The sequence below is a fragment of the Salmo salar genome, chromosome 02 (genome assembly GCF_965601325.2).
Source record: "Salmo salar chromosome 02, fSalSal1, whole genome shotgun sequence".
NCBI lineage: Eukaryota > Metazoa > Chordata > Actinopteri > Salmoniformes > Salmonidae > Salmo > Salmo salar.
The window spans coordinates 32,491,734-32,563,102 of NC_138292.1; the positions used below are offsets into that span (position 1 = coordinate 32,491,734).

At 44.3% G+C, this 71,369-nt stretch overlaps 4 protein-coding genes and 1 pseudogene across 5 annotated transcripts; 4 read left to right on the top strand and 1 right to left on the bottom strand.

The window, feature by feature from the left end:
• The first annotated feature begins 340 nt into the window (after positions 1-340).
• Positions 341-15,323, top strand: LOC106579955 (uncharacterized). Its single transcript, XM_014160410.3, has 3 exons — positions 341-833; positions 9,861-10,150; positions 10,231-15,323. Exons 1-3 carry the CDS (start codon positions 374-376, stop codon positions 13,870-13,872), a joined length of 4,392 nt encoding a protein of 1,463 aa, XP_014015885.3. The 5' UTR covers positions 341-373; the 3' UTR covers positions 13,873-15,323.
• LOC106579970 (uncharacterized) lies at positions 14,373-22,174 on the top strand. The gene is made up of 10 exons (XM_082969169.1): positions 14,373-15,174; positions 15,335-16,644; positions 16,730-18,770; positions 18,888-19,112; positions 19,844-19,932; positions 20,213-20,281; positions 20,402-20,548; positions 20,660-20,788; positions 21,752-21,874; positions 22,055-22,174. Exons 1-10 carry the CDS (start codon positions 14,373-14,375, stop codon positions 22,067-22,069), a joined length of 4,950 nt encoding a protein of 1,649 aa, XP_082825295.1. The 3' UTR covers positions 22,070-22,174.
• A 72-nt stretch (positions 22,175-22,246) lies between these two features.
• Positions 22,247-26,884, bottom strand: LOC106579976 (Golgi-associated plant pathogenesis-related protein 1). Of its 2 annotated transcripts, none has more exons than XM_014160455.3 (5): positions 26,532-26,883; positions 25,794-25,902; positions 25,518-25,621; positions 24,804-24,881; positions 22,247-24,290 (listed from the first exon to the last, which is right to left on the bottom strand). In XM_014160455.3, exons 1-5 carry the CDS (start codon positions 26,542-26,544, stop codon positions 24,130-24,132), a joined length of 465 nt encoding a protein of 154 aa, XP_014015930.1. In that variant the 5' UTR covers positions 26,545-26,883; the 3' UTR covers positions 22,247-24,129. The 2 variants fall into 2 exon arrangements, with proteins under 2 accessions (XP_014015930.1, XP_014015940.1); XM_014160465.3 differs by lacking the exon at positions 22,247-24,290 and adding an exon at positions 24,301-24,550 and having other exon boundaries at positions 26,532-26,884.
• A 38,766-nt stretch (positions 26,885-65,650) lies between these two features.
• LOC106579991 (metalloreductase STEAP4) lies at positions 65,651-70,195 on the top strand. The gene is made up of 6 exons (XM_045702316.2): positions 65,651-66,061; positions 66,152-66,246; positions 66,351-66,461; positions 66,581-66,623; positions 67,565-67,729; positions 68,981-70,195. The coding sequence occupies exons 1-6, from the start codon at positions 65,762-65,764 to the stop codon at positions 69,242-69,244; spliced, it is 978 nt and encodes a 325-aa protein (XP_045558272.2). The 5' UTR covers positions 65,651-65,761; the 3' UTR covers positions 69,245-70,195.
• LOC106579639 (metalloreductase STEAP4-like) overlaps positions 70,149-71,369 on the top strand; it is a 1,748-nt pseudogene continuing 527 nt past the window's right edge.

Below are 71,369 nucleotides of genomic sequence, written 5' to 3' on the forward strand. Positions count from 1 at the left end.
ACTACCTGTGATCTGTGGGTTTTGGGGGGGACAAATGGAAAAGGGGAGGAGACTGAAAGTCCCCCTTTCTCTTTTCTTTCTTTGTAACTCTCCTTCAATCTCCCTTTCACAACCGTTATTTCCTCCATCTCTCTTTCTGCAATAGCCCATCTTCTCCGCACACCCTCTCTGTAGCCCTCTGTCTCTGCAGTACCTTCCTGTAAGGATGGGGGCAGCACTCAGACAGCAGCAGAAATCTGCTGACATCATCGCTGAGTATCAAGTCATCGCCAGGGAGAGAGAGAGGGAGGGAGAGAGGGATGGGAAGGAGAGAGGGAGGGAGAGAGGGATGGGAAGGAAAGAGGGAGGGGAGGAGGGAGGCAGTGCAGCTCAGATGGGTAATGAGAGAGAATACTGCAGCTCCCTCTCAGATTCCACACAAACACATGCGCCCACACATACACACACACACACTGGCAGCATCGCGAGACCCAAACACACTCTCACTCATAGCATCATCACGGCTCTGCTCTGCTGCACCACAGAGAGAGGCATGCACTCTCTCTCTAACACACACACATATAGACACACGTGTGCTGCAGGAGATCTGAGTGCTAGGTCGCTGAGCATTCACCCTCTCTCTCTCTCTCTCTCTCTCTCTCTCTCTCTCTGCCCCTCCCTCTACTGCGCACTCTCTCTCTGTTCACCTTGGCTGCTGGGTGGTGTGGAGTTATTGTTGCGTCAGAACCAGAGAGATCCAGAGACAGCCATGCCGGGGGAGAGCTCTCGCAGATCTGTCCCCAAAGAAAGACATCCGGAGCTTGGAGCAGAGCAGACAGGCCTGCCTGAACCAGGTAGGACCACCTGGGTGGAGAGGGGGAGGCGGGATAGAGGGGGGAAAAGAGAGAGGGGAAGGAGGACATGGGAGAGTGTAGATGGCAGAGGAGAGACGGGGAGGGTGAGGAGCATGTGAGACACTAGGGAGAGGAGGAGATGTTGGAGTTACAGAGAGGCTGGTAGAGGAGGGATAATAGATACCTGCTATACTGCCATGTGGGAGGCAAACAGACTGACGGATTAGAGAGGTAGAGCTGGGTCATGTCTGTCTGTCTGTCTGTCTATCTGTGATCCCCACTCCAGTCCTAGTTCCAGCTCCAGCACCCTAGCCTTCACCCCAGACCCCCCATCCACAACACTTACCCTACTTAACCCCACAAACATCCCCTTCCCCCTACCTGACCCCGAGCCCCAGCTCCATATTCCCCTTTCCCCTCACGAACCCCATACCCACATCCCCTTCCCCCAGTCTCTCCCCAGCCCCATCCCACTGCCCAGTGGCGATGTGTTTTCTCAGGGCAGAGTGGAACAGCTCCTCCCTCTCTCTCTCTCGTCCGTTACTTCCCTTCCCCCAGTCTCAGCATGCAGGGACATGACACAGCACCGTACTCAGCAGCAGCATCCACACAGTAACAGCAGGGCCAGATACTGAAGGAACAGATTCAGACATGGACTGATGTAGGGTAAAGCAGAGCATTTGAAAACGAATTGTTCATGTTAGATAAGACACCGACTACTGGAACTGTGTGTGTACATGTCACTGTATGCTACTTACTGCTAACATAGCTATTGATGAGATGATGTAGTCAATATGGTTATTATAGTATTGTTGGTATGTTGCATCTGGTAGGTTTGTGTCTAGCAGACAATAGATGTATTCTATGTTAGATTCTGTACTTGACAGTAAAGTTAGAGTATAGGAGTTGCATCTCCCAGACTGTGTATTTACCTGTGTATTCTGTTTGTGAGTTCATTGTGTTGAAGTGAAGGGGGATAAGTACACTGGGGGGATAAATGTATGTCTCAGACAGTAGAAGTACAATGTAAGGGTTAGGTTTTATTTGTGGTTTATTTGGCCCCCAAATAAAACCACAAAAAATAAATATATCATGTTTATTTTGGGGGGGATTTTCATTGTTGGTCATAAAAGACTACCAAATACGAGGAAATCACTCCAAGTGATTTTAATTTAAGAAATCTGTTCCCATGTATTCCCACGCATAATAGAGAGACATGAAGTGATATAATGTATGATGTATACAAATGTAAGCAAGGTTTGAAATGATTGTTTTAGTCAAATATTATATCTGTTTGGGCTTCTTGCAGTTAATTTGCAGTCTACAAATTATTAGTAATTATGTTCTGGCCCCCCGACCATCCGCTCAAGAAAAATTCGGCCTGCGGCTGAATGTAGTTGATGATCCCTGGGTTAGGGTATTATCTCTCCGACAGTAGAGGCAGTTGGGGTATAAGGTACAGTAGCATAGAGGTTAGAAGTGGCGGGCCAGCAGCCGAAAGGTTTCTGGTTCAAGCCCCAGGCTGGGAGACTCAAAAATGGCAATGGAACTGGATCTCTGATCCTGCCCTTGAGCAAGGCCACCCACAATTCCTCTCCATTCAGGGTTCTGTATAGGTACAGTGGTGCTGTATAGGTTCAGACTGTACAGTAGAGTGTATAGGTAGGGCCAGGAGGGCCAGGAGTTTTGAAGCACTGTGCTTTTACCTGCATTGTCCACTAGTGTTGCTGCAGGTAGAAAATGTTCGGTAATTGACACATGCTGTCTCCTCCGATCAATCAATGTCTGGTTGTGCGTAGCTCTGCAAATCTTAATTGCACCAAACCTAATATTTTGCAGGGAATACTATTTGTAGAAGAGTGATTCTACACCTCAATTTGCTGAAGCTGATCCTTTCGAACGGAATCGAAAGTTGTAGCTAAAAATAGGTCAATTTGGGCAGTTAAATGGGAGAGTCAAAGAAACCAACCTTGGAAGTATATCGTAGCAAATTCGGGAGGGTTGCCCCGACCAGGACTTGCACCCAGGTCCAGTGGTTGTCAAGCCAACACCTTAATCGTCATGCCAAGAGGAACCTCTTGGTGTTGGCATAACAATTAAGGTGTTGCCTTAACAGTCGCTGTATCTGGGTTCAAGTCCCGGGCTGGGGCTACACCCCAAATTCGCTACATTGGTGTCAGAGGTGGGATGGAGCCCGTGAGGCCATCCAAGAGGTGTGTACACGTGAGGGAAGTGTGGGGAGTCTGGGGACACACTCTCCTGAAGGAAGGGGGCAGTGAAGCGACCTTAACCAAACACCTAGTGAGCCCATCAAGAGGTTCAGACCTCTTGGCGCAATAGTTAAGTTGTTGGCTTGACAGTCACTGGACACACGTACAACCCGACATTGATTGATTGATTGGAGACAACTCGTGTCAATTACAGAAAATGTCCTACCTGCAGCAACACTAGTAGACAATGCTGTAAATGCACAATGCCTCAAAAAGTGCCCCAAAACTCCTGGCCCTAGGTATAGGTTCTATAGTGTATATGTATAGTAAAGGGATTTATGGTATAAGGTGCTGTACAGGTATAGTAAAGGGATTTCTGGTATAAGGTGCTGTACAGGTATAGTAAAGGGATTTATGGTATAAGGTGCTGTACGGGTATAGTAAAGAGATTAGGTGTACGTCTCAGACAGCATGTATCAACTCTGCTGGTCTGGCACTAATGATGTGATGTAATCCAGATGGCTTTTTGGAGAAAGATGTCTAGTCTATGTATTATTGCATTGCCACTAGTTTTTCGTAAAATACCCATCCTACTAGTTTAGGTTTAATACAAATCATATCCTTACATTGTCTTGTCTGTTCCTGGAATGTTCTGATGAAGGCCTTTCAATCCGAAACATCACTGTTTTGAAACGAGTGCATCCTGCACTGAGAACACTATAGTTAGATGAGAAGAGAAGGCAGCAGAATAGGATGATGGCGGGAGAGAGAGAGAGAGCGGGGGGGGGGGGGGGGGGGGGGGGAGGGGGGAGGGAGGGAGGGAGGGAGGGAGGGAGGGAGGGAGGGAGGGAGGGGAGGGGGAGAGGCAGAGAGCTGGAGAGAGGTATTGTGAGGCAGTAGGCTCCTGGGGCTTGTCTCAAGGCCTGGGACTGTCTTGGAGTGAAGGCTGAAGAAGCTCGCTCTGGGGCCTGACAGACCGTGGAAGCAGCCTCTGTGACGCAGTTCCAGCCTGCTGCGGCCTGCACACTCCAAGCATGTGGGTGTAGGCAGAGCCACACGCGCACACACAAACAAAGAAACCTTAGAGTGGCACGTCTTATTGTGTCCTTGTATGCATCTCTGTGACAAATTTGTGTATGTGTGTGTGCGTGCGCGCGTGCGTGCACACACTGTGACATGACTCAGCATAACAATCCAGTGATAAACATCACCACCCTGGGCCTGGGCCTAGGAAGGGATAGAGACAGTGCAGCTAAGTGCTGACGATATTAGCTATTAGCTAGACCACAGGCACAGAGAGAGGAAGGAAGGGAAAGGGAAGGCGGGAGACAGGAGAGAAAAGAAGAAATAGAGGGGGGATAAAAGGAGGGAGGGAAAGAGGACAAAGAGAAATGCAGCAGAAGAGGATGGGCTATCAGAGATAAACAAAGAGGGAGGGAGAGAGAGTCCGCATACTCCATCAGTAAGTGATATTTGTGTTCCTGGTGGAGCGTGTGTGTGTGTGTGTGTGTGTGTGTGTGTGTGTGTGTGTGTGTGTGTGTGTGTGTGTGTGTGTGTGTGTGTGTGTGTGTGTGTGTGTGTGTGTGTGTGTGTGCGTGTGTGCGTGTGTGTGCGTGTGTGCGTGTGCGTGCGCGCATGCGCGCGCATGCACGTGCCTGAGGTCACTGTGCATGGCGATGGCCCAGTTGAGAGAAGAGAATAAAGTCCTGTTCTCTGGTCAGTGTTTGTGTGTGAATATCCCTATGTCTGTACCAAGGTTTTTATAGTTTAGTGCTTTTTTATTTGTTTTTATTTCTATTGGTTTTTCGATTTGTATTTGCAATTCACTTTAGTTTCAGCTCATTTTCAGACCTGATTTGCTAGTTTTTATTTAGTATTAATTGTATATTATTTAGTTTCAGTTTTTAGGGAGGTTTTAGGGAGGCTGGAGCCATTTTTATTTTATTATTTTTTTATTTCACAAGGTAGGCTAGTTGAGAACAAGTTCTCATTTACAACTGCGACCTGGCCAAGATAAAGCAAAGCAGTTGTCACAGCTGTTAGAAGGAGCGGACCAAGATGCAGCGTTTTCGTAGTTCCACATATTTATTTAACCAGTGAAAGAGAATGCAAAACACTTCAAAATATACACAAAACAACAAGCCGTGACGCAGGAGGATCAAGTACACTCACAATGAATAATCACCCACAAACACATGTGAAACAAACATCAACTTAAATAGGACCTCCAATTAGAGGCAACGACAACCTGCTCTCTCTAATTGGAGGTCATGCCAAACAACACCAACATAGAAATGCAAAACTAGAAACTGAACATAGACATACAAAAACAGACAAACACCCCCTGTCACACCCTGATCTACTCTACCATAGAAGATAACCACTCACTATGGTCAGGACATGACAGCAGTGCGACACAAACAACAACACAGAGTTACACATGGAATAAACAAGCGTACTGTCAATAACACAATAGAAAAAAGTCTATATACAGTGTGTGCAAATGACGTGAGGAAGGCCATAGTAGCGAAGTAATTACAATTTAGCAAATTAACACTGGGGTGATAGATGAGCAGATGGTGATGTGCAAGTAGAAATACTGGTGTGCAAAAGAGCAGAAAAGTAAAAAAAACAATATGGGGATGAGGTAGGTAGATTGGGTGGGCTATTTACAGATGGGCTATATACAGCTGCAGCGATCAGTTAGCTGCTCAGATAGCTGATGTTTAAAGTTAGTGAGGGAAATATAAGTCTCCAATTTGAATTATTATATATATATTTTTATGTTATATCGGAGATGTGCCCATTGTTCACATGCAAATCTGCTCTCTTATTGGCTAGAATGTTCCAGCCTGCTCCCACCTCCTCCCGCCTGCCTTCAGCCTTTTCTGACATTTATTCCCATTGTTAGAGCATTGAGTCCCATCTCTTGTCAGTATATAGATAATCTTTGGTAAATGCATTAGTTGAAGGGTCAGGTCATAGGTTAGGTTAGGTTTAAATTATAAAGTCAATCTCAATGTGACTTAGATTTAAAAGGAATGGTGCTGAGACTGGTGCAAAAAATATGGGAGAAAGAAACTCTTGCCCATTTTTACACCTATCCAATTATTTTTTACTTTAGTACTACATGCCCTAAGTTTAGAAGATAAACTAAAACTGAACATAATTCATGATGGTTTTTATTTTATTTTAGTTAGTTTAGGAGTCGAAGATAGTTTTAGTTTTTCAAACGTATTTGTTAATTATTTTATTTCAGTTACTAAGTTGTTTTTTTCATGATTAGTTTTTGTTTTCATTTTCGTTTACTATAATAACCTTGGCCTGTGCACACACAGTACATGACAGGACTCAGGGTATTTCATGGAAATCTCATAAGGAGTCTAGTGTGTTGTTTTCATTTAAATCCTGCAGAACCGTAACATCAGTAAGGAGCAGCAGAGCGGATCATAATAGAATGGAAAATACCCCCTTTGTCGATCCCTCTCTCGCTTTTCTCTCTCTCTCTGACTGATCCAGACTCCCTCCTCCACTCGCACTCTTGCCCTAGTTCCTCTCCTCCATTCTGTCATTTTCTCTCAAAATGATCCTTCGTTCCTGTTGAAGGTTATGGAGACGATGGCGTAGTCACTGGAGTGGAGTGTGTGTGTGTCGAGGGAAAGGCGGTAATCTAATAATGGCTCCATTTAGCCTATGGCTAATCTGAGTGTCTGATTAGAGAGAGAGAGAGGTAGAGCAAGAGAGAGAGCAAAAGAGAGAAAGATGAGGAGGAGAGAGAGCAAAAGTGCAAAGAGAAAGACGAGAGCTAGCAACAATAGCCTCATTTCAAATAAGAGAAGGAGGAGCATAAGCTAGCTACCATGTTGGCCATCATTTTACCACTAAGCACTGAGAGCAGTGTTAGCATGGTATTTTCAAGTTGTACATGAAGTAGCTAGTGAAGTTATCGAACTGTGCTAGCTGTAGTACTATCAAGCATCAAGCAACGGAAGAGGGCAACAGACACCCTGCATGTAGCGCCCCTGCAGGATCTGGGATGAATATCACACAAGACCAGCATGTTCTCGATGTTACCCATCAATCAATATGAATTCTTCTTTATTCAATTCCTTTCATTCTCTCTTGTCTTTTCTCTCTCTTTCTCCAATACCCCATAATGTCAAAGTAGATTATGTTTTTAGAAATGTTTACAAATTAATAAAAAATTAAAAGCTGAAATGTCTTGAGTCAATAAGTATTCAACACCTTTGTTATCGCATGCCTAAATATGTTCAGGACAAAACATTTCAAATCAAATTTGCTTAACAAGTCACATACAGTGGATTTCAAAAGTCTACACACCCCTGTTAAAATGGCAGGTTTTTGTGATGTAAAATAATGAGACAAAGATAAATCATGTCAGAACTTTTTCCACCTTTAATGTGACCTATAATGTGAACAATTCAATTGAAAAACAAACTGAAATCTTTGAGGGGAAAAAAACAACAACAAAAAAACACAATAACCTGGTTGCATAAGTGTGCACACCCTTAAACTAATACTTTGTTGAAGCACCTTTTGATTTTATTACAGCACTCAGTCTTTTTGGGTAGGAGTCTATTAGCATGGCACATCTTGATGTGGCAATATTTGCCCACTCTTCTTTGCAAAAGCGCTCCAAATCTGTCAGATTGCGAGGACATCTCCTGTGCACAGCCCTCTTCAGATCACCCCAGAGATGTTCAATTGGATTCAGGTCTGGGCTCTGGCTGGGCCATTCCAAAACGTTAATCTTCTTCTGGTGGATTTGGATGTGTGCTTTGGGTCGTTGCCGTGCTGAAAGGTGAACTTCCTCTTCATCTTCATCTTCAGCTTTCTAACGGACGCCTGAAGGTTTTGTGCCAAAATTGCCTGGTATTTGGAACTGTTCATAATTCCCTCCACCCTGACTAAGGCCCCGGTTCCAGCTGAAGAAAAACAGCCCCAAAGCATGATGCTGCCACCACCATGCTTCACTGTGGGTATGGTGTTCTTTGGGTGATGTGCAGTGTACAAACATACCTTTTGGAATTATGGCCAAAAAGTTCAACCTTGGTTTCATCAGACCATAACACATTTTCCCACGTGCTTTTGGTGGACTTGATGTTTGTTTTTGCAAACTTCAGCCGGGCTTGGATGTTTTTCATTGTAAGAAAAGGCTTCCGTCTTTCCACCCTACCCCATAGCCCATTCATATAAAGAATATGGGAGATTGTTGTCACATGTAGCACACAGCCAGTACTTGCCAGAAATTCCTGCAGTTCCTTTAATGTTGCTGTAGGCCTCTTGGAAGCCTCCCTGACCAGTTTTCTTCTCGTCTTTTCATACATTTTGGAGGGACGTCCAGTTCTTGGTAATGTCTCTGTGGTGCCATATTTTCTCCACTTGATGATGACTGTCTTCACTGTGTTCCATGGTATATGTAATGCTTTGGAAATTATTTTGTACCCTTCTCCTGACTGATATCTTTCAACAATGAGATCCCTCTGATGCTTTGGAAGCTCTCTGCGGACCATGTCTTTTGCTCTGAGATGCAACTAAGAAAATGTCAGGAAAATCCTACTAGAACATCTGAACTTTATTTGTGATTAATCAGAGTCACTTTAAATGATGGCAGGTGTGTAATGACTTCTATTTAACATGAGTTTGAATGTGATTGGTTAATTCTGAACACAGCCACATCCCCAGTTACAAGAGGGTGTGCACACTTATGCAACCAGGTTATTGTAAGGTTTTTGTTTTTCATTTTTCCCCCTCGAAGATTTCAGTTTGTTTTTCAATTGAATTGTTCACATTATAGGTCACATTAACAGTAGAAAAAGTTCTGACATGATTTATCTTTGTCTCATTCTTTTACATCACAAAAACATGGCATTTTAACAGGGGTGTGTAGACTTTTTATATCCACTGTAAGTTGCATGGACTCACTTTGTGATTTTTGTACAACTACCTCATCTCTGTACCCCACACATGCAATCATCTCTAAGGTCCCTCAGTCGAGCAGTGCATTTCAAACACAGATTCAACCTCAAAGACCAGGGAGGTTTTCCAATGCATCACAAAGAATTGTTAGATGGATAGAGGAAAGATGAGAGGAGGGGTAGAGGAGAGGGGAAAAACCCCAACATGCACAAGCTTACACACACTCGTGCACAGTGCGGGCTCAACTGCCCTAGCAGCAGGTACTACAGCCAGATATGCAGACTTCAGCAAACTCAGGGTGTGTTCCATTCCCTTGGGGGTCAGGGGTCACTACTGTGGAAGGAAAAGTACCTGAATAAAGAACTACCCTGGGCAGTGAGCCCTGTAAATGGAGGGAGCACACATTTCATTCATTCAGAACTCACTACCAGTAAATGGACTCCATTCACCCAGCCGTAGTTGATGGTTGTAAGTGAAGACAGTAGGGATATTATATTTTTGATATGTTGATGCCACTTGATGTGTACCCTGCTGTGAGTGTGGTCTTTTCAGTCACTTGTTTTCTCTGACATTTAGGTGAAATTCTAGATCCGCTAAGTATGGCTGTGTGTGTAACGGTAAATGAGGGAGAACAAGCTTCAAAGAGAGAGCTGAAAGGACTGTTTCTATTTAACAAAGGCAAAGAGACTACAGCATCCATTACAGATATTTTGTGTTTTAATTGTATTATTTTTAATACATTCAGGAGGTAAACTGAAATTCCAGTTGCCTTTTTTCCATTACAGTTACTGTTGCCACGTCATGAAGCAGCTAGTGATTCTGACCTCATGGACATAACATTACAGAAACAGTTTCTTCTTTTTCGCTCCTCTTTCAGACATGACCAGACATGCCTCCACTGATTCCACTCCTAGTGACAGTGGCTCGACCCCTAGTGACAGTGGCTCTAGTCCCTCCCCCAGCACCCCTCAGAAGCTGCTCCCATCATGCACCTCTCTGTTCGGGCCACGGCTGGTTCGGGCCACACCCAGCTCCTCCACGACCCCGCGACCCCAGCCTGAAGGTTCAGACCGTCGCCACAGTAACACGGTCCGACTTAGCGGGACGTTTGGAGGTCACGGACCCTGTGGACGCCGCAGCGGACCCGTGAAGATGGAGAGAATCAAGGTGTGTGTATGTGTGTGTATGTTTACCAATGGTCTACTCTTCTCTTTATGTTTTTCCAACGTTCTCATTATGTTCTCCAGGTTCTGATGGGCTCAGAGGTGGAGAGCGACTACAAGGAGCCAGAGAACATGAACACACGGGTGGTGATGGGCCAGGAGGCCCTGCTCAAGACAAAGAAAACCCTGACAGGGAAGTGCCCATGCGGGCAGAGCAGCCAGGCGATACCCCTGCCCGGAGGCCCAGTCTTGGAGGTCCCTAAGCCTCCCTTAGAGCCCCAGGCCGAGGCTGGAGAAAAGGCCCAACTGGACACAGGGCAGGAGAGAGCCAATTCACCTCTGACCCCAAAGATGGAGCAAGAGCAGGAGAGAAGCCCTGTCCTGCCCATTAGCCCTCTCCTCACCCCTCTCCTAACCCCCCTCATCCCTGCCTCCCCTCCCTCCTCAGAGCCAGTCACAGTGGATGTTAGCTTGACGGGCAGCTTAAGCCCTTTGGAGGCAGGGCTGTCTCCCTATGGCGAAATGCCTTTTGTATGTGCCATGTATGCCATGCCCTCCCTGTCCGAGCCAGCCTATCCCTCTGCTATCCTATCCTTCACTGAGCCGGCCTATGCCGTGGACCCTCTGAGAGTGGGTGTTCCCTCGTCCCTGGATCCTGACCTATACTACACCGCCCCCTCCACCCCCATCAAGATGGCTGCTCGCCCCTTACACCTCAAACACCGCTCTTACCCCGGCTCCCCAGCCTCTCCCCTCTCACCAAACTCCCCCTCGGACAGTGAGGACCTGTGCTCCCCCCTCACTTCCCCCTCTGGCTCCTACGTCACGGCGGAGGGGGGCAGCTGGACCTCTTCCACCTCCCCCTGCACCTCCCCCAATCTTCTCCTGGCAGAGGAGGTGCAGGAGGCACCTGCATGCTTTGTCAGCTCGCTGTCCGAAATCGGAGACGAAGTGGGGGAGGATAGGGGAGCAGTAGGGGAGAGGGCAGAGGAGAAGGGAGGAGGAGCAGCAGAGTGGCGGTTCTGCCTCTATAAGGGTCTAGCAGAAACTGTGATCCTGGAGGAGGAGGAGGTGTTGAGAGGGGAGGTAAGGGAGAGGAGGAGTGAGGAAGCGACAGTCTCAAGGGGTAGCTGTCGCCCTCGCTGGGTGACAGAGGACACTTCCCCATTGAGGAGCAGCAGCGGCAGAAGCACCGACTCCCAGGAAGATGGAGGGGAGTCGGAGGGCTCGCTCTGCCCAGCAGAGGATGCTCTGGCTGGGGGACAGCAGTACTCAAATCCCCTGATGCAAAGAGGCCTGGAGCTGGAGCTGCAGGCCTGTGTGTCTGAGGAGCTTTACTCTCCCATTACTAACCCAGATGATGGAGCAGACTCCCCAAGGCTGACCTCCATTTCCTTCCCCTTCGCCCCAGATATGGGGAACCTAAGCCCTCACACCTCCAGCGTCAACCCTGCCTCCTCCAACCTTACCATGGACACCTGCTCTCCAGATGTGTCAGACGGGGATAACTCCAGCCCTTACGGAGAGATGGGTACCTTCCTGCTGTTCCCAGGCTCCTACAGTGATGATGGAGAGATGGAGGAGGAGGAGGAAGAGGAGAGTATGATCCCAGCCTCTCTGCTTAACTTCCCCCTCCACACCAGTCTCCTCTTCCAGGCAGACTCCATGGAGATCACTCTCTTCCCCACAGAGGAGGGGAATGAGGGAGGAGAGGGAAACGACAGGAACGAAGGGAACGATGTGGATGCATACGCGGCCGGAGAGGAGGAGGGGGACGTGGAGGATGATGATGAAGATGATGAGGAAGAAGAAGTGGAGGCTAAGGTAGAGATAGAGGAGGCTAAAGTAGAAATAGTGATAGAGGAAGAGGTGGATCAAGAGGAGGGTGAGGATGAGGAAGAGGAGGAGGAGGGTGAGGGTAAGGCTGTAAATGACCCAGCTGAAGAGGACAACCCGGCCTCCTTCCTTCATTCACTGTCAGAAACTTCCATCAACGAAGGGCTGGATGAGTCCTTCTGTTTCCATGACGACACTGACGACTCACTAGACTCCGCCTCTTATAATGGTGAAGAGGATGAGCGGCTGTACAGCACAGAGAGACATGCTGAACCACCCACAGGACCACCCACAGAACCACACACAGAACCACACCAAGCCAAACCTCACCCTGAAACCAGACCAGAGGCCCACAGCACTGAACTGTCCCAGTCCCAGAGCAGACCTAGCCTAATCAATCCCCCAGGTGACAAAGAGCCCCGGCCTGAGGATCCTCCAGGACCCAGACCACCACAACCTGCACTTGCACCTGCCCAACCTGCGGAATCAGCCCACCCCGAGTCCTCCAACAGCAGTAGTGGGAGTGAAATGGAGATCTCTTCAGAGTCCTCTGAACCTCCTGTCCCCGCTCCTTCTCAGGAGAGCCCTTATGTCTCTACCCTTATCCCTAAACTTTCTATAACCCCTTACCCTGCCTTCACTACCCCAAAGACTACTTCTGCTACTGTGTTAACCCCTAAAACCAAACCTGCATCTTTCTCTAACCCCAACACTAACTGTGCTCCTGCCCTTAATGCTAAATCTGCTACTGTCTGCACCACTAACACTAACCCTGCTACAGCCTCAATCCCACAAAATAACTCTGCTACTTCCTCAACCTCCAAAACTAACCCTGCTACCGTATGTACACCTGAAATGAACCCTGCTACGGTCTCTACCCCTAACACTAACAGTGCTCCTGCCCCTAACGCTAAATCTGGTACGGCCTGTACCACTAACACTAATCCTGCTACAGTCTCAAACCCCAAAACTACCCCAGGTGCATGCTCTACCCCAAACTCTGCTGCTACTCCTAACACTAACCCTGCTGCTACTCCTAACACTAACCCTGCTGCTACTCCTAACACTAAGCCTACTGCTACTCCTAACACTAACCCTGCTGCTACTCCTAACACTAACCCTGCTGATACTCCTAACACTAACCCTGCTGCTACAATCGAGGAGACAGCATCCCACAGCAATCCTGTCACCCTGGCAAGCCAGCCATCCCATAACAGCCCTGTGACCCTGGCAACAGGAGCAGGGCGAGCCAAAGCAGTTGCAGACGAAGTACAGGCTGGTACGGTGAGAGAGGAGGACAAAAGGAGCAGTGCAAAGAGAGAGAAAGACAAACAGAGCGGTGGGGAGACAGGGAAGGACAAACAGAGCAGTGGGGAGAGAGGGAAGGACAAACAGAGCGGGGGGAGAGAGGGAAGGACAAACAGAGCAGTGGGGAGAGAGGGAAGGACAAACAGAGCGGTGGAGATAGAGGGAAGGACAAACAGAGCAGTGGGGAGAGAGGGAAGAACAAACAGAGCGTTTGGGAGAGAGGAAAGGACAAACAGAGCGGTGGGGAGAGAGGGAAGGACAAACAGAGCGGTGCGGAGAGAGAGAATAATGAACAGAGCACAGAGACTTCAGACGAGGACCACACAGAGCAGACAGACAGAGACTCGTTCAAACTACTCATTAAGCCACGCCCCTCTAAGTCAGACACACCCCGGCCTAAACAGAAGACCTCTGAGCCCCGCAAGCCGCTCCCACGTGTGTTTGGGGTGGCAACAGCTTCAGTCCGGTCCAAACCGCTTCTGGTGTCAGTGCTGGAACTGGACCATAAGAACGAGAACCGCAGCGCTGAAGGTGTGGACTCCCATCAGGTCCTTGAAGGGACCACTGCCACCAACGACCTGAACAAGGGGGTCCCTCTGCTCTCATACCCGAAAGAGCCTAACCCCAGCAACATCCCTGTCTCCTCCTGCCCTGAGAGCTCACCTGACCTGGCTGACAACCTGTCCCTGACCCCTGACATCTTCCCATGTGACCCCGCCCAGGAGAACCTGAGGGAGAACACCCTGAGCACTGAGGACGGGGGCTCTGGGGCCCTGGGCTCCCCTCACACACCCCTGGCTGTCTCTCCCAAGAGGGAGAACTCAGAGACAGATGCAGGGGGGAGGAGGGGGGATGGGGTCTGGAGGGCTGATAGGAGGGGGTTAGGAGCAGGGGCCGGGGCCTGGGGGCCAGGGGAGGCCCTATCTCTCTCTCTGGGGCAGGGCTGTGGGTTGGAGGCACAGAGCCTATTACTGTATGAGGTGGAGGGACATACAGTTGGACAGACAATTGGACAGAAGATTGGACAGACACTCTCCGGGCTGCCCAATATTGGCACAGACGAGGATGAGGTGGGTGATATAATGGGGGACGAAGAAGACAACAACAGCCTGTGTGGTCGGCCAGACAAGATGGCAGATGTCGAGCTTGTGGGAGAGGGAGTGCCAGAGTCCAACCTGTCCAGCTGGAGGTCCATCGAGGAGATATCAGAGGCAGGGGGAGGAGAGGACGGAAGCTCCCAATTCCCAGAGGATGATGTCAGCAACTTGCAGAGTCACCCGGAAAACAAGGAGGAGCAGGAAAACAACAACAATGACTCAGTGTTCCTATCCTCTGGAATGCCAACCTGTGTGACTCTGAATGCCCTGTCAGAGGAGGTGAAACACCAGAGCCAGAGTGTGAGTCTGAGGGCGTCTCTCTCAAACATACCACTCACAGAGGTGAGATCACAGGCTGCTGCAGCCTCCGATAGGCCAACAACATCAACTGACAGCTCAACACACCAATCAGACATAAGACAGCCTTCCTCGTCCATGGAAAGCCCTGGGCGTGTCTCACCACCAGGAGGTAAACCACAGACTGTCTCAGACCAGAGCCCTGGTTCAGTAGAGGCAGCCATTTCCAGACCCAACACTAACACAGATATTAACCCAGCAGTCAAACAGGCAGACCCTGCTCTGTCTCTGCTGGGTGGGGCATTTGGATCCTTCAGCCATAAAATCAGACCAAGCAACTCCAAGTCAGGCAGACTGTCCCTAGAAACTTCCCGATCACTGAGGAAAGACACAGTAGAGAATGTCCAAGTCTCCCAAGAAACTTCTCTCTCAGTGGGCAAAGACACAGTAGAGAAGGTCCAAGTTTCCCAAGAAACTTCCCCATCAGTGGGTAAAGTCACAGTAGAGAAGGTTCAAGTTTTCCAAGAATTTTTCCTATCAGTGGGCAAAGACACAGTAGAGAAGGTCCAAGTTTCCAAAGAATTTCCCCCATCAGTGAGCAAAGACACAGTAGAGAAGGTCCAAGTCTCCCAAGAATGTTCCTCTATCAGTGGGCAAAGACACAGTAGAGAAGGTCCAAGTTTCCCAAGAAATCTCAACATCAATGAGCAAAGACACAGTAGAGAAGGTCAAAGTATTCCAAGAATCGTCCCTATCAGTGGGCAAAGACACAGTAGAGAAAGTCCAAGTTTCCCAAGAAACTTCCCCATCAGTGGGCAAAGACACAGTAGAGAAGGTCCAAGTTTCCCAAGAGACTTCCCCGTCAGTGAGCAAAGACACAGTAGAGAAGGTCCAATTATTCCTAGAAATTTCCCCATCAGTGAGCAAAGACACAGTAGACAAGGTCCAAGTTTCCCAAGAAACATCGCCATCAGTGGGCAAAGACACAGTAGAGAAGGTCCAAGTTTCCCAAGAAACTTTCCCATCAGTGAGCAAAGACACAGTGGAGAAGGTCCAAGTCTCCCAAGAATCTTCCCTATCAGTGGGCAAAGACACAGTAGAGAAAGTCCAAGTTTCCCAAGAAACTTCCCCGTCAGTGAGCAAAGACACAGTAGAGAAGGTCCAAGTTTCCCAAGAATCTTCCCCATCAGTGGGCAAATACACGGTAGAGAAGGTACAAGTTTCCCAAGAAACTTTCCCATCAGTGGGCAAAGACACAGTAGAGAAGGTCCAAGTCTCCCAAGAATCTCCCCTATCAGTGGGCAAAGACACAGTAGAGAAAGTCCAAGTTTCCCAAGAAACTTTCCCATCAGTGAGCAAAGACACAGAAGAGAAGGTCCAAGTCTCCCAAGAATCTCCCCTATCAGTGGGTAAAGACACAGTAGATAAAGTCCAAACTTCCCAAGAAACTTCCCCATCAGTGGGCAAAGACACAGTAGAGAAGGTCCAAGTCTCCCAAGAATCTCCCCTATCAGTGGGCAAAGACACAGTAGAGAAAGCCCAAGTTTCCCAAGAAACTTCCCCATCAGTGGGCAAATACACAGTAGAGAAGGTTCAAGTTTCCCAAGAAACCTTCCCATCTGTGAGCAAAGACACAGTAGAGAAAGTCCAAGTCTCCAAACAATCTCGCTTATCAGTGGGCAAAGACACAGTAGACAAGGTTCAAGTTTCCCAAGAAACATCCCCATCAGTGGGCAAAGACACAGTAGAGAAGGTCCAAGTTTCCCAAGAAACTTTCCAATCAGTGAGCAAAGACACAGTAGAGAAGGTCCAAGTCTCCCAAGAATCTCCCCTATCAGTGGGCAAAGACACAGTAGAGAAAGTCCAAGTTTATCAAGAAACTTCCCCGTCAGTGAGCAAAGACACAGTAGAGAAGATCCAAGTTTCCCAAGAATCTTCCCCATCAGTGGGCAAATACACGGTAGAGAAGGTCCAAGTTTCCCAAGAAACTTTCCCATCAGTGGGCAAAGACACAGTAGAGAAGGTCCAAGCTCCCTCTCCCACAGGCAACACTTCCTCCAACTCCCATCGTGGGCAAAGACACAGTAGAGAAGTTCCAAGTTTCCCAAGAAACTTCCCCATCAGTGGGCAAAGACACAGTAGAAAAGATCCAAGTGTCCCAAGAAACTTCCCCATCAGTGGGCAAAGACACCGTAGATGAGGTCCAAGTTTCCCAAGAAACTTTCCCATCAGTGAGCAAAGACACAGTAGAGAAGGTCCAAGTTTCCCAAGAAACTTCCCCATCAGTGAGCAAAGACACAGTAGAGAAGGTCCAAGTCTCCAAACAATCTCCCCTATCAGTAGGCAAAGACACAGTAGAGAAGGTCCAAGTCTCCAAACAATCTCCCCTATCAGTAGGCAAATACACAGTAGAGAAGGTTCAAGTTTCCCAGGAAACTTCCCCATCATTGGGCAAAGACACAGTAGACAAGGTCCAAGTGTCCCAAGAAACTTCCCCATCAGTGGGCAAAGACACCGTAGATGAGGTCCAAGTTTCCCAAGAAACTTCCCCATCAGTGGGCAAAGACACCGTAGATGAGGTCCAAGTTTCCCAAGAAACTTCCCTATCAGTGAGTAAAGACACAGTAGAGAAGGTCCAAGTTTCCCAAGAAATTTCCCCATCAGTGGGCAACGACACAATAGAGAAGGTACAAGTTTCCCAAGAAACGTCCCAATCAGTGAGCAATGACACAGTAGAGAAGGTCCAAGTTTCCCAAGAATTTTCCCCATCAGTGAGCAAAGACACAGTAGAGAAGGTACAAGTTTTCCAAGAATCTTCCCTATCAGTGGGCAAAGACACGGTAGAAAGTGTGCAAAAACTCTGTTCCCAGCCTCAGCCAAAGGAGACAGAGCCACAAACGATGAGCCAAAGAGAGGGTGGTGGCGGTCAGAAGACTGACAGGCACATTGACCAACCAAAGACGAGTGGGGCCTTAGAAGGACAGGAGAGTAGTGTTTGTATCTCAGGGGAAAGAGAGGTGGAGGAGAGAGCAGAGGAGAGATTCTCTCCAACAGAGAGTGTTCCAGAACCTGCACAGCGTCAGACACCCGAGGGAGAGCTGAGCACAAAGAAAGCCCTCATTCCTCCTCAGCCAGGGAGGAGAGGGAAGCAGAGCAGAGACAGACCCAGTCAGCCGCGAAGACAATCTCCGCCAGGCTTTGGGTCTACTGATAACCCACAGGAACCAGCTCTCACTGCCAAGACCCTAGAAGACACCTCCCCACCAGGGAAGCAAAAGAATAAGAACATGAGGGGACAAAAATCTGCTGCAGATACCAGACAGAGGACACCTGTGAAGGGCAAACCTGAAGCAGAGTCCGAGAAGAGAGGGGAAAACAGAAACGCCTCCAGGGCCCCGACTCCCCCTAGTCCTTCCAACCTCTGCCCTATCGCTCCCGCTCTCCTAGTCAACCAGGAAGTGAACATGGAAGTGCACCAGGAAATGCTTGACAACAGGCCGCTGCCTGGCTGCCAGACAGAAAGCAGGAAGGACATCAACGATAACAATGTGGGGAGTGGCCATGCCTCCCCTACAGAACAGAATAGATCCTCTTCTCCTCCACCTCTTCCCTCCTCCTCTCCTCCCCCTCTCTCCCCCTCTCCTCTCTCCTCCTCTCCTCCCCCCAGTACCTTCATGGTGCCGCCAGATGAGGACCTCCCCACCCCCATACAGGAGTCCCAGCCTCTCTTCACCACAGTCCAGCCTGTCACCCCACTCCTAGACACCCAGCCTCAATCAACCAATCTTCAGGCAGCCTCCGCAACCCTTTCTACTACCCCTATCGCCCTTCCTAAGCATCCCCCTATACCCACTGAAAGTGTCCGTATCTCCCCTACCCCCTACTCATTCTCATCTCCACCCACGTCAGCCCTGCCCTCGACCCCCAGCCTTACCCAGCCTACCCAGGAGTCTCTGCCACGGCTGGAGGCTCCAACCACAGTGCCTGTCCTAGACATCCGCTGCCAGGCCCAGCCCCAGCCAAACCTCCTCACCGAGCCCAACAGACAGATCAAGCCAGTTCAGTCACAAAGGCCACAGGACAGAGGTGAGTTACACTCAAGAGAGATAAAGGTGTGGAGTGATTTGATTTTCTCTTTTTGGTAATCAAGAATCAGTGAATCATGAATCAGTCCAACCTGTGTGAATTTGGATTTTGTTGCAGATGGGATGGACACAGACAGTGATGACGATGACACTGCTGTTCCTCTAAGACATCACATGACTCAGCCCAGGGGGATTGTGGGAAACCCTTCTCATAAAGAGTCTGGCTCCTCCAATCAGCGAGAGATACTGCTTCACTCCTCCCGCCAACCAACTGAGAGACAGATAGACTGTCCAATCAGCCACAAGGATTCACAGCAGCTGGACCTGTCCTTCAAATACAACTGTACGTACTCTGCAAACCCATATCTCTCTCTCTCTGTCATTTTCTCTGTTTCCTTGAGAAAGTGATTCTGAGAAGTGACTCCACCTATGACCTTCCTCACACACACAGATGGCTCTGAATATGTCTAGTGGCCCTGCTATGGTCCTGATGAAGGACATACTTTAGATTCTAGGAAGGCTTCTCAATAATACCCCGTCGACCACAAAACACTGCTTCAGCTACTGAATAATGGAGGAGAAATACTCAGAGAGAGGATCATTTTATCCAGGAGGAATATTGTTATTGCACATCTTTCAATAGAGGTTATTTTAGGGCAACCGTCAGTCAACCTGAAACCACTGGGTCAATCTAGCTAGAACTGACCTCCCGGTAGATGATACGTACATAGAATCATGGATGGGGATTTATGTGTACTGTATGTGTGGTAGCACTGCAGCATAATGAACAATACTACATGCATTGAAACACAGTTGTACAGAATGTAATTATACGTCATAACATGCATGTTCCATAACATAGAGATGAAATGCCATTGCTATTTAATGAGGTGATCTATTTCTCCTCTAAGATCGGTGATTTGGTTAGCCGTAAAGCTTTATGATGGACTGTCCCATTACCAGAGTGCTAACGAGCTACACCATATCCTCATCATCTATATCTCAGTCATTAGTTACCATAGCAATGAGGATGTGATGCAGTCCTCTGAGAGTAACAGTGTGTGTGTTCCACAGTGGGCTCCTGCAATGAGTCGGAGAGTGAGGGATCAGTGCCAGAGTTGGAAGAACCAGAGGTGGTGCCACTGAGATCCTCAGAACCACAGGTGAATCTACCGTGTGTGGGCAGAGAACACTCTAGAAGTCCCCTCGTCTCCAAGGGTGGAAACCTTGCTTTCACTGTGTGTTATGTAATAACATATTGATGTCATTACCTTTAGGTAGGGGGGTAAGAAGGATACGTGTTGTGGGGCCTGTATTTTCTGAATGGGTCGCAGCTTCAGAGATCTTTTCCATATTATCATTCTGGATATGGGTAAACTACTGTAGAATGTTCTCAGGTTTGATGTGTTGAATTGATTTTGTTGTCCTCCTTCTCTCTCTCAGCCCATCTCTCCTGCTGATGAGGGGATTAACAGACCTAAGCAGAGCCGCAGTGAGAAGAAGGCCCGCAAGGCGAGATGTGAACACAGCTGCTCCATGCGGCAGACCCAGCTAATCAAACACAGAGCAAATGTGTGTGTATTCTGTGTGTTTGGCCGCGTCATGGTGTAACCAGTGTGTGTGTGTGTTTAGGCCATGGGTAAGCTGGGCTTGCGGCCGGTCCACGGTGTGACCAGGATCACTATAAGGAAGTCGAAGAGCATCTTGTTTGTCATCAGCAGACCTGACGTCTTCAAGAGCCCCGCGTCAGACATCTACATCGTGTTTGGAGAGGCCAAGGTGACATCCTAACCTTCTCTCACTCTCTCTCTTTATCCCCCTCTCTCTTTTCTCTCATCTACATTGTGTTCAGAGGCCAAGGTGACCTCTCTCTTCCTATTTCCTTCCTAGATAGAGGACCTGTCTCAACAGGTGCACAAGGCAGCGGCAGAGAAGTTTAAGGTCCCGGTGGAGGCCTCCCCACTGGTGCCCCCTGCACCACCCAGCCTCACCATCAAGGAGGAGAGCGAGGAGGAGGAGGTATGGAAATGCATGCTCACTCATTATGTCAAGGAAAAACACCAACCTTTACGCTATTCTTACTCTTTCATGTACGGTAGTTCTTTTAGATCTTAATATGAAACAATTCTGTCTAGTGTTGTTACATTTCAGTCCTCTCTATTGCAGTGGTGGAAAAAGTACCCAACTGTCATACTTGAGTAAAAATAAAGATACCTTAATAGAAAATGACTCAAGTAAAAGTGAGTCACACAGGAAAATCCTGTATTTGGTTTTAAATATAAAGTAAATGTAATTGCTCATATATACTTAAGTATACATCCTTTCAAATTAGTTATATTAAGCATACCACACGGCATGCTTGCCAGGGGCACCCTCTAACACTCAGACATAATTTACAAACAAAGCACGTGTTCAGTAGGTCCCCCAGATCAGAGGCAGTAGGGATGACCGGGATGTTCTCTTGATAAGTATGTGAATTAGACCATTTTCCTGTCCTGCTAAGCATTCAAAATGTAACGAGTACTTTTAAGTCTCAAGGAAAATGTATGGAGAAAAAAGTACATTGTTTTCTTTAGGAATGTAGTGAAGCAAAAGTTGTCAAAAGTAGAAATAGTTCAAGTCAAGTACAGATACCCCCAAAAACAACTTAAGTAGTATTTTCAAGTATTGTTACTTAAGGACTTTACTGTAGTTAGCCTGATGGAATTTTTATTTATTTGACTAGGCAAGTCGGTTAAGAACAAATTCTTATTTTCAATGATGGCTTAAGAACAGCGGGTTAACTGCCTTGTTCAGGGGCAGAACGACAGCTTTTTACCTTGTCAGCTCGGGGATTCGATCTTGCAACCTTCCGATTACTAGTCCAATGCTCTAACCACTAGGCTACTTGCCGCCCAAATTTTGCAGTTAAGAATTGTAGCATTTTTTTTTTTCCCATGTTCAGAAGTGTTCCATAGTGCAACTGACTTTGACCTCTGTCAGGTGGACGAGGGAGGGTTGGAGCAGAGGGATATAGAGCTGGTGATGGCCCAGGCTAACGTGTCCCGTTCTAAAGCTGTCCGCGCCCTCAGACACAACACCAACGACATCGTTAACGCTATCATGGTGAGGAGGGATTTATGAAGGAAGGAATCTGTTGTAACACACTATGTCCTACATTTGCTGTTATGACCTACTGATTGCAACAGTCCTTTTTTAACAGGCCTTGAAAAAAAAGCTTAACAATATACATTCTTCACGCATCCAACCCCAAGTAATTCTCTCCATCTTTCTTCTCTCCCACAGGAGCTGACCATGTGAGAGGAACCCCCCCTCCCTCCCAAAGCATAAATGCCACAGTCACATCTGTATCGCTGCTATGTTGCATTCTCCTTACCTGCTAATAAACAGTCTGTTATAACCACACTAGTGGGTAATACTGTTAACCACCCTTATATTGCACATGTCATGTTCTGCATGTATAGTGAAAATGGGGCATTTTACAGACAGTTGCTTTTATTACATAAAACAAACAGAATACAAAACATAGTCAAAACAAGTGTTCAGTTCAGAAAACAGGTCAGTTTAAATCATGCTCACAATTACATGCCCACAATGAGTAAAACACATACAGTACCATTGAAAAGTTTGGAAACACCTACTCATTCCAGTGTTTTTTTACTATTTTCTACATTGTAGAATAATAGTGAAGACATCAAAACTATGAAATAACACATGGAATCATGTAGTAACCAAAAAAGTGTTATACAAATCAAAATATATTTTACATTTGAGATTCTCTTTGCCTTGATGACAGCTTTGCACACTCTTGGCATTCTCTCAAACAGCTTCATGAGGTAGTCACCTGGAATGCATTTCAATTAACAGGTGTGCCTTGATAAAAGTTAATTTGTGGAATTTCTTTCCTTCTTAATGCGTTTGAGCCAATCAGTTGTATTATGACAAGGTAGGGGTGGTATACAGAAGATAGCCCTATTTGGTAAAAGGCCAAGTCCATATTATGGCAAGAACAGCTCAAATAAGCGAAGAGAAACAGTCCATCATTACTTTAAGACATGAAGGTCAGTCAGTCGCAAAAACCATCAAGGGCTATGATGAAACTGGCTCTCATGAGGACCGCCACAGGAAAGGAAGACCCAGAGTTACCTTTGCTGCAGAGGATAAGTTCATTAGAGTTATCAGCCTCAGAAATCACAGCCCAAATAAATGCTTCACAGAGTTCAAGTAACAGACAATTCAACATCAACTGTTCAGAGGAGATTGCCTGAATCAGGCCTTCATGGTCGAATTACTGCAAAGAAACCACTACTAAAAAGGGCACCAATAAGAAGAAAAGACTTGCTTGGGCCAAGAAACATGAGCAATGGACATGAGACTGGTGGAAATCTGTCCTTTGGTCTGATTAGTCCAAATTTGGATTTTTTGGTTCCAACCGCCGTGTCTTTGTGAGACGCAGAATAGGTGAACGGATGATCTCTGCATGTGTAGTTCCCACCGTGAAGCATGGAGGAGGTGTAATGGTGCTTTGCTGGTGACACTGTCAGTGATTTACTTAGAATTCAAACCAGCATGGCTACCACAGCATTCTGCAGCGAAACACCATCCGATCTGGTTTGCGCTTAGTGGGACTATCATTTTTTCCCCCACAGGACAATGACTCAACACAACTCCAAGCTGTGTAAGGGCTATTTGAGCAAGAAGGAGAGTCATGAGTGCTGCATCAGATGACCTGGCCTCCACAACCACCTGACCTCAACCCAATTGAGATGGATTGAACCGCAAAGTGAAGGAAAAGCAGCCAACAAGTGCTCAGCATGTGAGAACTCCTTCAAGACTGTTGGAAAAGCATTCCAGGTGAAGCCGGTTGAGAGAATGTCAAGAGTGCAAAGGCGTCATCAAGGCAAAGGGTGGCTACTTTGAAGAATCTAAAATATAATTTTGAGTTGTTTAATTATCACTATTTTGGTTACTACATGATTCCATATGTGTTATTTCATAGTTGTGATGTCTTCACTATTATTCTACAATGTAGAAAATAGTCAAATAAAGAAAAACCGTTGAATGAGTAGGTGTGTCCAAACTTAACTGGTACTATTTTTTTATTATCAGAAATGATTTTACTGTGTGTAAAATCTCTACCCCCACTAACGATGGAATGAGTAGGTCGAAACCCAGTTGGGTGGCTGGTACACCTCCAGAAGGCACAGCTGGCATGGTTTGGTCAATGGTGTGCCTATATTTTTGTTCATGCATTTGTTAGTCACAGTGGTTTTGTTATATATATATATATATATATATACATATATACACACACAAAGTGCAAATGTCTTTTGGATGGGGGTGATGCGTCAGTATGTTCCTCAGTCCTTGGGCGGCAGGACGTTGTTGTCAAAGTGTCCCTGGTTGGTGATGTTCCCTGCTGGAAAGTACCTGGCTACCACGAATGACGAGCCATCTGGCACACTGGCCTTCCCCACACCCAGCTTCTTACTGCCCTTCCACACCATTGCTGTGAAATGACCTGGTTAGAGAGAGAGCGAGAGGAGAGAGACAAGCTAAACACATTCACTGAAGGAAGCCGTCTGCAGCACTGCTCCTCTAAATATTTACAGCTACAGAACCCTATATTAATCTCCTCCCCCCCCCTATACACTCTTTCCCCTCTATTGCACACTCCCATCTCTCCCCCTCTGTCTTTCCTCTCCTCCTTTATCTGTCAGCAGCACATTAGTTGATAGGAGTCATCCTGACGCTGTAGGGTCGGTCACACTGAGCAGGAGGCTTCAGAAGAGAACAGGAATGACAGAAATGACTGGGAATGCTATAAAGAACTGTGATTTTCCACAGGAAGCAGTGTTCCATGCATGATTGTGAGCAGAGTCACAGATCTACACAGTCACAAAATGATAATGTCACATTTATAGAACAAAGACCACACAGTCCAACACTGAACCCAGCTTGGGTGAACACAACACTGTGGCATGCAGGACTACACAAGTCAGAGTGTGTGTGTCTGTGTGCATGCGTGTCTCACCTGTACCAGAGGAAAAGCCGGGGCGGTTGAAGTTGTATTGTTTGACCTCGTCATACCAGCGGTCAGCCACATCCTTCCCTATTCACAGAGAGGACAAAGGTTACAGGTTATCACATAACATTATACTTGTTTGTTGCCTTTGTCACTATTGTTTAACAGAAACTCAGGCCAAAACCCCCAGAGTTCCAGCAGAGATGACAGCGGCAAGGAAATATTAACCAAGATGGCAGCTGTCCAAGGCAACAGTGCTAACCATCTAAAAGCTGCCAAAGCTTTAGGTGGGTCAGAAAAACATGGAGAGGTTTGAGAACTCAGGTTTCAGAGGAGCAGTCCAGAGAGAGATGAACTGAGCTTGACCCAGTGATAGTATGTATCCATAGGAGACGGTTTATGAATCACAGCAGACTGTCAGGTCTGTCAGGTCAGAGTACAGACATAGTTGTGCTCGGAGTCATGGTCTTGATGCTGAAACACTCCATACACAGAGCAGGGAAATGGACCCCAGCTGTTCCTGCCTGGGCCACCACTGGACAGGATAGTCTATAGTTTAGACCTAACTAAACCCTAACGAGACTCTGGATCACTCTCTTTAATGTTACTATCTCTACCGTACACAGTGAATAATGTATCTGTCCTCGTTTCCATAACTACACATATGCAGGCTATGCCAGTGTTTGGGCATAGCATTAGGAGTCATCATGTTAGAGTGTGTACCTGGTTGGTCATAGGAGGCCCAGGCAAGGTTCTCGCCACAGCTCCCCTTACTGGACTCAACACTGTGCTTCAGGATCCGTGTGCTGGCCAGAGACTCAGCATACCTACAGGGTGGAGATAGTTGTGGTAATAGTTAAATAAAGACAGCTAAAAGATGGGTGGGGTTAGGTGAAGTGGAAGGAAGGAAGTAAGGGTTTGGGTGTGGTTGGCCATGTCTCTGTGTGTGTGTGTGTGTGTAGGTTGGGAGGGGGGGGGGGGGATGTCTGGGTGACCCACCTAGTGGCATCGCTACTCAGCTTGCTGCACAGCTTCAGAGGTGGTGCCTGGTGCTTTCTACGATACTCATTATGACTCCGCAACACCTCCTCCGAAAACTGCTTAGAAGCTGAGAGAGAGACACACAGAGAAACACAGAGAGAGACAGAGAAACACAGAGAGAGAGACACACAGAGAGACACACAGAGACACACAGAGAAACACAGAGAGAGAGACACACAGAGAAACACAGAGAGAGAGAGACACAGAATCACATAAAACAAGATGCCATGAAAAAACTGAAGGTAAATGTCTATTGTTTCCCTTGTTTTCACTGTAATATACAAACTTTCAAATCATTAATACAACTCAATAAAACAGTAGGCTGCAGATAATCAGACAGTAACTTAGGCAGTAGTAAATCTCCACTAAGCCCCATACATATTGCTGTTCCCCAGGTTTGAGTCTATAATACTAGACAGACAGTACCAGGGTATGTATGAATGGGGGACACATCCACTCTCCCCCAGCCTGGTGCCAATCACAGCCCTACTCACACATCTCCAATCTCTCTGGCATTCACACAATGAGGCGATTCACACACACACACACAATGAGGCGATTCACACACACACACAATGAGGCGATTCACACACACACACAATGAGGCGATTCACACACACACACGTTTCACTTTGATAAACTTTTCCACTTTCACACAGTCATATTCCAGTACAATTAAATCTCATGTAGTCTTACCTGATTTGCCCATGACACAGAAACTCTCTCTTGGTCCCGCTCTCTGATGGTCTGAAACAGCTGCTATAACTTTGTTTCTGTCCCCCTCTCCCTCTCTGTATTCCTATTTTCTTCGTAACCTTTGTTCCTCTTGCTCACACTTCTCCCTCTAGTAAAATCGTCTTTCTCAAACCTTCTGCTTCTGTCCTCTCTCACTCTTAAACACCCTGCTGTTTCCTTGGCCACACACACACATTATACTCCCTCTCCCCTTATCCCTCTCTAACACACAGGCTCGCTCTCGCTCTCTCCCTCCCTCTGTGTAACTGAAAGGGGAGACCCAGCATGGCTGTTCGGATGACATCATCTCTATGAGACACATGCCCTTTTATGGCCTGAGATTCCTGCTTTCTGCTTGAAACAGTGAGCTGGACATTATACCCTAACTAAATTAAGAGCAGTTTAACTGTTTAGAAGCACTTTTACACAGTTTTACTAGGGTGAGCCTATGTGGCATTGATATTAGTCTGAAAAATGTATTCTAGTGTCCAAATTGACTACAAAGTGTAAATTGTAGGATCATTCTGGTCATTAAGTCAGTCTCGTCCAAAACTGAGATTTTCAAGAAAATGTCATTTAAAACAAATGAGGGTACTATAACAATTTTCCTTGGGTTGGGTTTATTCAATCCTACCCACAGCTGGCAGCACCCACGTAATCATCAATTCGAAGTGCAGCTGCATGTGACCTGATTGTAATACCCTTAGGCTAGGGTATAGTTAGGGACCATCAATAAAATTACACAATGTACATGTGACAATATTAAAATATTTAAATAGCTCCAAATTTCAATGACTTAAAAACCTCGAACCAACTATAAATTGTAAATTCATATATACATATTGAAAGCAGTTAATGAGACAACTAAAAGATGTGCCTTTAATGTAAATATTGTCCTAGTCACATTGTGTAATTTATTGACGGTCCCTAACTAGCCCCTGAGATAGACTTTGGATAGCCTAACTGCCACTTGGGCACAACAGCCGGCTGAAGATAATTGGCAAAAGAAGGTAGCTAGCACTAGCTAGTCTAAGTGACTTCAAGACACGGTTAGACTTTTTCATGTTATCTAGAAGGGTGAATGACTAACTGTTTTGGCAGAGTGAATATACAAACCCTTGTCACGTGCGAACACACACCCACATTAAAGTCTCGTTTGACTTCCGTCATGGCTGCTGCATTTCTTATTGAGCATGCAAAAAAAAAAAAATATGACAAATGAGTAACTTCAGCCCCTCTTTAAGTGTACATTTCCTCAAAAGATTACTTCCCTAAAGACTTGCTCCAGGACACAGTAAGCTATTCTACCTGCCAAGGGCAAATGAGGTGTCATGATTCCAAAGGGCTGGTCATTTGTTTTGGTGGCTTGATCAGAGTAGTGGCACTGCAATTCGACTGAAAGGGAATAAGAAAACAATCACACTTTACTCGGTGTGGCGACAGTTCGGCAACGCTGTGCTGTGACAGGGTCAGAGATGGTAGGAGATCGTGATGGAGAAGAAAGTGAAGCAAGTATGGAGCATAGCGGTAAAAATAAAAGGGAGAAAAAAAAGAAAGTGGGAGAGAAAGAGAGTAGGGGTTTGAAGGGAAGCGATAGGTCTATGGAGGCACAGATGAAGAAGAAACGGAAGTTTGAGGAGAGCAACATAGTTTCCAACGCTAGCGGCAGTTCGGAGGTAGAGCGTGCCGAGAAGGAAGGGCAAGCTAAGTCGCGAGGGGATCATGACTCTGATAAGGCTGACGGCTGTGATAAAAGAGTTGATTGGGGAAGTTGTCAATGCTAAAGTGTTGAGTGGAAGCCTTTTCTGTTAACATAATTTTTTTGGATGATGCTTTTATGGCGATGTTGGTGCGGTCTCTTGCTCCATTCGTATTTGGGAACCCATTGATGACATCATGGCAAAGAAACCCCTCTTGAAAAATGACTGCACTTTAGGCTATATGGATTAGTATTGTAACAAATGCACTGATGTCGTCAAATTATATGATATAGGCTGATAGGTAGGTCCGGCTGGCCAGCCAGATGGGACTGGCGGGCCAGTTAGGTAGGTCCGGCCAGTAAGGTAGGTCCGGCCGGCTAGGTAGGTAGATCTGGCAGGCCAGCCAGCCAGGTAGGTAGGTAGGTAGGTCCGGTCATGTAGGTAGGTCTGGCCAATTAGATAGGTCTGGCCGGCCAGGTAAGTATGTCCGGCTGGCCGGCAAGCCAGGTAGGTAGGTCGGCTGGACCTACCTACCTGGCCAGACCTACCTACAAGATTAGGTAGGTAGTTCCGGCAGGCCAGGTAGGTTCAGCCGACCGACCAGGATTTTATTGAGCTGATCAGCAACCTAAAAGCCTCTGAAAAGCATCCAATTATGTCTGGTCCCTTGCCGTCACTGGGTCACGGCTGTGAAGGTTTCAGCAGGCTCTTAGCACTTTAAATCTGATTTAAAGACTACAGCTATTCTGTTGGCGTAACTTTTGCTGACAATTTCAACACGATGGACAGGGACGATGGACTCCACCCAAACCATCTAGGCACCTGGACCCTTTTCATATTTCAAGGCTGCGTTAAGATACTGACTCAGAGACAGACCAAGCCCTGCTCAGGTAATACCTCCCGTCCTCTCTAAGCGTTATCGTCGTACTGTTGTCTATACTGCCAGGGGTGTTGTCAGTTGTAATTTTGTACCCATTCACTCCACTCTTAGATCTGCTATTGTTAGCTCAAAAGAGGAACCCACTGTGGCCTGCTCACCCAATGCTTTTAGTTCAAGTGTGAATTCTATAAACCTGAATACCCCCTGGTTTTCAAATCACGTAGAGGGCTTGGGTTAGGCACCATCATTGGTTACGCTGAGAGTTCCTCATATTGACATTGGCTGCGACCTCAGGCCCTATGGTGCTAACCTTGGCAAAGTCATTCCAATTTCTTATTTTTCCTCTATTACTAATAGGGATAGACCAAATGGTGCAGTTCTATGAAATCTTTTAGCCATACCAACTATATCAACATCAACCATCAGACTGGGCCTGCAACCGCCTATTGAACATAGCTTGTTTGAGTTGGAGTTTCCATGTGACTTTAAAAATTAATTTTTTTTTAATACATTTTAGTCATTTAGCAGACGCTCTTATCCAGAGCGACTTACAGTAGTGAATGCATACATTTCATAAATTTTCATGTCGTGCATTTTTGTTGTTGTTGTTGTACAAATCGTAAAGGACTTGGGTTGATTCATCTGAACATTAGGAGTTTACTTCCTAAACTGGATTACATCAAGATCTGGGTTATGTAGACACATTTGGATATTCTGGTATTGACTGAAACTTGGATCTCTGGGGACATTCTGGACTCTGATATTAAAGCCATAGGCCACAAATACAAGCAGGCTGCAGCTACACTCATAGACTGTATAAAAAATAACTGACATGGCTCATACTGCATTAAACAAAATGTGTTACAACAGTAATAATAGTAGCACAGTAATTAGTGTAAAATAAAGGTTGATGCTTGTTTTGTATGTCTTTCCCACTAGATGGCGGTGTTGGCACAGACATGAAGAGTGGAACATGGAACCTAAACTGAAGAAGGAGGTACATGAGGATTGTGGACGGATGCTGAGTTTAAGTCAAAAGAGTTAGACCACATCTCATACCAACACTTAGATGGGCTGCATCTCCTCTTCTCCAGCCTTCTTCTGCACTAATGTGAAACTGCACTGGTGACCTATTCTGTGTAGGAAATGAGTCGGGTTAAAACAATACATAAAAAAATAATTATTGTGCAATTTATATAGGCTACATTGAGATTTCTCTTTCATAATTTGGCATTAGTGCATAAGCCTTAGCTTTAGGGCCTAACTTTACATGTGCCAAATAGCCTTCACGCCAAATGCTTTTGTCAACTGGCAGAACAATTCCACTGAGGCAAAAAGTAAAATGTCGGAGTTTAATTCAATAAGAGAACATCTGCAAAATGGAGAGTTTAAAATAAAGAGAAGGGAGGGCCAGAAAAGTAATGTTTAGGAAAGATTTGGGGAAGTGGTAAAAGAGGATGATAGCAGTGCCTATGTGTGATGACTGTGAGGCGCTACACTAATTCGACAGAGACAAGAAGGGGACATCAAATAGACCTATGCCATGTCAAGGAAAGGGTAGCCTACTCTTCAGATGGCTTAAATGAAAAGTGAAATCTGGACACTGACTGTAGGTCTATAACCTTTCACGTTTCCAAGCCGAACTGAAACATATTGGGTCGTTTTCACAGCTTTCTATTTCCTAACAACTGGTCAAACTGATGTCATTAGGATATTTGGCACAGAATATCTTTCCTATTTTTCTTCCCTGTTCCTAAATGTATTTTCCCGCAAAAGCAGAGATGACACTGAAAACTTTGCCAATGTCAACTAGTTTGAAGCATTCATTTTATAATTCATGACCTTATTCTGGTGACAAAGCTTTATTTAGTCTTTTAGGGCAACATACACTACATGACCAAAGTATATGGGCACCTGCTTGTCAAACATCTCATTACAAAATCATGGGCAGTAATATGGAGTTGGTCCCCTCCTTTGCTACTATAACAGCCTCCACTCTTCTGGGAAGGCTTTCCACTAGATGTTGGAACATTGCTGTGGGGACTCGCTTCCGTTCAGCCACAATTAGTGAGGTCGGACACTGATGTTGGGCGATTAGGCCTGGCTTGCAGTCGGCGTTCCAATTCATGCCAAAGGTGTTTGATGGGGTTGAGGTCAGGGCTCTGTGCAGGCCAGTCAAGTTTTTACACACCGATCTCGACAAACCATTTCTGTATGGACCTTGTTTTGTGCACGGGGGCATTGTCATGCTGAAATAAGAAAGGGCCTTCCCTGAACTGTTGCCACAAAGTTGGAAGCACAGAATCGTCTCGAATGCCATTGTATGCTGTAGCGTTAAGATTTCCCTTCACTGGAACTAACCTGAACCATGAAAAACAGCCCCATACCATTATTCCTCCTCCAAGAACTTTACAGTTAGCACTATGCATTGGGGCAGGTAGCGTTCTCCTGGCTTCCGCCAAACCCTGATTCATCCGTCGGACTGCCAGATGGTGGAGCGTAATTCAATACTCGAGAAAACGCATTTCCATGGCTCCAGAGTCCAATGACGGCGAGCTTTACACCCCTCCAGCCTACACTTGGCATTGCGTATGGTGATCTTAGGCTTGTGTGCAATTGCTCGGCCATGGAAACCCATTTCATGAAACTCCCAATGAACAGTTCTTGTGCTGACGCTGCTTCCAGAGGCAGTTTGGAACTCGGTAGTGTTTTTACACCGTACGCGCTTCAGCACTTTTTTAATGATCAATTAAAATTTTACTTTTATTAAAATGAACACCTACAAAACAACAAAATACAAAAACGAACGTAAAGTTCTGCAGGCTACACAGCAGCAATACAAAATCAAGATCCCACAAACTAAAGGTGGAAAAAAGGCTGCCCAAGTATGATCCCCAATCAGAGACAACGATAGACAGCTGCCTCTGATTGGGAAACATACCTGGCCAACAAAGAAATAGAAAACATAGATTGCCCACCCTAGTCACACCCTGACCTAACCAAATAGAGAATAAAATGGATCTTTAAGGTCAGGGCGTGACAGTACCCCACCCCCAAAGGTGCGGACTCCGGCCGCAAAACCTGACTCTATAGGGGAGGGTCCGGGTGGGCATCTAGCCTCGGTGGCAGCTCCGGTGCGGGACATAGACCCTGCTCCGCTCGCGGATCCGCCATCTTTGGTGGCGACTCTGGTGCGGGGATCGTTGCCGGTAGCTCCGGACCGCAGGTCGTCGCCGGAAACTCCGGACCGCAGGTCGTCGCCGGGAACTCCGGACCGTAGATCGCCGCAGAAGGCTCCGGACCGGGAACCCCCGCTGGAGGCTCTGGACCGCCGACCGTCGCTGGAGGCTCTGGACCGCCGACCGTCGCTGGAGGCTCTGGACCGCCGACCGTCGCTGGAGGCTCTGGACCGCAGACCGTCGCTGGAGGCTCTGGACCGCAGACCGTCGCTGGAGGCTCTGGACCGCAGACCGTCGCTGGAGGCTCTGGACCGCAGACCGTCGCTGGAGACTCTGGACCGCAGACCTTCGTTGGAGACTCTAGACCATCACAGGAGACTCCGGGCCATGGATCATCCCTGGAGGCTCCGGGCCATGGCTCGTCATTGGAGGCTCCGGGCCATAGCTTGTCATTGGAGGCTCCGGGCCATGGCTCGTCATTGGAGGCTCCGGGCCATGGCTCGTCATTGGAGGCTCCGGGCCATAGCTCGTCATTGGAGGCTCCGGGCCATGGCTCGTCATTGGAGGCTCCGGGCCATGGCTCGTCATTGGAGGCTCCGGGCCATGGCTCGTCATTGGAGGCTCCGTGCCATGGATCGTCATTGGAGGCTCCGTGCCATGGATCATCACTGGATGCTCCAGGCCATGGATCATCACTGGAGGCTTCGTGCCATGGATCATCACTGGAGTCTTCGGGCCATGGATCATCACTGGAGGCTTCGGGCCATGGATCATCACTGGAGGCTTCGTGCGTGGAGCCGGCACAGGATATACTGGGCCGTGAAGGCGCACTGGAGGTCTGGAGCATAGAGCTGGCACAACCCGTCCTGGCTGGATGCTCACTTTAGCCCGGCAAGTGCGGGGCGCTGGCACAGGACGTACTGGGCTGTGAAGGCGCACTGGCGACACAGTGCGTAGAGCCGGCGCAGGATATCCTGGGCCGTGGAGGCGTACTGGAGGTCTGGAGCGTAGAGCTGGCACAACCCGTCCTGGCTGGATGCTCACTTTCGCACGGCAAGTGTGAGGAGCTGGCACAGAACACACCGGGCTGTGGATGCGCACTGGAGACACATTGCGTATATCCGCAAAACATGGTGCCTGACTGGTAACGCGCTCCTCCAAACGCCTGCGTTGCCGCATACTCCTCGCCAACTCCATTCTCCGGTATCCCTCCTCGCACTGCTCAATTGACTCCCCGGCGGGCTCTGGCACTCTCCCTGGGTCGATCGACCACCTTTCTACCTCCTCCCATGTTGTCTCTGGTTCACCCCTCGGCTCCGCTGACCACCCCGTGTGCCCCCCCCCCCCAATATTTGGGGGGGGGCTGTCCTTTGGGCTTGCGTCCTGGTTGCGAACCCCGGAGTCGTCGTTGATCCTCCTTCGCTGCCTCCACCTGCTTCCATGGCAGGGTCTTGTCCCCTGCCATAACCTCCTCCCATGTCCATGATGTCCTCCACTCCCTTTTCTCCCGGGCCCAGGATCCCTGCTCCTCCTGGCCACGCTACTTGGTCCTTTGGTGGTGGGATCTGCTGTTACGTTCGTCGATTGAAGGATCGGACTAAGGTGCAGCGTGGTAGGCGAACATTTAAAATGAACACCGACAAAACAACAAAATACAAAAACGAACGTAAAGTTCTGCAGGCTACACAGCAGCAATACAAAATCAAGATCCCACAAACTAAAGGTGGAAAAAAGGCTGCCTAAGTATGATCCCCAATCAGAGAATGATCGACAGCTGCCTCTGATTGGGAAACATACCCGGCCAACAAAGAAATAGAAAACATATATTGCCCACCCTAGTCACACCCTGACCTAACCAAATAGATAATAAAAGGGATCTCTAAGGTCGGGGAGTGACAGTGCCATTGGAACACAGGAGTGATGATTGCTGATAATGGGCCTCTGTACGCCTATGTAGATATTCCATAAAAAAATCTGACGTTTCCAGCTACAATAGTCATTTACAACATTAACAATGTCTACACTGTATTTCTGATCAATTTGGTGTTATTTTAAAAGATAAAAAATTAGCTTTTCTTTCAAAAACAACCCCCAGAACCATCCTCACATGCTTTGTGTCCCCGCTGAGTTTTGGTGTGTGTGTGTGTGTAAGTGATCTGATTTATAGAGAGAAGCTCTTTCGGAGGGCAGTGGAGACGTTGATCCATGCAGATATAATATCTCTGCTGTCATAAAGGTTGGCACTGCTACCTGTGAACTGCGGCAGTCTCTCTCGCTCTCTCGGTCTCTCTGTGTCTGTTCCAACCATTTATATCCCTCATCTCTATATATATCTTTCTCCCCACTCTCTATCGATCTATCTTTCCTCTCTTTTTCTCTCTCACTGTCTCTGTCTTCACCTTCCCCCTCTCTATCGTCCACTCTCTAGCTCCCTCTATTATTCTATCTCTCTGCACTTTCTTTCTATTTCTCCCTCAGGAGATAATTTGATATCTGTGATGAGAAGCATTTCCTTGCTTTAACGATTCGATAATGACCCCCTCCCATCATTCTTTCACAACGTTGTCCTCTCCACTGTGTTCTCCTGTCATGTGTGTCTCAGGCTGTTAACATTGATGGCACATTACGGAGTTAACTACGGAGATATCAAAAGTGCTTAAAATGTGAAATAACTTGGAAGGTGCATGCAAGTGCACTTAAGTGCATATAAGTACCTATAAATTGCTATAATTCTATTCCAGCAGTCGGAAGAGGAGGTTGAGGACTTTTAAATAACTGTTGCAGTTCAATCTCATCCTCATTCAAAAGTCTTGTGTGTGGGGAGACTGAGACGGTATTAAAGAGACCTTATTACCAGGAATTAAATGATCAGCAGGAGGAGGAGGAGGGAGTTTATTTTCGCCCAATAAATGCCCAGTGTTCTGTATCAGAACCCTACAATTCAGTAAGAATTAGCTGGCATTTGTGATGTCATCAGATAGAACCACATAGAATGTTCCACAGAGGATGGAAGTATTCAGTCAGTAAATCTAGCATGTTTAATAGGAGTCTAGCACATGTCAATCAAATTAAATAGAATTCTCACAATAAGAGACGTCGTTTCCCCAAATGCCATAAATCTGATCACCCTGTTGCAGGAGAACTTTCCTTTCCTAAAATGTGCAGTGTATTTGAGGTTTAAAAAGGCTTCTGAACTTTGTAGTTTCCGCTTAGAAATGTCAGACTTGATTTTCCCTTATGAAAAATGTATAAACCACATACAATAATGTCCATGAATTATAATCCACATAACAATTCACATTTCCCGTTGCTGCAGGATTATTTTCGTGCTGTATCAAACTGGCACAAATTAAGATCCTACATCTGTATCTAAAGGTGAGATAGGGAGGGAGGGAAGTGATAGTCAGAGAAAGCGAGCGTGAGATTCTGAGGCAGAGAGTATGAGAGAGGAAGAAACAGGGAGAGGGAGAGAGCAAGACGATGATGATGGTTTGTCTGGGGGGAGATGGCTGACTCCTGGCTGACTCTACTCAGCAGAAATGTAATGTGCAGTTACACACACACACACACACACACACACCCGCGCACAGTTTTAAAAGGCCGTAGCAGTCTATAAAGTTCCTAATGTGCTTTAAGAAATTAAGCCTTTGGAGAGGAGCAGAGTGCATGTCGGATATTAACCCCAGGCAGTAACCTGCTCTATCAACACTCTAATTAAATTACACACACACACACACACACACACACACACACACACACACACACACACACACACACACACACACACACACACAGCTATAGGACATACACACAGACTGGGACAAACTCTTCAAAAGGAGGATGAAATTAGTAAGGTTAGTCAGATGATGACAGTAGGCGTCCGTGCCAGTGGTTTATAGACGTCTATATTTATTGACCTTGGCTGTTTCTTATTGATTATGTATTATGTTTTGATAGCCTGTTCAGAGCACAGTCTCTCACTGGTCGCTGCACTGCTCAACATGAATCCTGAGTTGATATTTTCTTTGTAGAGATTGGCTTTTTAATGGATTATGTCACCCATCTGTGGGGCTTTCTGGCCTTCTTTATTTCTTTCTTTTTTTGCCTCAGTTCAATATTCAAAAGGCACTCGCACATTAGAGCTATCTTTGTTGCTGGTGCATGGTAACAATTGAATAAGATGAATTCAATCAATTGCAGAAGAAGGAAACCGCTCAGAATGTTTACGCTGTATTTTAAGGACAGGTGTTGTTTGTGTCCAACACTGTATCAGAGGTGTCAAGCTGTTTCTCTTGCAGACATTGTAATTGGATATTGACACGAAACCACTCCTGTCCCTAAAATATTAGCGGACACATTTGAACCCACAGTGCAGTTTCCATTACCTGATTAAATTGGGACATCTGTCTAGACTCTCTTACTCTGAATCTCCCCGAGGTCAATTCAGGCTACCATATTCAACAGAAGGTGTGTGTGTGTGTTTGGCAGGCTGAGGAGCACTCTTATGCCGAGACAGGAGACTGTCTGGGAGAATGCTGGACTGGGGAGAGTGGTTAGCAGCACATCAGCAGCTGTCCACACACACACACACACACACACACGCACACAAAAACACACAAACAAACACAGCTGTCAAGCGCTGACAAATGGAGAGACAGGGCCAGATAACTCCCATTCAACACACACACACATATTACTTATGAGTCTATCCCATATCCTATCTGAGCTAGCCCTCTTTCTTTGTCCTCCTCTATTAAGCTGTCAGTGTCAGTGTCAGATCCACTTCACAGAGATAAGGAGTTAGTGTGTGGGTACGTGCGTGCTTGTGTTTGTTTTGGTTTTGGTTCATACCACCCACTCCTCTATGTAGGAACCTCTACCATAGACGGACAGCTATACATCTTATTGACTTTCTTTGTGAGAAACGTTGACTGATCTGTTTTATAAAAGGGAGAGTGTGATAAGGCCATGGTGTATCATGAATGTAGTCACAGCCTAACACCTTGCCTTATAATCAGAGGTGTCATGCCCATAGGGGGCACAGGATTTTTTCTGTTCAATATATTTTTTTTAAATAAATTGTTGTTAATATTGTTTCTCTGTAATACTACTAGCCACCTAGCAATTTTATGAAGTTGGCTATAGCTAGTCCAGATAGGTTCCCAATCTCATAACTAGCTACCAAGAAAGTTATTTCAGACTATCAATCAAGTTAGAGTAGCTAGCTTGTCTAACTATCTTAGCTGGATTGGCTGCTGGCAAGGGTGGTAGACTTTAGAAAAGTAAACTATTACTAAACGTACTGGAAAAGACTCACATTCCTTTCAATCTTTTACCCAGATTGTAACAGAGATGCAAAGAAGCATATTACATTTCTTAAAAATACCAGTCAGGAGGATACAGAGAGCTCCAGAGGTTTGCTTAGCACCCCTCCAGACCACCCCCCAGCCATCTTCACATACTTCGTACCCCCTCAGATTTTGGGGGTGCATGACGCCTCTGCTTATAATGATGTATTATCCATGATATACAGTGCTGCTATTTGCCCTCTTTCAAATTTTCTCTACTTTTGCATATTTTTTATACTGAATGTTATCAGGTCTTCAACCAAAACCTAATATTGGACGAGATGGGTCTCATTATGTCTGGCGAAAACCAAACACTGCATTCCACAGTAAGAACCTCATACCAACAATCAAGCATGGTGGTGGTAGTGTGATGGTTTGAGGATGCTTTGCTGCCTCAGGACCTGGATGACTTGCCTTCATAGATGGAACTATGAATTCTGCTCTGTATCAGAGAATTCTACAGGAGAATGTCAGGCCATCCATCTGTGAGCTGAAGCTGAAGTGCAGCTGGTTCATGCAGCAAGACAATGATCAAAAACACACAATCAAGTCTACATGAAAATGGTTAAAAAGCAACACATTTGAAGTTTGGGAAAGGCCTAGTCAAAGTCCAGACCTAATCCCAATTGAGATGTTGTGGAAGGACTTGAAACGAGCAGTTCATGCTTGAAAACCCACAAATGTTGCTGAGCTAAAGCAGTTGCAATGTAAGAGTGGGCCAAAATTCCTCCACAGCGATGTGAGAGACTGATCAACAACTACAGGAAGTATTTGGTTGCAGTCATTGCAGCTAACGGTGGCACAAACCGTTATTGAGTGTAAGGGGGCAATTACTTTTTCACACAGGGGAATTGGGTGTTGCATAAATTTGTTAACAAAAATATATACTTATTTTATTTATTTATTTGTAAACTCAGGTTCCCTTTATCTAATATCAGGTTTTGGTTGAAGATCTGATAACATTCAGTATCAAAAATAGAGAAAATCAGAAAGGGGGCAAATACTTTTTCACAGCACTGTACCACGTTCTCAAACACATTATGGCTTAAACTCAGAACAGAGACAAAGTTTATAGTTTACAGTAATAATAAAAAGGTCTGGAGAGCAGATGGAACAACAGGAGAAATGGGAGTATGTGTTTTCTAGTGTCCACTGGGCAGCTCAATGCTGAAACTTAATCATCACACACAAACAAACACACACACATGCACACGCACGTTGCAAATACACACACACACGTACACACTCACTCACTCATGCACATACAAAAGCACATTCAAATACACACGCATGCATGCACTCACTCACATAGGCTTATACACATACCAGAGATATACACACACACAGACACACACACACACACACACACACACAGAATGACTTATTGAAGAATAACTTTTTTCTGAATTCTCCCTCTTCTCCTGCAGTCATGGATCATGGGAGGTCAGGGGGACAAAACATTAGTCTAATATAAAAGGAGAATGCAGGACCACAGCCTTGGGGAGTGAGAAACAGCAGGGTGTGTGTGTGTGTGTGTGTGTGTGTGTGTGTGTGTGTGTGTGTGTGTGTGTGTGTGTGTGTGTGTGTGTGCTGGGGAGAGAGGGACTGAGAGAAAGTGAGATTGGTGAAATGAATAGTGCACTTTCTTTCCCCAAATGAAAGTGGCTGTCATATTTGGGGAGAAAGTGATGGGGTGTGAAGAAAACCCATCTGAAGGAGGGAGGGATGCCAGTAACCCTGAAGAAATGACAAAGTCCCACAAACAGAAAATCAGGGAGAAAAGCAGACAAACAGATTGTATAGAAAGCCAAGGGCTCCCCATGAGACTGTTAGATACTTGACTGATACTTTACTGTGAGACTTTACATGGAGAAACTTTACTCATTGTTACTTGCAATGTACATAATTAAAGTGGAATGGACAGTGTTTTAATTATTTTGCAGATATGAAACAAACAATCATAATATACGTAAAAAATATCAAACTCCCAGTTTATGCTTCAAAACCAAATTCATAAGAGGTTGAAAAATGTGTTCTATTTGACAAAACATTCCATGATGTACAGTATGGCAGGGTCACACGTTACTTGACACCCAGCGTCCTAACACGTTATGACACCGTCATAAGCATGACATAATATGCCATAACAGCTGACATAACTTGTCATAACCTGTCATAATATGGTCATAACACTGTCATTACACATATTTAGACATATATTGCATTAATTTATGGTTATGACTCCTACACAAGTGTCTAAACCTACAAAACCTACCACACAAGGTAAAACATTCCATTACAACATAGCATACTTGCCAACAGTATGTTTATGTTAAATACAATTTTCAGAAATTGACCAAATTAAATTATCATTGTAATTGCGCACACATTGATGTCAGACATGCACCTACCTCAATGCTCTGTTGCTGATGATTGGTATGAATGCAGGGGCAGGACAAGACACCCTGGTGACTGACATAAGGGCATGTATGTGATAGGCCTATCTGGCTTATATGATTATGATGGTCATAATGCTTCTTGAAAGTGTCAAACGTGTATTTTCTTAGTCCTAGTAAAGTGACACTGGATGGTCATAATGCTGCATGACAGTGTCACAAAGTGTATTTTCTGCTAGTTATTTAAAATATGATGGAAAAAATCAACAAAGGACTTTCAAACAAAAGGAAACATCTTGGCACGGCAAAAACACATTTATTTAAGTGTCATAACCAGCCATAAAATAATGCAATCTATGTCATAATAGGTGTAAATGTATTGGTCATGGCAGTGTTATTACCATATTATGAAATGGTTATGACCATGTCACAATGTGTTATGATGCTGGGTGTAAAGTAAAGTATTACCATTGGCAGAATAGAAGGAAGCAGTTCAATGCAGCATGATTAATGTAATTTACCAACACATTTCTTGGTAGTCCATAAAATCTTGCTATCAAGTTGTAAATCACAGCTGGCCTGGTATACTGCTTGCTTCCTCTACCCATTCGGGATGCACTGTTTCAGTTTCAATCACTCAATATTTTGAACAAAAATGGATGACTATAACTAAGGCTGGGAATATCAACAAGTCAGTCATGATCAGAAGTCAGTCATAACATGGCTGATAGGCTAGCGCACTTGTGTCAAACACAAGACCTGCGGACCGAATAGGACACACAAATGAGTATAAATGAGTCAACAGTTGACTTATCTACTTTATAAAATTACAGCTTGATGCACTCGCATCGGTGAATTCAACTTCAATTGCTTTCGTGTGTCCCATTTACAGTGCAGCAGAGGGAAAGTGTATAGACACATGCCACAGTCCTAGCTAGGCTACTAAAATGTTGCACTCTTGCTTTGGTTTTTAAAGCTTGACAATGAATAACCAAAAAACTAAACCTGCAACAAAACACCATGCAAAGGAGAAACATGTAGGCCTATTATAGCAACATTTGAGCAGTAGCCTATGGTGGCTATTCAACTACAATACATTTTGAGTGCTTCGGTGATCCATGCAGTGCAAGGAGTATTTCTTTCTGAGGAGTATTTCTATCTGTAATAAAGCCCATCTGTGGGGAAAACTCATTCTGATTGGCTGGGCCTGGCTCCCAGTGGGTGGGTTCCAATGTAGGTGGGCCTATGCCCACCCATGGCTGCGCCCTTGCCCAGTCATGTGAAATCCATAGATTGGGGCCTAATGCATTTATTTAAATTGACTGATTTCCTTATATGAACTGTAACTGAGAAACAGTATCTATTTATGTCGCTAGATATTTATTTAGCACGCTAAAAACACGGAGCCTAACATTAACTAGCTAGCTGCTGGGAGGATGTCATGTCATTGGTGGAGTGGGTGAGTGACTGGATTTTCCCCCCACATCGTTTTTCAGTGGCTACAGCTAGAGATGAAGGTGTCATTTGGTTAGCTAGCAAGAAAATTTGAATAGTATTGCTAGCTAGATATGCTGAACTTGAACGACTGTTTTGTTATCCACAGTTCGCATATCTCTTAGATGTCAATCAAATATATTTGGTGTCGATCAAATGGGCGGCCAGGCAGACAAGTTCCCACTCAGTTGTCAAAACGTGGGTTTGGACAAGCACGCATTGGCAGGCAAGCTGTAGAAGGACAAGCATGCTACTACTGCAATTTTGACGGCCAACTAGCTGAGAGGGTTTATCTAATGTTCCCTCGTTAGATTTTAGCTCATCTCGCTCTGGCTAGCATTAGTTGTTAATCTTGTTGTTGTTGATATGCATAGGCAACTGAGGGAGAGATTGCCTAAATTTTCAAAGTTGTTTGATCAATAGAACTGTAAAGTTCCCAAATGTAAGAGGACTCCCGTGCTATTCACATATTTGCATAAATAATTTCAGGTGTATTTTGAGGCTTTTGGCGAATGCATTCTAATGATCTAAAGTCCCTCGATTGTCAGAAAAAAAAAGGTGTCATATTCTTCCTGTGGGTGTATATGAACAGATTTTAATAAGATTTCATGTTGCTAAAACGCTGTCAGCTCCACATTAAATATTGAGCTTCAGTGCTCCTTTGAAAAAGGAAGATCAATGCAGGGCTGTTGCGGTCACCATATTACCGGCAGTCATGAGTCATGACCGTATTTAGTTTCCACATGACCGGTGAGTCACGGTAATTTCCTCTCATGCACTCTGGACATGCGTTGGTTATATAAGTCGCTAACAACCATTAGGTCGCTAATGGCCTGGTACTCAGGGCTCTATTGTCCCTCTAACCACTTTGACATCAATGAAAATGCTATCAAAAATCACATCATAAAAACAGTATCATGCTTTTAAAACTCACCTCACTGTGATTGATCAAATTGAAGAAAGAAGTTAAACAACAAGGTTAAAACCTGTTGGGGCTAGGGGGCAGTATTTGCACGGCCGGATAAAAAAGGTACCCGATTTAATCTGGTTACTACTCCTGCACAGTAACTAGAATATGCATATAATTAGTAGATTTGGATAGAAAACACTCAAAAGTTTCTAAAACGGTTTGAATGGTGTCTGTGAGTATAACATAACTCATATGGCAGGCCAAAACCTGAGAAGATTCCATGCAGGAAGTGGAAATCTGATTTGTGGAATCACCTTCAACACTTTGCCTATGAAACACACCGTGAGTTAGGATTCATTTAGCACTTCCTAAGGCTTCCACTAGATGTCAACAGTCTTTACAAAGTGGTTTGAGTCTTCTCCGGTAAAAACTGACCGAACGAGAGGCCAGGAAATTTGGTCATAGGGGGAGGGCCATTACTACTATGACGCGGGCGCCCGTGGGTACCCTCTCATTCCGAAACGTTTAGTAAGACAATGCAATCGTCCGCCTTGAATATTATTGAAGCTCTGATTGAAAAAGGCCCTAAAGATTTATGTTATACAACGTTTGACATGTTTGAACGAACGTAAATATATATTTTTTGCACATTCGTGATGACAAGTCCCGCGCGCCTCGTACATTATGAGTAGCCTTCGGAACGCGCTAACAAGAAGGAGCTATTGGTACATAAATAATTAACTTTTTTGAACAAAACTACATTTGTTGTGGACCTGGAATTCCTGGAAGTGCCTTCTGATGAAGATAATCAAAGGTAAGTGAATATTTACAATAGTATATTTGATTTTAGATGACTCCAAGATGGCGCTAACCTGTATCGCCTAGCCTTTTTTTCTGAGCATAGCACCTCGTTTATTGCAAAGTGTGATTTCCCAGTAAAGTTATTTTTAAATCTGGCAATGCGGTTGCATTCACGAGATGTTAATCTATAATTCTTTGAATGACAATATTATATTTCACCAATGTTTTCGAATAGTAATTTTGTAAATTGTAGCGCTGATCCACCGGAAGCATTTGAGGGAAAATATTTTCTGAACGTCACGCGCCGATGTAAAATGCTGTTTTTATATATAAATATGAACTTTATCGAAAAAAATGCATGTATTGTGTAACATGATGTCCTAGGAGTGTCATCTGATGAAGATTGTCAAAGGTTAGTGCTGCATTTAGCTGTGTTTTGGGTATTTGTGATGCATGCTAGTTGCTTTGAAAATGGCAGTGTGATTATTTTTGGCAGGATACTCTCCTAACATAATCTAATGTTTTGCTTTTGCTGTAAAGCCTTTTTGAAAACCGGACAACGTGGTTCAATTCAGGAGAGGTGTATTTATAAAATGGTGTAAAATAGTCATATGTTTGAGAAATTGAAGTTATAGCATTTATGAGGTATTTGTATTTCGCGCGACGCGGTTCCACTGGCTGTTGACTAGGATGGTTCCCAGACAGGTTAAACTGAGTGGAAAATATGGTTGTTGTGGAAGTTGTTTCAAAGCCTAATATCAAAATGGACAGTGCTTTCAGAGGTGATGATTAATTCAAAATGCCCATACGCATATAAGAGCATATGCATAGGCCTATATACAGTGCATTCAGGAAGTATTCAGACCCGTTGAGTTTTCCACATTTTGTCATGTTACAGCCTTATTCTAAAATTATTTAAATTGTCTTTTTTCTCATCAATCTACACACAATAGCCCAGAATGACAAATCAAAAACATTTTTTTCTAAATTTTTGCAAATGTCTTACAAATAAAAAACAGAAATTATTCAGACCCTTTGCTTTGAGACTAAAAATTGAGCTCAGGTGCATCCTGTTTCTATTGATCATCCTTGAGATGTTTCTACAACTTAATTGGAGTCAACCAGTGGTAAATTCAATTGATTGGACATGATTTGGAAAGGCACACACCTGTCTATATAAGGTTCGAACCGTTGACAGTGCATGTCAGAGCAAAAACCAAGCCATGAGGTCGAAAGAATTGTCCGTAGAGCTCCGAGACAGGATTGTGTCGAGGCACAGATCTGGGGAAGGGTACAAAAAAAATCTGCAGCATTGATGGTCCCCATGAACACAGTGGCCTCCATCATTCTGAAATGGAAGAAGTTTGGAACCACCAAGACTCTTCCTAGAGCTGGCCGCCCAGCCAAACTGAGCAATCGGGGGAGAAGGGCCTTGGACAGGGAGGTGACCAAGAACCCGATGGTCACTCTGACGGAGCTCTAGAGTTCCTCTGTGGACATGGGAGAACTTTCCAGAAGTTCAACCGTCTCTGCAGCACTCCACCAATCAGGTCTTTATGGTAGAGTGGCCAGATCGAAGCCGCTCCTCAGTAAAAGGCACATGACAGCCTGCTTGGAGTTTGTCAAAAGGCACCTAAAGGACTCTCAGACCATGAGAAACAAGATTCTCTGGTCTAATGAAACCAAGATGGAACTCTTTGGCCTGAATGCCAAGTGTCACATCTGGAGGACACCAGGCACCATCCCTACGGTGAAGCATGGTGGTAGCAACATCATGCTGTGGGGATAGTCAGGATCGAGGAAAAGATGAATGGAGCAAAGTACAGAGAGATCCTTGATAAAATCCTGCTACAGAGCGCTCAAGTCCTCAGACGGGGGCGAAGGTTCACCTTCGAACAGGACATCAACCCTAAGCAGACAGCCAAGACAACGCAGGAGTGGCTTCGGGACAAGTCTCTGAATGTCCTGGTGTGGGCCAGCCAGCCAGCCATGAACCTGATCGTACATCTCTGGAATGACCTGAAAATAACTGTGTAGTGATGCTCCCCATCCAACCTGACAGATCTTGAGAGGATCTGTAGAGAGGAATGGGTGAAGCTCCCTAAATACAGGTGTGCCAAGCTTGTAGCATCATACCCAAGAAGACTCAAAGCTGTAATTACTGCCAAAGGTGCTTCAACAAAGTACTGAGTAAAGGGTCTGAATACTTATGTAACTGTGATATTTCCTGTTTTTGCTTTGTCATTATGGGGTATTGTGTGTAGATTGAGCAGGGAAAAAAACAATTTAATCAATTTTAGAATAAGGCTATAATGTAACAAAATGTGGAAAAAGTCAACAGGTCTGAATACTTTCCGAATGCACTGTATGAGCCCCCCAACAATCTAACCTGAATGAAAATTATCATTGCGCCTTTATACAATACATAGCCTATTGCATATTATGCATGGCAGAAAAACATAAAAAAACAGATTTAAGATGTCTTTGGTAAATAATTGGTCTAGCCTATACTACAAAATTAAAAGAATTCTAGTAATCGCCTTTAAGTGTCAACTTTATTATTATTAGCTGACTTGCCTAGATAAATAAAGGTTAAATAGAAAAATTATTTTAAAAAATGCATACTGGGTGGGCTGGTTACCTTATGCTATGCTCCAAACTTTCTATCCACGAGTCTTGGAGAGAACATATAGGCCTAGACGACACTGTTGGTTCATTGATTGTGCAGGGCAGCTTACAGTTAGCCTACGATTATATTGAATTTGTATTTGTAAAAACATGATACAATCGATGTTCCCAAACAGATTTTACTTGGTTTACCAAATTAATCATTGGGCTGCTGCAGGAACAGGGTTGGAGAGCCCATGGCATACAGAGTTTGGGCGTAATATCACCTGTTGCCCAGCGAGAGGCTGCACGCTCCTCAATCAATGGTTGATGCATTGAGTGATGATGCATTTAGTAGCCTAATGTCATGACTGTCCACGAGAATCCAAATAAGTCAGATAAGGATTGCAATAAATAACTTAAATCAGACCCCCTCTCACCCGTAGAGGAGGGAAGGAAAGAACTAGTGGGGATGAACAACTCACATCCTGTTGTAAATCAAGGGAGAAGATCTCTCTCTCCCTCTCCAAGATTCACCAAAGGAATGCTCTTTGTTTCAACATACTTTTTTCCACCGAAACTCTAACAAGTGAATACTGGAACAATATTTCTATCATAGAACGTGGGAAATGGTCAGAGGCGATCTATAGAACACTAACGTCATTTTGTTTGTTATGTTGTGATGTCATTAAAAATGTTAGAATGGAAATACAGTTCAACTTGGAAAGTATGCCCACTACATGTATGAAGTTTCCATACTATGCATTGTGCTTGTAATATGACAAATTATGAAAGTGTTTTTGTTAAGAGAGGGATGGGATTTAAGAAGCTATGAGAGATAATTGTTTTTTATAACTTGCTGCAGCTGTACGTTTAAATTGGTTTGAACTTTGAATCTCAACACGAGGTGGAGATGATAAAGTCACCTCCTGGACAATCACTGGTATGGCTGATTAGCTGTCCTAAGTAAAGTATCTTGGAAAGCGAATTTAAGGGGGACCATCCAGTTACTCTGCTCAAACCATCGTATTTCGCTACCCTCATCACCCCACTGGGGAACCATCGATACGGCTGGCTAGCCTATCTTCAAAGAAGCATCTTCAAGAGCGAATAGATGGAAAATAGACTCTGTAGTTCTGTTCAGGACTACACAACAAGTGACCGGTTACCGGACAACTACAAAGAAGGACAACAGTAGAAGACTTGGTGGAACCATTTTGAACAATCAGAGCCTTACAAGCATTTCCAAGGCTGCCCTGTCCAACGAGAGATCCCCGGCGACCCAGGCATTTCACGTAAATACATTAATGATTTCTTACTCAAAGCGGGCGGCGGTTCATGTGCAAAGTATATGGTTACTGTAAGTGAGAGTAGTTTCTGAATATACCAATGTTAAAACTTCTTCGGGATCAGTGTCCCATCCACAGGACGTTTGAGCTAATGCAATTAGCATGAGGTTGTAAGTAACAAGAAAACTTCCCAGGACATAGGCATATCTGATATTGGCAGAAAGCTTAAATTCCTATTAATCTAACTGCACTGTCCCATATACAGTAGCTATTACAGTGAAATATTACCATGGTATTGTTTGAGCAGAGTGCACATTTTTGAACTTGAAAAGTTATTAATAAACATTGCATTTCTGCTTTTAACAGCTAGCTGCTTGCTAAGCTGCTAGCCATCAAGCTAACAAAGTTAGTCCCAGATAAGTTCCAATACGGCAATTGTTTGCTTGCCAGGGATTATAGGATTGAATGACTTCCTTGACAAAGCAGGTCGCCAGCCTACGTAAGAAACTGGGGAAAACGCAGAGTGGAATGTTTACTTTTTCTATGCCAGTGGCAGGACAGCGTTTGAATCTCTGCCTTGTCGTTTGTCATTGTCCGACCGGCCGGTGTTGCCTGAAGTTCGCCAGGAGATTTCCTCAGCCTTCTCACCAGCCTTGATTTTGGGCAGCTCCATGGTAAGAAATGTGACTGTCCCTGGTGCTAAAACAATGTCCTATCCCAGAGTTTGAGTAAATTACATTACTAAGCTCCTCCAGAATGTTTTACGCCAGGACAAATTGGTTCTATCGTAGTCCATATAGATTTTAATGACATTATGAAGGGCAGTTCTGAACATTTTAAACTGGATATTTAAGAGCTGATTGATTCTCTGTTAAACACTAATACAATACCCATTATATCTGGCCCTGTGCCCTCTCTGAATCGTGACATTGAACGCTTTAACAGGATTCTTTCTCTCCACACCTGGTTATGTGATTATTGCAGCTCAATGGCTGTAACTTTTCTTGACAATTTCAATACCTTTTGGAAACAAGACAAGTTTTATAAGAAGGATGGGATCCACCTGAATAATTTGGGTTCCTGGGCCTTTCACAGCATTATAAGACTGTGTTGATACAATGACTTATCAATGACCCAAGCCCAGCTCAGTTAATCCCTACCATTGTGTCGCTAAGTTGTCAAAATACTTCAGCAAATGTACATTATACCAGGGGCATTGGTAGAGACACAATTTAAGTAACCAATTGCATATATCTCCAACTTCCATGAATGCCTCTGCTGATCCTACAGCATTATTTGCATTAATCATGTGCCTATGAACCAGAGTTATAGAGTTATACTGTTAGCACTGAGGCGGTGTGCCCTAGTAGGAAGTCCACTGTGGACAGCTCACCCTGCACTAACATAACTAACATGAGCATATCTGCTTCTGATAAGCTTTCCAGTAAAGCAATTAAAACAATCAAGCATCCCAGAAAAGTGCTAAAAATAGCCCACGTTAACATATGTAGCTTAAGAAACAATGTTAATGAAATTAATACCTTGCTAGTAACAGATGACATTCATATTCTGACTATCTCTGAAACTCACTTAGATAATACCTTTGATGATACAGTGGTAGCAATACATGGTTATAACATCTACAGAAAAGACAGAAATGCCAATGGTGGAGGTGTTGCTGTTTATATTCAGAACCCCATTCATGTAAAGCTTAGAGAGGATCGCATGTTTAATACTGTTGAAGTAATATGCCTACAGGTTCATCTGCCTAACCTAAAGCCCATTCTTGTGGGACGCTGCTATAGACCACCAATTGCTAACAGTGAGCATCTGGATAACATGTGTGAAAGGCTTGATATTGTATGTGATATCAACAGAGGGGTATATTTTCTGGGTGATTTAAATATGAACTGTCTTTCATCAAGCTGCCCACTCAAGAAAAAGATTGATGAGGGATTTAAAAATGGTATGGTTGAGAGGGAATAGGCAAAAGGAATGGCAAATAAGTTTGGCTGCACAACCGATTGGCAAACATACAGAAAATTGAGAAATCATGTGACTTAACTGAATAAAATGAAGAAGAAACTATACTATGAAACAAAGATAAATGACATAATATAAAGAATGATAGTAAAAAGCCCTGGAGCACCTTAAATGAACATTTGGACAAAAAGGCAAATTCAACTCCATCATTCATTGAATCAGATGGCTCATTCATCACAAATCCCACTGATATTACCAATTATTTTAATGATTTTTTCTTTGGAAGATTAGCAAACTTAGGCATGACATGCCAGCAACAAACGCTGACACTACACATCCAAGTTTAACTGATCAAATTATGAAAGCTAAGCATTGTCATTTTGAATTCTATCAACAATGACAAGCCACCGGGGTCTGACAAATTGGATGTTAGTGGACGATATTGCCACTCCTATTTGCCATGTCTTCAATTTAAGCCTACTAGAAAGTGTGTGCTCTCAGGCCTGGAGGGAAGCAAAGTAATTCCGCTACCTAAGATTAATAAAGCCCCCTTTACTGGCTCAAACAGCATACCAATCAGCCTGTTACCAACCCTTAGTAAACTTTTGAAAAAATGTGTTTGACCAGATACAATTCTATTTTACAGTAAACAAACAGACTTTCAGCACGCTTATAGGGAAGGACATTCAACAAACACAGCACTTACATAAATGCCTGATGATTGGCTGAGTGAAATTAATAATAAAACGTTTGTGGGTGCTGTTTTGTTAGACTTCAGTGCGTCTTTTGACATTATCGATAATAGTCTGCTGCTGGAAAAACACATGCGTTATGGCTTTACACCCCCTGCTGTATTGTGGATGAACAGTTACCTGTCTAACAGATCATAGAGGGTGCTCTTTAATGGAAGCCTCTTCAACATAATCCAGGTAGAATCAGGAATTCCCCAGGGCAGCTGTCTAGGCCCCTTACTTTTTTCAAACTTTACTAACAACATGCCACTGGCTTTGCAGTTAGTTTCAGAATGGGAGGCAAGGAATAAGTTAGTCCTAAATATTTGAAAAATGAAAAGTATTGTATTTGGGACAAATTATTCACTAAACCCTAAACCTCAACTAAATCTTGTAATGAATAATGTGGAAAGGTATCAAGTTGAGGTGACTAAATTTCTTGGAATAAGCCTGGATTATAAATGGTCATGGTTACAACAGTAACAAAAATGGGGAGTAATCTGTCCATAATAAAGCGCTACTCTGCCTTCTTAACAACACTATCACTCAGCGCCATCCACACAACGCTTCACATTCTTAGGAAACTATGCAGTATTTTGTTTTTTTATGTATTATTTCTTACATTGTTACCGCAGGAAATCTTGTCTTATTACATACAGCTGGGAAGAACTATTGGATATAAGAGCAACGTCAACTTACCAACATTATGACCAGGAATATGACTTTCCTGAAGCGGATCCTCTCTTCGGACCACCACCCAAGACAATGGATCGGATCCCAGCAGTTGACCTAAAGCAACAGCGCCGCAGAAGGGGCAGATGGAGCGGTCTACTGGTCAGGCTTCGTAAACAGGCACATCGCTCACCACTCCAAAGTATACTACTCGCCAATGTCCAGTCTCTTGATAACAAGGTAGACGAAATTCGAGTGAGGGTTGCCTTCCAGAGAGACATCAGAGATTGTAACATTCTCTGTTTCACGGAAACATGGCTCTCTCGGGATATGTTGTCGGAATCGGTTCGTGCCAACAGAGATAAACACCTCTCTGGGAAAAGTAACGGCGGGGGTGTATTCTTTATGATTAACAACTCATGGTGTAATCATAACACCATACAGGAACTCAAGTCCTTCTGCTCACCCGACCTAGAATTCCTTACAATCAATTGGTGGCCATTCTACCTACCAAGAGATTTCTCGTCAGTTATAGTCACCGCTGTGTACATCCCCCCTCAAGCAAACCCAAGACGGCCCTCAAGGAACTTCACTGGACTCTATGTAAACTGGAAACTATTTATATGGAGGCTGTAGTTATTGTAGCTGGGGATTTTAACAAAGCAAATTTGAGAACAATGCTACCTAAATTTTATCAGCATATTGATTGCACGACAGGGCTAATACTCTCAACCACTGCTACTCTAACTTCCGCGATGCATACAAATCCCTCCCCCGCCCTCCCTTCGGCAAATCCGACCACGATGCTATCTTGCTCATCCCGGCTTATAGGCAGAAACTCAAACAGGGTGTACCAGTGATGAGAACCATTCAACGCTGGTCGGACCAATCGGAAGCCACGATCCAAGATTGTTTTGATCACGTGGACTGGAATATGTTCCGGTCAGCCTGAAGACAACATTGACCTATATGCTGACTCTGTGAGTGCGTTTATAAATAAGTGCATTGGAGATGTCATAACCACTGTGACTATTAAAACCTACCCTAACCAGAAACCGTGGATGGATGGTGGAATTTGCATAAAACTGAAAGCGCGATCCACCGCATTTAACCATGGAAAGAGGTCTGGAGATATGGCTGAATATAAACAGTGTAGTTATTCCCTCCGCAAGGCAATCAAACAAGCGAAATGCTGGTACAGGGACAAGGTGGAGTCGCAATTCAATGGCTCAAACACGAGACGTATGTGGCAGGGTCTACAGGAAATCACAGACTACAAAAACAAAAACAGCCACATCGCGGATACCGATGTCACGCTTCCTGACAAACTAAACGTCTTCTTTGTCCACTTTGAGGATAATACAGTGCCACCGTCGCAGCTCGCTAACTAAGACTGCGGCCCCCCCTCTCCTTCACAGTGGCTGATGTGAGTAAAACATTTAACCTGTTAGGGTTAGGGGGCAGTATTGACACGGCCGGATAAAAAACGTACCCGATTTAATCTGGTTACTACTCCTGCCCAGTAACTAGAATATGCATATAATTATTGGCTTTGGATAGAAAACACCCTAAAGTTTCTAAAACTGTTTGAATGGTGTCTGTGAGTATAACAGAACTCAAATGGCAGGCCAAAACCTGAGAAGATTCCATGCAGGAAGTGGCCTGTCTGACAAGTTGTGTTTCATCTTGGCTCTTTTTATTGAAGACTGAGGATCTTTGCTCTAACGTGACACTTCCTACGGCTCCCATAGGCTCTCAGAGCCTGGGAAAAAGCTGAACGATATCGAGGCAGCCTCTGGCTGAAACACATTATCGCTTTTGGCAAGTGGCCGATCAGAGTACTATGGGCTTAGGCGTGTGCCCGAGTCGACCCCATGCTTTATTTTCTTTCGTCTGTTTACCTAAACGCAGATTCCCGGTCGGAATATTATCGCTTTTTTATGAGAAAAATGGCATAAAAATGGATTTTAAAGCCTTTTTGAAATCGGACAGTGTGGTTAGATTAACGAGAGTCTTGTCTTTAAAATGGTGTAAAATAGTCATATGTTTGAGAAATTGATGTAATAGCATTTCTAAGGTATTTGAAAATCGCGCCACAGGATTCAACTGGCTGTTACGTATGTGGGACGATTTGGTGCCACCTAGCCCAGAGAGGTTAATAAATGGATCACTAGTTACTTTAAATAATACCACTTTAAATAATGCCACTTTAACCTCTAACATCTAGACGTTCCGCTAGCGGAACACCTGCTCCAATATCCAATGATAGGCGTGGCACGAATTACAAATTCCTCAAAAATCCCAAAACGTCCATTTTTCAAACATATGACTATTTTACACCATTTTAAAGACAAGACTCTACTTTATCTAACCACACTGTCCGATTTCAAAAAGGCTTTACAGCGAAAGCAAAACATTAGATTATGTCAGCAGAGTACCCAGCCAGAAATATTCAGACACCCATTTTTCAAGCTAGCATATGATGTCACAGAAAACAAAACCACAGCTAAATGCAGCACTAACCTTTGATGATCTTCATCAGATGACACTCCTAGGACATTATGTTATACAATACATGCATGTTTTGTTCAATCAAGTTCATATTTAAATCAAAAACCAGCTTTTTACATTAGCATGTGACGTTCAGAACTAGCATTCCGGTGAATTTACTAAATTACTCACGATAAACGTTCACAAAAAACATAATTATTTTAAGAATTATAGATACAGAACTCCTTTATGCAATCGCGGTGTCCGATTTTAAAATAGCTTTTCGGTGAAAGCACATTTTGCAATATTCTGAGTAGATAGCCCGGCCATCATGGCTAGCTATTTTGACACCCACCAAGATTGATACTCACCAAACTCAGATTTACTGTAAGAAAAATTGGATTACCTTTGCTGTTCTTCGTCAGAATGCACTCCCAGGACTTCTACTTCAATAACAAATGTTGGTTTGGTTCCAAATAATCCATAGTTATATCCAAATAGCGGCGTTTTGTTCGTGCGTTCAAGACACTATCCGAAGGGTAAAGAAGGGTGACGCGCCCGGTGCGTTTCGTGACAAAAAATGGAAAAATATTCCATTACCGTACTTCGAAGCATGTCAAACGCTGTTTAAAATCCATTTTTATGCGATTTTTCTTGTAAAAAAGCGATAATATTCCGACCGGGAAACCCTGTTTTCGTTCAAAGACGAAAAAATAAAAACATGGAGTCTTCTCGTGGACGCGCCCCCAGTCTCATTGTTCTCAGATCGACCACTATCCAAATGCGCTACTGTTTTTCAGCCATGGCCTGCAAAGTCATCATTCAACGTTCTGGCGCCTTCTGAGAGCCTATGGGAGCGTTAGAAAATGTCACGTTACAGCAGAGATCCCCTGTTTTGGATAGAGATGATCAAGAAGGCCAAGAAATAGTCAGAGAGGGCGCTTCCTGTTTGGAATCTTCTCAGGTTTTGGCCTGCCAAATGAGTTCTGTTATACTCACAGACACCATTCAAACAGTTTTAGAAACTTTGGAGTGTTTTCTATCCAAAGTTAATAATTATATGCATATTCTAGTTTCTGGGCAGGAGTAATAATCAGATTAAATCGGGTACGTTTTTTATCCGGCCGTGAAAATACTGCCCCCTATCCATAACAAGTTAATAATGTTTACATATCTTACATTACTCATAGCACATGTATATACTGTATTTTATACCATCTACTGCACCTTGCAAATGCCGCTCGACCATCGCTCATCCATATACTTATATGTACATATTCTCATTCACCCCTTTAGATTTGTGTGTATTAGGTAGTTGTTGGGGAATTGTTAGGTTACCTGTTAGATTTGTGTGTATTTGGTAGTTGTTGGAGAATTGTTAGATTACTTGTTAGATATTACTGCACTGTTGGAACTAGAAGCACAAACATATTTCTACACTCGCATTAACATCTGCTAACCATGTGTATGTGACCAATAAAATTTGATTTGATTTTGAACAAGGTAGGTCCTACAGACCCTAGTTTTGTTGCACCTGGACTACTGTACAGTCGTGTGTCAGGTGCCACAAAGAGGGACTTATTACAATTGGCTCAGAACAGGGCAGCATGGTTGGCCCTTAAATGTACATGGAAAGCTAACATTAATGATTTGCATGTCAAAGTGGAGGAGAGATTGACTTCATCACTACTTGTTTTTGTAAGAGGTGTTGAGAAGCTGAATGTACCGAGCTGTCTGTTTAAACTATCTAGAACACAGCTCTGACACCCATGCATACCCCACAAGACATGCCACCAGAGGTCTATTCACAATCCTCAAGTCCAGAAAAGACTATTGGAGGCGCACAGTACTACATAGAGCCATGACTATATGAAACTCTATACCACATCAAGTAACTGATGCAAGCAGTAGAAATTAGATTTAAAAAACAGATAAAATCCTCTTTATGTGTGAGGACAGACACTGGAGACGAGAAGAAAGTACAGGGAGTGAACGTTTAATGAAACACGGACAGAAACGGAAAATGGACAGCGTCTGGACAGGGGAAAACAAAATGACAATAATGCTGACACAGGGATCTAACCGAGGAACAGACAGATTTTCGGTGGGCAATCAACAAATGTGAAGGAGTCCTGGTGAGTCCAATAAGCGCAGACACGTGTAATGATTGTGTGAGGTGTGCGTAATGAAGGGCAGCCTGGCGCCTTCGAGCGCCAGAGAGGATGAGTGGGAGCAGGCGCGACATTATGGAACAGCGGGGACTGTGAAGAGACACACACAGGTACAGACACACGTATACACATAGGGGCTAGCATGCTCACTCTGCACACATGTACAGTGTAATATTGTTATGTGGTGGTATCATACATTTTGTGTTGTAGATGCATTATGTAGTGGTGTAACAATGTTATATGATGTACTGTATTATCTTTTATTGTATGTGTATTGTAAGTGCCTTAATGTGTTTGGACCCCAGGAAGAGTAGCTGTAGCTAATGGGGATCCCTAATAAATACAAATACAGATACAAATTATAGGAAAAGTCCAAGTTTTCAAGATATAGGACTTTCAAGACGCTAAGTGTCACTTGCCACACAATCACGATGATGTAAAATGCATTGCATCATCATGATGATGTGGCAAGTGAAACTTTTCTTCTTGAAAGTCCAGTATCTGCTGACATGCAAAACATTTTGGGACAGTATTAACTGTGAACTAATGAAAAAATACAAAAACATTGTTTTTAAGTGGATTTTTCCTTTAAGTGCCAGGGAGCGTTACAACGGTTTGAGAGCAGCCTGACAGATTTAACTGGTATTATACATGACTGTCAGAGTGAAATATTCAACAGAGTGTGGTCAGAGGGATAAATTATAGATGGACTACAGTCAGGAATTTGTTCAAGAGTGGGATTTGATGTCAAAGGGAATGATAGTAACGAAGAAAATGTGTAGAAAGGAGGGATCGTGAGGAGGGAGTGGAGTTGTATGGAGAGATGGGAATGAAGGTAAGAGTGTATTGTCAGTTTCCAGGCAGATGAACTACTGGGAGACGAGCTGGTGGAGACAAGGTGGAGCCTCCATGGTCACTCACACACACACACACACACACACTGGTCATCCAGGGTGCTGAAAGCTCATCTCTCATTGGAGAATCACTCATTGATGTTTTACGACTGCCGTGATTGAAATGCTATAAAGCTTCTGGGATCATGTGAGCGCGTGTGCGTGTTACAAGGAGATATTAGATCGGACCCATTTAACTTTACAGGCCTCACAGAGCACCACTGGAGCAGGGGTCAAGAGGGAGATTCCACCGTACAGTATATCTGTCATGCTGGTATAAAGGAGACAGGCGCAGGAATAAATCATCTGGGTTTTTAATACACCCACAACAAACACGTATACAAAACACTGGGATGTACCCAAACAAAAGAGCGAGGGTAAACCTCGAAGAGTGATACGGGACGAGAGCCATAATATACAAAGCACAAAACACGCAGCACAGGCTGAGACAACGCATACAGTGAGGGAAAAAAGTATTTGATCCCCTGCTGATTTTGTACGTTTGCCCACTGACAAAGAAATGATCAGTCTATAATTTTAATGGTAGGTTTATTTAAACAGTGAGAGACAGAATAACAATCAAAAAATCCAGAAAAAAAACATGTCAAAAATGTTATAAATTGATTTGTCTGACTACATAACTACATTAATCACAGTCTTTTGCTGCTGGGCAAGAACAAAAACCTGCAAATTCCAATAGCGGTCAAAGCCAAAACTGAAGAACCTTGTTATTATGGGAGGAAGTGAATGCATATTGTTAGTTGCCAGGTAGCAGAAACTTTGCTGGTAAGGGGACAGACCAATCAGAAGGCCAGTAACTATGCCGGCGCTGTACCCCATTATCAGTTTGTTTGTGTGTGTGTATCTGTATCTTCCCCTCCCGTCTTATGAGATAATGACTGCTGGTGAGTGGGTGTGACATGGGTTCAGAAGAAAACCCACAAATTACAGGCTAATGTAAGACTTAGCCTCTCTCTCTCCCCCTCTAGCTATTTCTCTCTCTCTCTTTCTTTCTCCAAATACAAATACACAAAACATTATTATATAGGATTTATAGGTCAAGGTTTAACATCATTACTCACTTCCACCTCTGAAAGCTTCTCTTCCTGTGTTCATAGAACACCATAATTGCTGTGTTTGGGTTAAGGTGAACGACAGTACTGCTGACCTGTGATTGCTCCCTGTGGTATACTGTGGGTGGGTGGGTAGCAGTGTGTCTATGTGTGCCTGTCTTTGTGTGGTTCATGATGTGTATGGGAGGGTTGTTAATGTAGTTTCCACACACAGAGACTGATCACACACAGAGAGAGAGAGCTCAAATCAAATTTTCTTGGTTGCGTTCACATATTTTGCAGAGGTTATCGCAGGTGCATCGAAATGCTAATGTTTCTAGCTTCAACAGTGCAGTATACAGTACCTAACAATACAAAGCAATGCACACAAATCCCAAAAATGTAAAGAAAGAAATTAAGAAATATCAGAACGAATGTCAGAGTCCGGAATATAAATTAATATATTACTGAACAAAAATATAAAGGCAACAAGCAACAATTTCAACGATTTTACTGAGTTACAGTTCATATAAGGAAATCAGTCAATTGAAATAAATAAATGAGTCCATAATCAATGGATTTCATGACTGGGCAGGGCCTGGGAGGGCATAGGTCCACCCACTGGGCAGGTGTGGTTACACGTCGTCTGAGGTTGTAAGGCCGGTTGGATGTACTGCCAAATTCTCTAAAATGATGTTGGAGGTGCTTATGGTAGAGAAATGAACATTCAATTAAATTCTGTAGCAACAGTTATTGCGGCCATTCCTGCAGTCAGCATGCCAATTACACGCTCCCTCAAAACTTGAGACGTTTTAAAGTGGCCTTTTATTGTCCCCAGCACAAGGTACACCTCTATAAGGATCATGCTGTTTAATCAGCTTCTTGATATGCCTCACCTCTCAGGTGGATTGATTATATTGGCAAAGGAGAAATGTTCACCAACAGGGATGTAAACCAATTTTGTGCACAAAATGTGAGAGAAATAAGCTTTTTGTGCATATGGAAAAATTCAGGGAAGAAATTCAGGGATCTTTTATTTCATGAAACATGGGACCAACACTTTACTTTACATTCTTTGCTTTTATACTTTTGATCAGTGTGTGTGTGTGTGTGTATATATATAAATATATATCTATATTGTGGCAGATGGCAGAGAGAGGTAAGGGGAGTGGTGATTGAAGGAAGACAACTTGCTGGCTCCACCCCCGGGCCTTATATGGACTTCCTGCCCCAATGAGGCAAGCCTGGGGATCATTAAGCCATAGAGTGCTTGCTATATATATATATATACTGCTCAAAAAAAATACTGCTCAAAAAAATAAAGGGAACACTTAAACAACACAATGTAACTCCAAGTCAATCACACTTCTGTGAAATCAAACTGTCCAATTAGGAAGCAACACTGATTGACAATAAATTTCACATGCTGTTGTGCAAATGGAATAGACAACAGGTGGAAATTATAGGCAATTAGCAAGACACCCCCAATAAAGGAGTGGTTCTGCAGGTGCGGACCACAGACCACTTCTCAGTTCCTATGCTTCCTGGCTGATGTTTTGGTCACTTTTGAATGCTGGCGGTGCTTTTCACTAGTGGTAGCATGAGACGGAGTCTACAACCCACACAAGTGGCTCAGGTAGTGCAGCTCATCCAGGATGGTACATCAATGCGAGCTGTGGCAAGAAGGTTTGCTGTGTCTGTCAGCGTAGTGTCCAGAGCATGGAGGCGCTACCAGGAGACAGGCCAGTACATCAGGAGACGTGGAGGAGGCCGTAGGAGGGCAACAACCCAGCAGCAGGACTGCTACCTCCGTCTTTGTGCAAGGAGGAGCAGGAGAAGCACTGCCAGTGCCCTGCAAAATGACCTCCAGCAGGCCACAAATGTGCATGTGTCTGCTTAAACGGTCAGAAACAGACTCCATGAGGGTGGTATGAGGGCCCGACGTCCACAGGTGGGGGTTGTGCTTACAGCCCAACACCGTGCAGGACGTTTGGCATTTGCCAGAGAACAAGATTGGCAAATTCGCCACTGGCTCTTCACAGATGAAAGCAGGTTCACACTGAGCACGTGACAGACGTGGCAGGGTCTGGAGACGCCGTGGAGAACGTTCTGCTGCCTGCAACATCCTCCAGCATGACCGGTTTGGCGGTGAGTCAGTCATGGTGTGGGTTGGCATTTCTTTGGGGGGCTGCACAGCCCTCCATGTGCTCGCCAGAGGTAGCCTGACTGCCATTAGGTACCGAGATGAGATCCTTAGACCCCTTGTGAGACCATATGCTGGTGCAGTTGGCCCTGGGTTCCTCCTAATGCAAGACAATGCTAGACCTCATGTGGCTGGAGTGTGTCAGCAATTCCTGCAAGAGGAAGGCATTGATGCTATGGACTGGCCCGCCCGTTCCCCAGACCTGAATCCAATTGAGCACATCTGGGACATCATGTCTCGCTCCATCCACCAACGCCACGTTGCACCACAGACTGTCCAGGAGTTGGCGGATGCTTTAGCCCAGGTCTGGGAGGAGATCCCTCAGGAGACCATCCGCCACCTCGTCAGGAGCATGCCCAGGCGTTGTAGGGAGTTCATACAGGCACGTGGAGGCCACACACACTACTGAGCCTCATTTTGACTTGTTTTAAGGACATTACATCAAAGTTGGATCAGCCTGTAGTGTGGTTTTCCACTTTAATTTTGAGTGTGACTCCAAATCCAGACCTCCATGGGTTGATAAATTGGATTTCCATTGATTATTTTTGTGTGATTTTGTTGTCAGCACATTCAACTATGTAAAGAAAAAAGTATTTAATAAGGTTATTTCTTTCATTCAGATCTATGAAGTGTTGTTAAAGTGTTCCCTTTATTTTTTTGAGCAGTGTATATAGAAAAAGTACATCCGCTGAGTGTACAAAACAGAAAGACATAGACTGACCAGGTGAAAGCTGTGATCCCTTATTGATGTCATCTGTTAAATCCACTTTAATCAGTGTAGATGAAAGGGAAGAGACAGGTTAAAGAAGGATTTCTAAGCCTTGAGACAATTGAGACATGGATTGTGTGTGGGTGAATGGGCAAGACGAAAGATTTAAGCAAACTTGACACAACTGTGGGAAGCATTGGATTTAACTTGGGCCAGCATCCTTATGGAATGCTTTCGACACCTTGTAGAGTCCATGCCACGACAAACTGAGGCTGTTCTGAGAGCAGAAGGTGTTCCTAATGTTTTGTACACTCAGTGTATGTCTATATAATGGTGTATATAGACAGTAAATGAATAGGAAACATGTGTAAAGCAGTAGTTGTATAGGATGAGCTAGGGGGTGGGGTGACTTTAAGCTAGGCCCAGTCTAAAGCTTGGGTTCACTAATTATTTTGTGCTCTGACCCACCCCAAGCATTTAGATTGCTCTTGCTGTGACGAAACCAGTGTTTCAAGCCACATTTGAACTCAAGGTCACCAACGCTGTATTTGGGAAACACTGTTCATGGGGATGTGACTAATTTCTTCTGACATTCTGTGCTTTGTGGAGTTACAAGCTTATTGTTGCACACAATATAATGTTGAGCTAAAAGCTATCTGACGTAAGGCAGTTTATGAAAACGATAGGATTACAACAAACCAAAGTGTATCTGATGTTGTGTTATTGTCATGAACTGTGAAAGCACCTGTATGCCATTTAGTAACTCTTGTAGCAAAATACATACTACTTTAAAAATGTATTTCATTTTGATATTTCTTTATGATAGAGCACAGACTTCGTGTGTGTGTGTGTGTGCGCGCATGTGACTTGTAGTTGCCTAATCCCAGAAAGATCACCGTGTCCTCAACGTGATCTCCAGGTCTGGTATTCCACTATTATCTAACCTCCCTGCTTCCCAGAAACCACTGGCCTCTCCTCAGAGACACTATAGAGTGAGTACCATGGGTTTTCCTGCACACACACACACACACATAAGGAAATGCACAAGCAAAAACACACTGCTCCTCTTCCAACAAAGTTTCCAGCTTGGCAGAGAGACTAATTCCTTCCCTCCTCACACCAGGAGCCCAGATACAAATAGAGACTCAGTCTGTAGTGTCTCAGTCAGTCAGTTAGGACTTTAATCAGGATAATTCAGAGGAGCTGCTCCAACTCTGAAGACTATAGTTTTGGGACATGTAATAAAGAGAACATTTCATTGTAGTAGTTCAACTACAGTAAGCTGTCCTAGCATTGATTGACAGTGTTCTATCTAGACTGTAACTCCGTCTAGAGGAGGTGTCTGCTGAAGAACTTAGCGAAGTGAAAGGGACGTTCATCCTGAGAGCTACATTTATGTGGATGTACTTTTTCTGTGATTGCAACTTCAGGAAGGTATTTTAAACTCTTAGGTCTTTTTGACACTTTCTGTTGATTCAGTCTACGACTCGAGGTGATCTTTGCCTGTCCCTGTTCAGGCATGACGGATCAGGAGAGGAGTGAGGAGAAGAGTGAGTGTGTATCCCTGTCTCCGATGAGGGAGGCTGTCCCTGCCCCACCTGAGTGTGAGAGGGTGTGTGTGTTTGGGACAGGGGACCTGGGGCTCTCTCTGGGCCTGCGTCTGCTGCAGGCGGGGTACAGGGTGGTGTTCGGCAGCCGACGGCCCCGCAGCAGCCTCCTACTCCATGGAGCACAGGTACATGATAAAATAGATCTGATGATGTGTTTTTACTGTGTTGTAAATGTATTTCAATATATTTCTTTATGTTTGAAGGACTACATGTGAATATACTGTATGTGTGTTTATGTGTGTATCAATATGTTGATAATATATATGCAGGTCCTGGGCCATGCTGCAGCTGCCCAGTCAGCCCTTCTGATCTTCATCGCTGTCCAGAGAGAACACTATGACTTCCTGGTACCACTGGCCAATCAGCTAAAGGGGAAGGTAGCATATATGTTTTATGACTTCTGCTATATGTATGAATATCTGTTTTATCGGCATGTAACTGTATATTTGGCTAACATAATGTATGTCCCAGCGTATTTAGCCAATATATTCCGTGTCCCAGCGCATTTAGCCAATATAATCTTTGTCCCAGTGTATTTATCCAATAGAATGTATATTCCAGTGTATTTGGCCAATAGATTGTATGAATCAGTGTATTTGATGCCATGTTGAATTGCAGGTGTTGGTGGATGTCAGTAACAACTTCAGGAAGAATCAGTACCCAGAGGCCAACGCAGAATACCTGCAAAGGTGAGAGCTATATAGTACATTTGGAATGTTTTTATATGTTGATGTGTATGTTGATGTAATGTAAATGTGGTTATATGTACATGAACAGTCTGGTCCCTGGAGCTGAGGTGGTTAAAGGCTTCAACACCCTGTCTGCCTGGAGCCTGCAGAATGGACCTTCAGATGCCAACAGACAGGTACACACACTGAGGTTTAAGCCATGACCATGAAAACAATTGGCTACTAGATTCAAGTCTACATACTCTACACTACATGACCAAAGGTTTGTGGACACCTGCTCATCGAAGATCTCATTCTAAAATGATGGGCATTAATATGGAGTTGGTCCCCCCTTTGCTGCTGTAACAGCCTCCACTCCTCTGGGCAGGCTTTCCACTAGATGTTGAAACATTGCTGCGGGGACTTACTTCCATCAGCCACAAGAGCATTAGTGAGGTCGAGCACTGATGTTGGGCGATTAGGCCTGGCTTGCAGTCGGCGTTCCAAATTATCCCAAAGGTGTTCCATGGGGTTGAGGTTAGGGCTCTGTGCAGGCCAGTCAAGTTCTTCCACGCCGATCTCGACAAACCATTTCTGTATGGACCTTAAACGCTTCAGCAGTCAGTGGTCCCATTTTGTGAGCTTGTGTGGCCTACCACTTCGTGGCTGAGCCGTTGTTGCTCCTAGATGTTTCCACTTCACAATAACAGTACTTAAAGTTGACTGGGGCAGCTCTGGCTGGTCAGAAATGTGACGAACTGACTTGTTGGAAAGGTGACATGCTATGACGGTGTCATGTTGACAGTCACTGAGCTCTTCAGTAAGGTAATTCTACTGCTACTGTTTGTCTTTGGAGATTGCATGGCTGTGTGCTTGTTTTTATAGACCTGTCAGTAACGGGTGTGGTTGAAATGCCCATAAATACAGTGTAGACATTGTTAATATTGTAAATGACTATTGTAGCTGGAAACGGCAGCTTTTTTGGGGAATATCTACATAGGCGTACAGAGGCCCATTATCAGCAACCATCACTCCTGTGTTCCAATGAAACGTTGTGTTAGCTAATCCAAGTTTATCATTTTAAAAGGCTAATTGATCATTAGAAAACCCTTTTGCAATTATGTTAGCACAGCTGAAAACTGTTGTGCTGATTAAAGAAGCATTAAAACTGGCCTTCTTTAGACTAGTTGAGTATCTGGAGCATCAGCATTTGTGGGTTCGATTATAGGCTCAAAATGGCCAGTCTATTCTTGTTCTGAGAAATGAAGGCTATTCCATATGAGAAATTGCCAAGAAACTGAAGATCTCGTACAACGCGGTGTACTACTCCCTTAACAGAACAGTGCAAACTGGCTCTAATCAGAATCGAAAGAGGAGTGGGAGGCCCCAGTGCACAACTGAGCCAGAGGACAAGTACATTAGAGTGTCTAGTTTGAGAAACAGACGCCTCACAAGTCCTCAACTGGCAGCTTCATTAAATAGTACCCGCAAAACACCAGTCTCAAAATCAACAGTGAAGAAGTGACTCCGGGATGCTGGCCTTCTAGGCAGAGTTCCTCTGTCCAGTGTCTGTGTTCTTTTGCCCATCTTAATCTTTTCTTTTTATTGGCCTGTCTGAGCGATGGCTTTTTGTTTGCAACTCTGCCTAGAAGGCCAGCATTCCGGAGTCACCTCTTCACTGTTGACGGTGAGACTGTATACATTTTTAAACATTTCTAAAAACATAATTCCACTTTGACATTATGAGGTATTGTGTGTAGGCCAGTGACACAGAATTTCAATTTAATCGATGACAAATGCAGGTTGTAACACAACAAAATGGGGAGAAAGTCAAGGGGTGTGAATACTTTTTGAAGGCACTGTCCATTTTGACTGTCAGTATATTGATTTTACTTTCTCCTCTGTGTTAATTAAGAACATCTTCATTCTGGAGCTAGAAACCTGTATTGTGCATCCTCTGTAAAGAGAAGCATATAGAAGCATGCACACACACACACACACACATGGGGGGACACACACACACCAGACCTGGGAACTCTTATTTTATTTTGTATTTTATTTGAAAATACCAACTTTTCAAATACTTTGGGTAGTTGAATATATAGTTTTCAAAGGCAATACTTTTCTTTAATATTCAAATTCAGCTCTTAGAAAACCAAATAATATTTGAAGGTATTTTGAATACCTCTCAGAAAACCAAATAATATTTGAGTTATTTGAAAATAAACAAAAAAATGATATTTGTTGGCTGCCAAATATAAATTACAACAGTTAGTTGAATTTGTCCAAATACCATCAGGTCAAAAATTTATTGGGACCCTTGAGCAAAGAAATTAGCAAAAAAGACTTGAAAATAAGTTATATTCAATGCACATTTTCTGGGGAAATTATATTATTTTATACTAATACAATTGCTCAGAGAAAGTAATAATATTTTTTTTTATTGGCACCCTTGTTTTCAATACTCTAGCACCTTCCCCTTGTGAGGATAATGAAAATGAGCCTTTTTCTCACATGTTTTATGAGTTGGAGAACACATTTGGAGTAATTATTTTTGTCCAATTAACCATATCTTTGTGGATTTTTATTTGTGTTTGGGGTTATTGTCTTACTGGAAGATCCACTTGATGGCAAGTTCTGACATCCTGGCAGAGGCAACCAGGTTTTTTGTTAAAATGTCAAGGTACTGGGTAAAGTTAATTATGCAGTTGACCTTAGGACAAAGGGCCCCAGGACGAATGGAAGCAAAATAGCCCCATAACATCAAAGATCCACCATATTTAACAGTAAGTATGGGGTGGCAGGTAGCCTAGTAGTTAAGAGCATTAGGCCAGCAACAGAGAGGTTGCTGGTTTGAATCCCCAAGCCGTCTAGGTGAAAAATCTGTTGATGTTCCCTTGAGCAAGGCACTTAACCCCAATTGCTCCTGTAAGTCACTCTGGATAAGAGTGTCTGCTAAATGACAAAAATATAAATGTAACTACTTTTCTGCATATGCTTCTGTTTTCAATGCCAAATCCACAACTGGCATGCTTGACCAAGGAGCTCTATTGTCATGTCATGTCATTTGACAAAAGCACCTTGTACTTGTCTTAATCCAAGTACCAATGGTGTTTATCAAACTCCAGGCATTTGCATTTTTCTATCATTTCAGAAAAGGCTCAGTGTTGTTATCCTCGCAAAGTGAGCTATTGAATGGTATTGAAAACAGGGGTGTCAATAATTTTGACCCCTACCCTTTTGAGATTTTTTTTATTACTTGTTAAACAAAATATCTTTCTCTCAGGAATTGTATTAGTACAAAATATTACAATTTCCCCAATTTTTTGGAGCATACAATATAGCTCAGTATTTGAATGATTGACTATGTATTGTATATTGTAAATAATTTCAGGACCCCACTGTATGTGCATAAATATATGTCAGGTGTATATCTGCGGAGACAGTGTGGAGGCCAAGCAGGCAGTGATGGCGGTAGCCTCCAAGCTGGGACTCAGTGCCCTGGACCAGGGATCTCTCTCAGTGGCCCGGGAGCTGGAGGACTTCCCCCTGCAGCTGTTCCCCCAGTGGAGGCTCCCCCTGCGCATCGCCATCGGCCTCAGCGCTGCCTTCTTCTTCTACCTGCTAATCAGAGACATCATCTATGCATACGTCACCCAGGGTGAAGACATCTCCTTCAGAATCATGGTCTCACTGGCCAACCAGGTACTGGCCCACAGGCCCTCTGAGTGTTTGTGTTCTGTTTGTTTCTATGTGTGTTGTCAGCTGTTCAAGGTGTGTTCGTGTTCTCTCCAGGTGTGTCCCATCGTGTCTCTGATCATGCTGTCTCTCTGTTACCTGCCTGGTGTCCTGGCTTCCTTCTTGCAGCTTTACAGAGGCACCAAGTACAGGTCAGATCTCTGTGTGTATGTGTGTGTTTGCATGCATGTATGTTCACACGATGTTGCATATGTATTTATGTTGATTATAAGTGTATATGTATGTTTAACATCAGGCGCTTCCCTAATTGGCTGGATAGCTGGATGCTGTGCAGGAAACAGCTGGGTCTACTGTCGCTGGGGTTCGCCTTTCTGCACGTGCTCTATACACTGATCTTACCCATACGGTCAGTGGAGCACACACTCAAATGCACAAGCACGCACACACACACACACACACACACACACACACACACACGTATCTTCCTTTAGTTTTTAGTGAAGAAAGTATTGATTTTGTTCTCAGGTACTATCTGATGTTCTGGGTCACTGAACATACTGTCTCTCTGGTAAGAACACCTAACTAGCTGTAAGGCCAAATTAAACACTTTCAAAACAGTGAACATTGAATAGACAAAATTGTGTACAGATGTAAGATCTTAATTTAACCACTCTGTTGTCGCTGAAAATGTTCCTGCGCTGGTTACATTAATTAAATAGATTGTCCTGAACTTTTGTATACTTTTTAGCCAGTAGTTCTGAAAGTAGCACTCAGTCAAAAGTGGTCATATATGTGCAGATATGTGCACCACGGTTTGGCTCTCCTCTCACTCTCTCTGCTCTGGGCACTGAGCCGTTGGGCCCGCCATGCAACCTCATTGGATAATGCTGGGCAGGCCTCTTGCTAGCTGTCACTCAAATGTGAGGGGCTAAAGCTCTTTGGCTAGAACTCCAATTGCTAGGAGGCTGGCCCATATGGGGAAATGTAGGGAAAATGGCATGGCACAGCTCCAAGAAAACAGTCGCTTTCATACTAAGTATTTCATGGCTAATTGAGGTAAGAAAGTAATTTTGCTCATTGATTATGAATATATGAACTACACATTGAGACATCCAGCCCAAAGCAGGAGGTTTAAAAAATACTTTCTTAGTCACCAAAGTTCCGGAGCATGTCTTAACAGCGTTGCACTTTTCATGTAGCCTAATTTTGGTCCGCTAATAGCCTAACCACCAATCAAGTAACATTACATTAGTGGAAAAGTGTGAACAGACAAAACATTCAAATCCTGTTGCTGCAGGATTATTTTGCTGTGACACAATACTGGTCATATTAAGATCATACATCTGTACATTGGACACACACCTATATAGCAGGATTCAAGCACTGGTTTTGATTATACTGGATTACGCCTCTCTCTTGCTCTCACGCTCCCTCATTCTCTCACTCTTTCTCTTCTCTCACTCTCTCTCTCTCTCTCTCTCTCTCTCTCTCTCTTTCTCTCTCTCTCAGATCAGAGAGAACAGGACCACAACGTTTGATACCACAACAGCCTGGCGTGGTGACTCCTACTTGTCCCTGGGAATTCTGGGATTTGGCCTGTACGTCCTATTAGGAATCACATCTCTTCCCTCCATCAGTAACGTTCTTAGCTGGAGGGAGTTCAGCTTCGTACAGGTGGGATCAGCAGGACCGGTCACACTGAATGCTTAGGCCAGACTCACTTGATAGGCAAACATTTTCTGCCCATTTTTACTAGCTATGCGGGGAAAAAAATCGATACAGTTACGTAACGCAATATTATTTTGGACGATGTTATATTCATACTTTGACTCCAAGTATCAATTTGGATTTTTCATCTTTTAGCTTGTTCTCATCTTCTTTTTAAATAGTGAGTCAATGTTTTCAGCACTTTTGTTTCCATGACTGATAAAACATTTTCTCATGCTCGCTCTCATCTCTCTGCAGCAGACATATAGTGAACAATATGTTTGGAACATCAAATCAAAGTATCGAATCATGATACACATAGAATCGTGAGAATTGCAATACATATCGCATCGCACCTAAGTATCGTGATAATATCGTATTGTGAGGTCCCTGGCAATTACCTGCCCTAATTTGTACACTTATCTCCTTCAGTGTTTCCAATATTGACGTATTCATGCGGGGTGCAGAGCCAACATCCAGGCCATAATGCAACTGTACTCTAGGAAAGTAATCTGATTTTCAGCAGACAAGCCAGAGGTTATGCGCTGGGGATAATAAACTGTGTTTCCATCACTACAGGGAACACACACACTCATTCATAAATGCAACTGGGTCAGTAGAAACTCTGGCTCATTCTCTAATTGATTCATTCCCCACAAATTGGTGCAGTGATTTAAACGTTAAGTTATTCATCAGATATAATATAGGAAGAATATATTAGAACAGGCCAGGAGAATTCACCTAGAGATGTATGTGCAGGGGCGTCATCCACCCCCAAAATTTGAGGGGGCAAAATTACAGTGTCTGAGGATGGCTTGGTGATGGTCCGGACTGGTGGCCTGAAGTTGGAGAATTTGGCATTTTTCAAACATCTGAAACATATGTTTCCTGTAATCTAGAACCATAATCATTATACTTAATTTAGTTTATTTCTCTGTGTATCTAAGCATACCTCTTGAGCGGTCTGACTGGTGATCCTTTTTTTAAATACACAAAATGTTTCTCTCCATCTCTGCGCAATTTTCCTAAATAATTAGCTAGTTTGATGGGCAATTAATTTGAATAGCAATAGAGAAACTAGACAAATTCAAACAAAGTTAATTTTCTCATAGGATGGCAAAAGGGCAGGTGCTCAAGCTCCCTTAGACCTCTATCTGTGCATGTGCCTGGCGTGTGTGTGTGGTTCATGTGTTTGTGTGTTCTTTTCTCCCCCACCAGTCCAAGTTGGGTCACCTGACTCTGCTGTTGTGTACGGCTCACACCTACCTGTATGGCTGGAACCGATTCCTGAGTTCCTCCATCTACAAGTGGTACACCCCACCAGGCTACATGCTGTGTCTGGTGCTTCCCTCTGTGGTGCTGCTGCTCAAGCTGCTGCTCATCACCCCCTGTGTGGACCGAACCATCACCCGCATACGCCAGGGATGGGAGAGGGGGGCAGATCAGAGGAACCCTAAAGACAGCCAACCACTGATACCTTAGAGGACACACACACAAAATAACACCCTCAGTGTGATAGCCTTGTCTTTGAGGCATGAACTCATTTTTGTTCTGGCTATTTCACCCTCAGAGGTTGGCTACCATTCAATCGTTTGCCATGTTTCCGGGATCAAAAACTAATATAATCTAATTGATATGCAGTTGTATTTCTTTTTGTATTACACTCTAAAAATTGTTGCATTTTAATGGATATTTTTTCAACCGCACGAAGACACTAGTTCTCTTATGTAAATAGAATGGTGTAAGCTCTTTCGCTCTCATATTCTCTTACTGTATATCCTCTCTTTGACTGACTGTATAGTTATCCCCAGATGAAACAGATCCTCTCTTTGACTGACTGTATAGTTATCCCCAGATGAAACAGATCCTCTCTTTGACTGACTGTATAGTTATCCCCAGATGAAACAGGTTTGAGACGTATCCAAGTTTTTGAATTTATATTTTGTGTCTGTCTGCTACTTCTCCAGGGGCAAATCAAACACAAATACTCAGTGTGATGCTCTCTAGGGCAGAGTGTTGTCAATTCCTCCAGAAAACAGACTGCGTCGAGTTCATCACCGTGCACTTTCACCACCCTGTGAAGTTCGTCATAACTTATTTAATCTGTAGACAAACTGCATGCTTTCCCATGTGTGGGAGGAGCACACACACACACACACACACTGTCATTGTGTGACTCCATGTTTACTTCGACATAATAAACATATCAATATTTGCGCATAAAGGCGTTTCTACCGTCATTTCTTGCATAATTTGAGACTCAAAAAAAGATCCCACCTTGTCTAGCGTGTTGTCATATTTGGAAGGTTTAATTACAAATGTGCTGTTGTCATCAGGCCTGTCATGACATTTTTTTCCTGACAGTTCACGCGCATAAAAAGGTTGGATGGAAACCTGGTTCATGAGGAAACTAAAACTGCACAGGTGAATAATGCAGGCTATTTAAAATGGATCATACTGTTTAAATGTACCTTTTAATTTGTTATTGCTCAAAAAAAGTTTCCATATTGTAAATGTTCTGTCGATTTGTTTGTTTCCTTCTGTTGTCTTAGCCTCATCTCCCTTTTGTTGTATGTACTTCGTATGCTCTTTTTATGAATGTGTTTTGTTAGTATTAAGGTGAGACCCCGGTGCAGACACAGGAGACAGATGGTTGGAGTCTTACAATGTCTAATAATCCAAGGGGGTAGGCAAGAGTGGCAGACAGGCTCGTGGTCAAGGCAGGTAGAATAGTCAGGCAGGCGGGTACAGAGTCCAGAAACAGGCAAGGGTCAAAACCAGGAGGACTAGAAAAAGGAGAACTGGAAATACAAACTGGTTGACTTGACTAAACATACAAGACAAACTGGCACAGAGAGACAAGAAACACAGGGATAAATACACTGCGGAAAATAAGCAACACCTGGAGGGGGGGGATGGAGACAATCACAGGAACAGGTGAAACAGATTAGGGCGTGACAGCACCCCCCAGGGACGCCCTCTGGCGTCCTACCTGAGTGCATACCTGGCTGACCGAGGTGTCGGCGGTGGAAATCGGCGATGAGGGCCAGGTCCAAGAGGTCTTTAGCCAGGACCCAGCACCTCTCCTCTGGCCCAAATTTAAGAGTGAGTGTGTATCCCTGTCGCCGATGAGCGAGGCTGTGCCTGCCCCACCTAAGTGTGAGAGGGTGTGTGTGTTTGGGACAGGGGACCTGGGGTGCTCTCTGGGCCTGCGTCTGCTGCAGGCGGGGTACAGGGTGGTGTTCGACAGCTGACGGCCCCACAGCAGCAGCCTCCTACTCCACGGAGCACAGGTACATGATAAAATAGATCTGATGATGTGTTTTTACTGTGTTGTAAATGTATTTCAATATATTTCTTTATGTTTGAAGGACTACATGTGAATATACTGTATGTGTGTTTATGTGTGTATCAATATGTTGATAATATATATGCAGGTCCTGGGCCATGCTGCAGCTGCTCAGTCAACCCTTCTGACCTTCATTGCTGTCCAGAGAGAACACTATGACTTCCTGGTACCACTGGCCAATCAGCTAAAGGGAAAGGTAGCATATATGTTTTATTACTTCTGCTATATGTATGAATGTCTGTTTTGTCAGGATGTAAC

Bases quoted from the DNA above. Each gene is read 5' to 3' on its own strand.
- LOC106579955 (XM_014160410.3), top strand. From the start codon at position 374: ATGGGTAATGAGAGAGAATACTGCAGCTCCCTCTCAGATTCCACACAA. The intron at 834-9,860 runs GTAGGACCACCT...CTCCTCTTTCAG, and splicing joins GACAGGCCTGCCTGAACCAG to ACATGACCAGACATGCCTCC. The intron at 10,151-10,230 runs GTGTGTGTATGT...TATGTTCTCCAG, and splicing joins TGAAGATGGAGAGAATCAAG to GTTCTGATGGGCTCAGAGGT.
- LOC106579970 (XM_082969169.1), top strand. From the start codon at position 14,373: ATGGGGGACGAAGAAGACAACAACAGCCTGTGTGGTCGGCCAGACAAG. The intron at 18,771-18,887 runs GTGAGTTACACT...ATTTTGTTGCAG, and splicing joins ACAAAGGCCACAGGACAGAG to ATGGGATGGACACAGACAGT. The intron at 19,113-19,843 runs GTACGTACTCTG...TGTGTTCCACAG, and splicing joins CCTGTCCTTCAAATACAACT to TGGGCTCCTGCAATGAGTCG.
- LOC106579976 (XM_014160455.3), bottom strand. The intron at 25,622-25,793 runs GTGGGTCACCCA...TCCACCCTGTAG, and splicing joins CTGAGTAGCGATGCCACTAG to GTATGCTGAGTCTCTGGCCA. The intron at 24,291-24,803 runs GTGAGACACGCA...CTCTCTAACCAG, and splicing joins CGGCTTTTCCTCTGGTACAG to GTCATTTCACAGCAATGGTG.
- LOC106579991 (XM_045702316.2), top strand. From the start codon at position 65,762: ATGTGCATAAATATATGTCAGGTGTATATCTGCGGAGACAGTGTGGAG. The intron at 66,062-66,151 runs GTACTGGCCCAC...TGTTCTCTCCAG, and splicing joins TGGTCTCACTGGCCAACCAG to GTGTGTCCCATCGTGTCTCT. The intron at 66,247-66,350 runs GTCAGATCTCTG...GTTTAACATCAG, and splicing joins TACAGAGGCACCAAGTACAG to GCGCTTCCCTAATTGGCTGG.